Raw genomic sequence first — 72,089 nt, 5'->3', positions numbered from 1 at the left:
TTATGCCATCTCCACTAGGTAAATTTTTATTCAGTTATTTTATTTCTTAGTCCTAGAATTTCCATTTGGCTTGTTGTTTTATTTTATATCTATCTGGTTTCTCTATCCTTCATTCACTAAAATCATTTTACTTTCTTGGTTTTAAAAATAAATGTATACAAAACTTGTAGTCTTCTAAATTCATCATCTGAGACATAGTGGGCATGATTTCTGTTTATCACTGGTTTAGTATAAATTGTATGTTTTGAATTTACTTGCCTAGTGATGTTTGATGAAATATTTAGCACTTTGATTATATCTTACAGATATTTTCACATTGTGCTTCATCCTCAAAGAGACAATTTCTGCTTTTCAGGAATTTAGCTAGTGTTTGAACAATTTGAAATCTATAAAGGTGTACGTTAAATCTAGAGAAACTCATAGATATTCCCCAAGCAGCTCCAATTTAGCAAGATGTATATCATATGGTGTCACCCTGCAGGGCTTGACAGATATTCCCTAATCTAAGTTAGGATGGTTGTAGGGCAAGTATAATTTAATGTAGCAATTCTCAAAGTGCAGTTTGCTGCATTCCAATATGCTTCCAAGAGATCTGTTGATTTGAGCCCATTTTCATAAATATAATGTGTGGGATTTTTCTTTTTTGGTGTTTTACCATGTTAACATTTATAAAGATGGTGCTTAAGCATTGGTTGATTAATCTGCTTGTGTCTTCACAGAAATCAAAACGGTGGCACCAAAAATGTGCTGTTAAGTATATATTCTCCAACTTTACCTACTTCCATTTTAAAAAGCCACTTTTAAATACCTTAGATCAAGAAGTATAAATCACTAATTTATTAAATACTGTAACTTAGAGCATACTTTTGAATATTCAGTATGAGAAAACATAAGGAAGTATCATGCTGAATACTGGAGAATGATGGGTTTGGAGAAAATCTATTGGATACAGAGTTTGAAGCTGAACCAGTCACTTTTTAATTTTTTAATGCATCATCAATATGACTTAATTGGCTGAAGGACAAATTATATTTATTCAGACAAGTTTCTCAAAAATTAACAAAGTGAAGGCTCACTTCACTGTCATTCCAAAGAAAATAATTGACTGTATTTGTTTTTATTTATGTCATTTGAGATATTTGAAGAAAAGACAGAAAGAGAGAATTTTGGAAAACTTTTCAGCCAGAGGTTTGACAAAACTTAAAATATTTCTCATAAGATCTAATAGGACTGTCAGTTTTTATTGTTTATAATGGAATGTGTCAACATTGGAAATATCTCTGTAATTCATTGAACCCAAGTAGACGATGCTTATTTGATGTTACAAAACCACATATATGGAAAAGATCCATTAATTGATATGATTCCAGCTTCCCCATTTGCAGCTAGTTACTAAGAAACAACCAATTTTTATTTGAAATGTAGAAACAAAAAGACTATCCAAAATTATTAGAAAAAATATAATATTTCTCCTTTTAAAACCACACGTCTATGTGAGGTCATATTCTCCCTCATATACTTCCTTAAATAGCATATCAAGTCAGACTGAATAAAGAAGGCAGACATAAAAATCCAGCTGACTTCTATTAGGCTAGTCATTTAAGTTATTTGCAAAAATGTAAAACAGTAGTACTTTTCTCACTACAGTTTGGTTTGTTTTGGAAAATATATTTATTTTCCTAAAATTATATTGTTAACATTTCCATTTAGTGTATTATTATTGCTATTTTAAGTGGATTAATAAGTTAAACATTTTAAATTTTTTTCAGTTTTAATTTTGAATATGGCAACTCTTTTATGTCTCAGGTATATGCTTAGGTGCTAAAGATGTGTTAATGAGCATCCCTTCACTATGAAAGCGATCCACTGACAAGGTGCTTCACCAACCCTGCTCAATTTCAAATATCCCCACTTTGTTCTGATCCCTGTATTAGGTGTTCTCTGATAAACCCTAGGAGGTTGTACCCAGCTCATTTAGGACCCAGCCTGTAGCCAAGAACTAATGGGTAATCCCCCACCCAGCTTCCTTTTCTACACAGCTAACTTCTCTACAGTACCTACCACACATACTCCCACTGTTTCAGCTGACCCAAACTTTGATCTCTGTCTCCTCAGCTCAGCAAGATTCCTATGCTCTGTTCATATTCTAGTTTTCATTCTCTTTTCACCCTAGGTCAGAAGTGGTTCTGAGGCAGAGAACTGAGTGAAATTCTTCCAAGTAGTGCTAACACGAGCTAATATTAGCCACTGGCTAATACCCAGTACATCATCTATTTTGTCTAGTTTTGCAGTTGATTTTGGTGAAAGGAATTTTCTGGTGCTTTAGCAGAAGTTATAAGTTAGTTTTTCATTTATGCCTGATGCATAGCCTCATTCTTGGCACATTATATTTTGAGAATCCAATATCGAATAATGCATGAACATGTATGAATAAACACATAGATAACAAACAAACAAGACAACCAAGATTCCATAGGTAGGAATACTTTCTCCTGGTCTGAAAATATTACTATTTCTAACTACAAAGGAGAAATGGGTGGGGGATTGGAGAGTCCAACAGGTTAAAACTACTTATTTTGAGTGTTTGTGTGTGTGTGTGTGTGTGTGTGTATGATTGATTCTTCTTAATTATGGTAATAACTTTCATACATTAAAATTCATATTTAAATGTCTAGGTCCCTAGATTATAACAAACTCATACAGCATCATAACCACCAATGCAGTCAATATATGGACATTTTCATAATCAAGTTACCTCATGCCCTTTGTAGTTATTGCCTCTCTGTCTCCAGATCCAAAAAATACTGATCTATTTTTCCATCCATACAGGTTTTTTTTTTTAAGATTTTATTTATTTGTTCCTGAGAGACACACACAGAGAGGCAGAGTCATAGACAGAGAGAGAAGCAGGCTCCCTGCTGGGAGCCCAATGTGGGACTTGATCCCAGGACTCCAGGATCACACCCTGAGTCGAAGGCAGATGCTCAACCACTGAGCCACCCAGGTGCTCCTCCATCCATACAGTTTTGCCTTTTCAAAACATTATATAAATGAATCATACAGTCTGTGGTCATTTTATTCAGGTGTGGTTTTACTCAGTGTATTGCATCCAGTATTTATATTGTATTGGTAGCTTGATCTCTTCATCGGTAGGTAGGTAGTATTCCACTATAAAGATGGATTACAGTTAGTTAATATTACAAATGGAAGGACATTTGAGTTGTTTCTATTGGTGGATGACTATGTATAGACATCTGGAATATAAAATCTTTATTTTTATGGGTGGACATATGTTTTAATAAATATTTGGGAGTGGAATTTCTGGGTCATATTGTAAATACATGTTTAAATATCTAAGGAAGTTCTAAGCTGTTTTTCAAGTTGACTCTATCATTTTGTATTCCCAGCAGCCTATTTAAAGAATTCCGTTGTCTTGCATACTTTGCAGCATTTTTATTATCAGATTTTTAATTTTAGGTATTCAATACTGTCTAGTTCTGACTTTAATTAGCATAATTAGCATTTCACTCCCTCACCCCCCTTCCCAGTGGTTCAAGCTCTTCCACAGGAAGAAGATCTGAAAAGGGATTTATGCTCTTCTTTTAGCAGAGGCCAATAGCCTTGTTCAGGCTGTAACACTGAATTCTCCTGCCCTTTCTGTAGTCTTTCTTGGAAATGCATCCTCCCTACTGTGGAGAAGAGCTTGTGATTGTATAGAAGCTTCCCCTGTGTTTGTAGATTCCAGAGGCCCTATACTCTCAAACTACAACACATTTAATCTTTAGCAATTTGTTTTAGAAATTAGATAAATAAATATAAGTGTATCTTACAAAGGCAAGTGAAACCTCATTAATAGGAATTAAGGAACCAAAGATGAAGACATATACCATGTTCATGGATTAGAAGTCTTGATATCATTAGGATGCCACTTATCAATTTGTACTACAGATTCAATATTATTCTTATAAAACGACTGTAGCTTTATACATAAAATTTAACAAGATGATTCTGAAATGCATTTAGAAATGTCATAAATATATAATAGTGGAAGCATTTTTGAAATGGATGAGCAATGTTGAAGAAAGTATAGTGTAATATGTCAAAACATACAGAAATAGACCTAAACTCTTCCTTGATTTTCAGACAAAGGGTCCATGCACTACAATGGGAAAGTTAGTATCATTTCAAAATATAGAAAAACAGTATTATATCTGTATGGGGAAAAAAGGAATTTCTATCTACACTATAAGGGGAAAAAGAAAATTACCTGAAGTAGGACCACAGACCAAAATGTAATAACTAAAGCTCTATTACTTTTTTTTAAAGAATTTATTTATTTATTCATGTGAGACATGGAGAGAGAGAGAAGCAGAGATACAGGCAGAGGGAGAAGCAGGCTCCATGAAGGGAGCCTGGCATGGGGCTTGATCCCGGTACTCTGGGATCATGCCCAGAGCTGAAGGCAGAGAGGCTCAATTGCTGAGCCACCCAGGCATCCCAAACTTTATGATTTATAAAAATGAATGTAGTAGAAAATTTTGAAGACTTTGAAGTGGTCAGATATTTCTTAAACAAGACACAAATCACAAAGAGAAGGTGGAATTTTATCAACATTTATAGTGCTTATTTAAGGCACTGTGAATTAGAATCTGTTCCCAGAACATAAAAAGAGCCTTTACAAATCAGCAAATAGGAGACAAACAATCCAATTTGGGGGGAGGAAAAGAGTCAGAAACTTGAACAGTCACTTCAGAAATGAGGTTATCCAAGTGGCATGGGAATTAAAATACATTCAAGACTATTACTTTTCAAGGAAATGTAAATGACAACTGTAAGGAGGTCACTGTCTGTGCATAAGGATGGTTAAGGTTGCAAGCATGGGAGAGGAAGAAGCAAATGGAGATCTCAGACATTGAGTGTAGGAGTTAAGATGGCATGCCATGTCTAGGAAACTGTGTAGTGATTAACAATGTTTAAATATATATGTCTCCCCAACATTTCACTCCTTCTGCTTCTAAATACTGCAAACAAGAAAAATTATTTCCAAAATGATTGTACACAAATATCTATGACAGCTGTATTAACTTAAAGGCCAGAAAAAAAGGTTCATACATATTTTATACATTCATAAAAATATATATAGTTACACTTTGAAAGTCCAGATTAATGCATATTTTTCTTATAAAACTAAAAGGTAATGGCTTTGGGGCACCAAGTGGCTCAGTGGGTAAAGAGTCTGCCTTCAGCTCAAGTCATGATCCTGGGATCCTCTAATGGAGCCCTGCATCAGGCTCCCTGCTTAATGGGGAATTTGATCCTCCCTCTTTGTTTGCTTCTCCCTCCTGCCTGTAATCTCTCTCTGTGTCTCTCATACTCTTTCTCTCAAATAAATAAAGCCTTTATTTTTTTTTAAGATTTTATTTATTTATTCATGAGAGACATGGAGAGAGAGTGACAGAGACATAGGCAGAGGGAGAAGCAGCCTCCCTGCTGGGAGCCTGATGTGGGACTCCATCCCATGACCCTGGGATCACACCCTGAGCCAAAGGCAGACACTCCACCACTGAGCCACCCAAGTGCCCAACAAATAAAATTTAAAAAAAAAAAAGAATAAACAAAATAAAAAATAGGGGCTTCAGTACAAAACAGGAACAATAGTGATGCAAATATCCCCCTGAACTACAAGAATGGCAAGATTGGGGATGCAAAAAAAGTAAAACATATGGATTGTGAACATTTGTTATGATTGGTTAAGCACAGTAATACCATTTTGGGTTAGTTGAGGAAATAGAATGTGATATTCACTGGAAAAGTGCAAAAGATATGGCATAAAAGTTTAGGCTTGTCCATCCAACAAAACAAATTTGAGTTAATTATGTCAAAAGTTAGTATAATCAATATGCAAAGTACAATGAAATAGAGTCATGTGGTTGTGAGAGTATAACATTGCTTTATAAGTAAATATGGAATTCTTTTGAATTAGTCCTGAGATTCTATGGATGATAAGTAAAGGATCATTGGAGTACCTTGAGCTCCAGAGACAGAGCTTGGGCAGGTGAGTGCCAGACAGGCACTGGGTGACTCTGTGCCTTGCTCAGGAAAACAATTAAACATGGGCAAGGAAGATTCCAGAAGCTGAGAGGCAAAATGTCATCATATGCATTCTTTGTGCCAAGAGGAGTGCCCAGACACTTAAGTCAACTTCTCTGAGTTTTCTCAGAAGTGCTGAGAAAGGTGAAAGAAAATTTAAAGACATGGCAAAAGCAGACAAGGCCCATTATGAAAAAGAAGTGAAAACTTGTATCTCCCCAAAGGGGAAACAAAAAAGAAGTTCAAGAACTCAATGATCCCAAGAGGCTTCCTTTGGCCTTTTTGTTTTTTGTTCTAAGTATCACCCCAAATCAAAGGAGAACAACATGGTCTACCCATTGGTGATGCTGCAGAGAAACTGGGAGAGACAAGGAATGACACTGGTGCAGATGACAAGCAGCCTCAGGAAAAGGCTGCTAGGCTGAAGGAAAATAGGGAAAAGATATTGCTGCATACCAAGCTAAAGGAAAGCCTGATGCCACAAAAAAGAGAGTCATCAAGGCTGATAAAGCAAGAAAAAAAAGGAAGAGGAGGAGGAAGAAGGTGATGATGATGAATAAGTTGGTTCTAGGATAGATTTTTTTTCTTGTCAATAAAGTATTTAAGCACCCTGTGCGCAACTTATTCTTTTTAAAGAAAAAAATGAAATAGAAGACTGTGGAAGATTTGTTTTTAAAGAGTACAGTATTTTTCTTTTTCTTTTTTCTTTTCTTTTCTTTTTTTTCGTATGGCTAAAACACTACGGAATTTAGAGAGTCCTCTCCTAGTGGTATTCTCAGTAGCCAGTAACTTTGCCTGGGACTAAAATGGGAGTTATAAATTGTCCCAGATCTTTATTTTATTTAAAAAAATTTTTTTAAATTTATTTATGATAGTCACACACAGAGAGAGAGAGGCAGAGAAAGAAGCAGGCTCCATGCACCGGGAGCCCGACGTGGGATTCAATCCCGGGTCTCCAGGATCGCGCCCTGGGCCAAAGGCAGGCGCCAAACTGCTGCGCCACCCAGGGATCCCCTGTCCCGGATCTTTAAAGCAGGTCCAGGTTGGTGTCCAGCACAAATTAGTTATATATGAGGATGGCAGTTTGTTTTTGCTTTTGTTTTTTCATTTTCAGTTGTCTCTAATTAAGCTTATGCAAAAAGTTGCAGCAGTGTGGTTGACATTCTGAATGCTTCTAAGGAAATACAATTTTTTAGTTAGAAAATTAAATCACATATCTTTATTTATTTAAACAGTTATACTCATACCTTTTTAAAGTCTATTACATTTTGAATTCTCTTTCACTGACATATAAATGATAGAAAACTGTTGGAATGCACCTTAAAGTCTAAGCAATTTACAGAGAAATTTATTATTTCTGACTATGCCCATAAATATCATTGTATGCGTTATTAGACGGGAGCAACTACTACTTTACAACTAATTTTGGAAGCATTTCAATAGCACATGCCCTCTTTGGAAATGAGCTAAATGAGAGACATGGTAGGACTTTAGAAACACTATAAGAAAATCTTGTCCCTCCCATGTATAAAATACCTACAGTGTACTCTTGCCAAAACCCTGGCAGACTCGAGCTACAATTTTTACATTGATTGGCCAGGTTTTTTACTTCATTCTGTAGCATCATCTCTTGGTTTCTTTTCCCTAGCCTCCTGTCATTTTCATTGTGTTTCTTCTGTTTATCTATCTTAATCTTGCTTTTTTTTTTTAACCTATGTTCCATCTAGTTTTTCATCTTCTCTACGTTCATTTTGGAATTGATGCAGCACTGTACATATGTAACTGCTAATTTGAAAAAGGAAAAAGTGAGTCAACTATAGTTCTGATTAATGTACATACACAGAAAGACAAATATTATTCTTGGAGAATAATGTCCTTTGACATCCTATTCAAGCCCCAAAACAACATCATATTATGACAATAAAGTATAACTGCCAATGGAGAGAAAGAAGTAAAGCAGCTGGCAGTATGTTTTACAATTTTCTTAAATGAAAAGGACTGTGAATTTTCACTCACTTTCTTCATTAACTGTAACCCTTTTCACTCTATGGAATAACAAGTACTTCAAGAATCAAACTAGGAAAAAGACTTTTGGGATATTTTAAGGCTCATGAAAGCTGTTTTGAGCATTTTTTCCCTCCTCATACTGCTGTTACAGAAGTGGAAGCTCCAGAATGTTGACCCTTCCTCTAGTGAATGGGAAGCATTTAAAAGAGTTTTGAATAAAGGAGTGACATGATAAGACAAATTTTTAAAAGGCTCATTCTATCTGCTAAATTGAAGATAGATTGTAAGTCAGGAGAAAAGAAGCAAAATAATTTTGGGGTAATTCTAGTAGATGGAGGGCACCTGGGTGGCTCAGTGGTTGAGCATCTGCCTTTGGCTCAGGTCATGATCTCAGGGTCCTGGGATTGAGTCCCACATTGGGCTCCCTGCAGGAGCTTGCTTCTCCCTCAGTCTATGTCTTTGCTTCTCTCTGTATGTCTCTCATGAATAAATAAATAAATAAAATTCTAGTAGGTGGAAAAGAACATGAAATGGACAGATACCCAAGAGGTAAAATCAATAAGAATTATCAGGGCTGCAAGAGAAAGAGGTATATAATGTAGCTACAAAATGGTAAATAAGATCTCTGTCATCCTGGATCTATGAATTAGTATGAAGTGAAGGGCCCACACTGGACACATATAGTGAGTAAATTAACCTTTGTTTTGTTCATCCAGTAGCCTTTCAGATTTCTTCTTCTTTTTCTTCATTTCTTAATGTGGCACAATCTGGCCTACTGTGACTATTGTAGTCATTGTCATTATTGATAGACCTGTTTGGTTAGCCAAAAGGGTATATTTCACTTAGTATTTAAAAATACCAGGTATCTTATTGTAGGGAGTTGTGATAATTTTTTTTTAAGATTTTATTTACTTATTTATATATAGAGTTTTAGCAGGGGGAGGGTCAGATGGAGAGGGAGAGAATCCCAAGCAGGCTCCATGCTGAGTGTGGAGCCAGATGTAGGGCTCAATCTGATGACCCTGACATCATGACCTGAGCTGAAATCAAGAGTAGAGATGCTTAATTAACTGAGCCACTCAAGTGCCCTGTGGTAGGTAAAATTCTACGATGACTCTCCAGATTTGCAACCTGAGCTATATACTCTTATGGGAGTGTAATTAGGTTTAGTTTATGCCAGAGGTAAAGGGATTTTTTTTTTTTAATGTAGTTAGTTCTTCACATTAGCTGGAGCCAGTTTATCACTTGGTTTTGAGTTAGAGGGAAATTAACCTGAGTTGGCTTGGTTTAATCAAGTGATTAAACCTCTTTAAAGAGGAACTGGGCCCTTCCTAAGAGACATTCTTATTCTAATCTTACAGGAATAAAAGCTCATGATGTTAAGTGGAGTTGTCTGTGGTCTTTAGGAGCTAAGGGTCCCAGTCTTACAACCAACACGACCTGAATTCTCCCACAGGCAAGGCATCTCAAAATTTATGTAAGATGTCAACTGCTTCATTGTAAGATTTAAATGGATTAATGCCATATAAGTATGGTGATACTCAAAAAAACAGGATGTGACATCAAGCACAGAATGTTTAGGAGACAGAAAGCCTAAAAATGTACAGAGTAATTTATTACAGGCCAATTGTTTATTTCCTCATTATCTATTAATAATGCAGCTTATTGACTCTTATCTAGACTAATTGGGCTTAAAATCACATACACTTTGATATTTTTTTCATATATCTACCTAGACTTAGATATATATAATTTATTTGATAGTGTTTCTTTAGTGGAAATGAATCTACGTGTATATTGTTGTAATTTCCTAAGGACTAAAATGCACTACTGAACCTAATACTGCAAAGGATGTGGTCTTAACAGCACATTGGGGATGACTCGAATATTAAGTTCAATGAGTTGTATAATATGTTAACTAAAGAATAAGCAAAACAAATATTTGAGCAAATTGCAGTGTTAGCATGACACACCCTCTGTTAAATCACAATTTCTCACTTGCTGGTACTCTGTGGGACACTACACAACATCTTCAAAGATAATCCCTCTGAAATTCTTTAAGCCACATGATATAATTAATTTACATCATCTTAGATAATAAACTTTTTGAAAGATAAGCATTGTGCTTTGGACTTTAAAAAAGTCATGCAGTTTGGTAATATCATCTTAGGAAAATAATTCAAAAGGTGTTTTTCAAAAATAATGTGGTTTTCCTAAATAATGTATATAAATACTTAGAATTGAGACAGACATCCATGTTATTTCATTAGGAAAAAATATATAGATTTATTTTCTTAATTTTATTTTCAGAAAATTTGAATTAGTCAAGCAGTTCTTAAAAACAGTATAAATTTTAGTAGTGTACATGTTTATAAAATTGTTAATGTTGGCTTTTTGTCACTTCAACAAGATAGTAAGAAATTTACCTGGGAAAAGCTTCAGTTTTCTCCTAACAGTTAAGAGGAATGAACCTAATCTCATAGGATACTTTTTAGGAAAATGTGTGTAAGTTGAACACAATTTCTGTCATATACTGAACATAAGAACATGTTCAACATCTTCCCACAATTTCTCCTTCCTGCCTGCCTTCCTTTTTTCCTTCCTTCCTTCCTAACTTCCTACCTTCCGTCTCTCCTCCCTCCTGTCCACATCAGTAGCACAGGATCATCAATGTGGACAATTGAAAAACACGTATTGGGCCAAATCCTATACTTGTGGAGTTTTACTGTGTCAAAATAGTGTAATTCTCCATAAATTTAAAAATAATAACAGTTTCGCTACATGTCTAAAGGTAAATATTTAATCCTTGTAGTTAACAAAATTAGTCTGGTAATAAAAATAGTTATTATCACATCTAATAACTGAGGAAACATTATTTTGCAAATTTTTATAAAACAGTAGGTGTGTCTCCTCATTATCATTTATCAACCTAAATTAGCCTAGCCAGAATAAGAAGACCACATGTGTTTTATCCATCAGTAGAGAGTTTAGTAATGTCCGTACATTAATTTGGCAAAGTCTATACATTAATTCCTCAATGCTGAAGACATAGCTATAGTTAATATCTTTCATGAATTTAAATAATTGGACTATAATAAATAATATTCCTTAAAGCATTTAGATCAGCTCAACAAACATCTCAAAAATATCTGGACTGCATGCATTGATCTGAGAATTCACTTTGCGAGTGCTGTACTACAGACCTTATCAAAATCTGGCTGTGAGAAAAATAATGGAATATGTTTTAAGAATACGTAATATGTGTTTCTCAATAAAGGTCTATTCTTAGTTTAATATGAAAAGAAAACCAAAATGTTTTATATTCTGGATATGTTATTAACTTCTCAGTAAACAAATACAAATAGTTTAAAAACCTGCATCCACCACAGAATTAGTTATATGTATCGTTCACTTCCAACAACTTCAAGGACCTGGGAGATATTAAGTACTAATGCCTGTAGAAAGGCACATGGTAGAGAGTGAGGAAAACCCTTCCTAATGTGAGCTGAAGCTCAGCTTCCACTATAGACAGAGTGTTGAAGTAGGGGAATAGCCAGCATGATTATAGCAACTAAAGAAAGCATTGGCTGTCTGGATTTGAGTAGTGACTTTGGGAAAAGGGGTAAGTACAGAGAACGAATTCATCATTGGATAGTCTAAGAAAGAAAGAGTAGGAAAATCTCTGAACTCAGTTTATTGTTAAAACCCTAAATCAGGGGGTAGCCCTGGTGGCGCAGCGGTTTAGCGCCGCCTGCAGCCTGGGGTGTGATCCTGGAGACCCGGGATCGAGTCCCACATCGGGCTTCCTGCATGGAGCCTGCTTCTCCCTCTGCCTGTGTCTCTGCCTCTCTCTCGCTCTCTCTGAATGAATAAATAAATAAATCTTAAAAAAAAAAAAACAACCCTAAATCAGTTTATATATTAAATCAGGAAAAAGGGCAAACACTTTAGAGCAAATGGCATTTGGGAAATGGGTCATTCAGGGGGAGCTAACCAAACAATATTACCCCTCTACTCCTCTCCTCTCTCTACCTTTATGTTCTTCTGGCTCCCTGGAGAGACTCAGTGGTCACTGACCACTGACCACTGGAGAGCCCATGTCAATCCACTGCTGGGGTTTTAAACAAGCCTAATTTCAAAACCTTTAACGTGTACCTTATGTAATTTAGTGGAACTTTAAATAATCATTTAGGATATAATTACGATGTTAAATCCATCTTTCTAGAGTGGAATTTCCCTGCCTTAACCAGACAGACCCCCAGTTTTTGAAAAGTGGGCAAAACATTTTAAGGACACTTCATCAAAGACAGGTGTGAATGCAATAATCCTACGATACTGCATCTTACCTCTTTAGTCATAAGGTGAATGTACATTAAATAACAGTATGACACAAATATTCACATACTTGAGAATAGTTAACATTGAAGGTTGGCAAAATCAAGTGTTTGTATAAATATTGTATGACTAAAATTCTCAAATATTCCTTATGGGAATGCAAAAAATAGTATAATTATTTTGAAACTCTTTACACTGGTTTATACAAAGATAGTTTCCATAAGATCCAGCAATTTCATTCCTAGAAAACTACTCAAGAATAATAAAAAATATATATGTTCGCACAAAATCATGTGCTTAAATATTTTTGTGACTTTATTTATAGTATCCAAAAATAAAATGAGATTTAAAAGGCCAACTAATACCATCAATAAGTTGATAGATTCACAACAGAAATAAATTCTAGAAAAAAGTAAAATTCTAGAAAATATAAAATGACAGTGACAGGAAGCAACACAGATGCCAGGGTGGGAGAGGCGATAGACTGTGCAAAGGTATACGGGGAACTTCATAAGTTATGGAAATATTCTGCCTTATGTTGGCAAAACTCATTTAATTGTATATTTTAAATTGTTGACTTTTATTTTATGTCAGATTTAAGAATAATAATAAGGCAAAATTATCCAGGCTAAAATCAATATCCAGTAGTATTTAACACCGAACATTAAATTGTTCACTTATGTACTTATTATTTCTGATAACTAGATTAATAGAAAAGCCTATTTATACTTTATTCATATTCATTTCCCTCTTATCATCACTTTAAGGATTATGATCAGTAATAAGCCCTATGCAAAGAGGTATTCCTATTAAGACACTAGGCTAGCCTCCATAGATCAGAGGCCATTTGAAAAGTAAGAAAAGAAAATAGTTTAAAAGTCACATACTAAACACAGGTAACATGGATCAAACTAACAGTTCAAAGTTAACACACTGGGTGTAGCTTTAACAAAACTTTATCAGTGTGGAAATTATTACAATGAACTCTCAAGTCTTCTTTCCCCAAGGAGGTGTAATTGCCTCCCCCACTGACAATCAACACCATAAAAATTATGTAACTGTGACCATCACTGTAAGTATATAAACGCACACACAACCAGATGTGTAAATGTGCAAGCAAATGCATGTAATGTGTGTGAGGTGGTGCTGGTAAACCATAGACAACTCACTCCTTTATATGACCCTGTGTCAACTATAATTCTCCAAGATGACCACAGGGACACACTATCATTCAGAAAACAGAAAGGAGGTTGTATATATAGCCCAGGAGCAAATAAAAAACAACTGACACACTGAGCAAGGACTTACCTTTCCTCTTTGAAGTCCCATCTTAATGCAAACACCACACTGTTGGTTTTTGGTTTCCCAAGAAAAGCAGCCGAGGGATGAGATTGCTAATTGAGAAAAGAGAACTGTCAGTGATCACGCACTGTGATCTACAGGTGGCCCTTCTTTTGACGGAGTTGTCAAGAAATCAGTGCACAGAAAGAGGAAATCCTGAACTTGAGTTTGGAGGTAAATAAAGAAAGGAGCTGAATTGCAATGCAAAATTAACTGGCAGGAATATTTCTGCTGCGGCTCCAAGAAAATAATTACACTTTGGACTGCCTCCTGGGTTTTAAGAGGCAAGGAGACCTAATACTCTGTTTTAGCTGACACTATTGCTTGTTCCTTTGTTGTTAACTTCCTGTGTGAGATCACAAGACATTTACGTTCTACATTCAAGTTGATATAAGAAAGAGAGATGATAAGAAGCTTCCATGATAGATGAGATAAGAGTGACATTGAGAATCAAGATGGAGATAGAACTCCTATCCAGAATCATTTCTGAGAACAGGAACTTCCTTGAATATGGAGAAATAATGAGGAGGATGTGATTTAGAAGGCTTGAGTTAAGATATGTTTTTGAAGTACCACAGTAATGATAAGACAGAGATTACAAATTTTCATTGAACTCTTGGTAACAGTATTTAGGCATCTTTTTAGTAGCAAGGAATCATTAGAGTCCACAAAGCACTTACCGATGTTGCTCTTAGGACAAACAAAATCATTTACATTTAATATTTAATCAAAAACTTGCTTGGCATAATTCCTGAAGAGTACTTTCAGGCAGATGAGTAAAGAATGATTTTTAACTGCATGATATGGTAGAAAGAACATTAGGAGCCTTGCTTGTAGAAATTTGGGGAATAAAATAAAAGATTAAATTTGTCAAAAATTATGTTGATATAGCTTACATTAGAATAAAATATCTGGAATTTTTTAGACTGTATGTTTTATATCCTAGAATCACTTTAGTTAATTTTTCTAGTTATCCTGAAAATTAATCCCTACATTATAATTCCAATTGCAGTATTTTATGCCATAGTTCTAAACCTGAAACAAATTTCAATCCATGGAAGAGTAATGTACATATAATCTAAATTCGATTTTGTGTTCATCTGTATCGTTATCATCATATAAAGATTTTTTTTCCTTTTACATGATTCTGAAATTTTTCCCCAGTATTGCTATTAAAAAAAACAAAACTTTTAGTCCTATAAATGAGCTGATAGAAGTTAAAGTGTTCTTATCTAATTACTTAATAAATAAAATACACTGATTCTTTTCTGATTTACATTCAAGTATATGTTTTGCTGAATCATCCATGGGGGGAAGTCTTATGACCATGTAGCAGGGAAATTCCATGTTGATAGATATATTCATTTAATACATTAAATTATAATTTCACATGTATTGTCTGATATTTTTAATGGAAATCACAAATCACCCTGCTGTTGACTTGTGAATAATCTACCATAACTGAGTGTACTGTCTTGATTTACAGTAACTATACAAATTACATCAGGACACAGGGAAAATAGGAGAGATATATTTTTAGAAATATTAAATGAATTCAAGAATGTTTAACAATCAAATCCAGATGACATTTGCAGATTTCACTACAAGAAAGTTTATAGGATATGACCAAGGAAATAAATAAATTTTAGATGAAAAGAATGAAAATTATTTTTCAAAAACCATCGAAGACTCAGTATCTAGAAGCTTTGTTAGGATGCTTTAATAGTTTCTATAAAAGGTCAAACACCAACTTGTGCTGTTAATTTAAAATAATAAAATGTGCTTCATGTAGGATAATTAAGTAATAGAGAAAGAAATATATTAATAGGGCATTTTATTTTAGAAATAACACAATAATTTAAAATGTTCTCTTTTAGTATTCATAATCAACTATGTTAATTTAATGAATAGAGAATAAATCAACCTTTTAATATATGAATATATAAATTATTGAATATTGTATTTTCTACCATAAAAAGAAAAAGGAAAGTATTAATTGCCTACCTTTTATGAAATAGTTGATTAGTTCATTTATTATAAATTACTAAATTAAAAGAAGCTATTACAGTGTTTGGTATTTTTATAGTTGTGGTTGATCTACTGTATTTTAACTTGTAATAGCAGTAACATCATAATCAAATAGCAGCAATTAGGCCCACACATTAATATCGTACAGTGTTTGCTACACGATGTAGGAAGACATTTGCTAAACGATAAACTCCTTAAATTTCAGTTTCTCCGTTAATGAAATAAACAGGTCACTTTTAGCTGTAGAGTTTTTTTTTTTATTTTTATTTTTTTATTTTTTTAAAATTTATTTATTTATTTATTTATGATAGTCACACAGAGAGAGAGAGAGGCAGAGACACAGGCAGAGGGAGAAGCAGGCTCCATGCACCGGGAGCCCAACGTGGGACTCGATCCCGGGTCTCCAGGATCGCGCCCTGGGTCAAAGGCAGGCGCCAAACCGCTGCGCCACCCAGGGATCCCAGCTGTAGAGTTTAATGACAATTTATATTCTTCTCTTTGTTGAATGGGGTAAGGGGTTTGATTTCCACATGAAAAGAAAGCAATATTATTTAAACTATAGAGCTAAGTACACTTCTAAGTTTACTATAGAGTAAGGTAAATCTCATTCAAGTTATAGGGCATTAGTAACCTATATTTAATGTATTTAAAATTATTAGCCTGTAAACATTTATAAAATTCTACTGATACTTATTTCAAAAGTTGAATTTTATTTTATGGGCTGAAAAGTGAGACATAAAGCTAGGGTCAATAGAATTTTTGAAAAAAATCAACTACTTGTCATAAACATATTGTTGGAAAATACATGGACAGAAAATAAATGGCAAATGGACATTTAATACCATTGGATTTCTCTAAACTACAAAAGATTCAATTATCTGATTATCTGCATGAACTTAAAGATAGTGGAAAAATATAGTTTGTAAAATCCAAAGAAGACCAAACTCCCCAAAAACAGTTCATCAAGGACCATGTTACTGAAAGTGTGGGCCTGAAGCCTACATCATCAGTACCTCCTGGGGTGGAAAATGGCTGGAAATGCAAAATCACTGACCCCATCCAGAATCCAAATCTGATTTTGGAAAAAGTTTTTAAATGATTCCAATATGCAGCCAAAGTTAGAATCAGTGGTCAGTATCTGGTTGTATGAGTGGCCAAAAATTGACATTTGAATAAGCATTATGGGAAATATTCTAAAATAGCTCTTCATGGCATGTTTATCAAACATGATTATCATGGAATTTGCTGGAAAAAGGAATAATGTTGAATTTTTTATTATACTACTATAGAATCATTCATACCTGTTTGTTTTTATAATACGATGTGATGTGTTCAACGTGTTGCTTTAAAAATATAATTTCTAGGGATGTCTGGGTGCCTCAGTGGTTGAGCATCTGCCTTCAGCTCAGGGCGTGATCCTGGGGTCCTGAGCCTGAGTCCCACATCAGGCTCCCCACAGGAAGCCTGCTTCTTCCTCTGCCTATGTCTCTGCCTTCTCTCTGTGTCTCTCATGAATAAATAAAATCTTTTAAAAATAAGTAATTTCTAAATCATTTGTAGGTGAATTACTTTATACTGGCTTTCAAAGAAAAGAGATAAAGTTTCTTTCTTTCTTTTTTTTTTTGGTTGTTGAAAAATTTTTGTTGTTGCGTGAAAAGTAAGCTGAAATAGAAGTATGGTAAGGAATTTAGGGTGTTAGTACTAGGGAACACAAAAAGGAAACATGGTCATATTATTACAAATTGTGAGCCTTATTTAAAAAATAACTTTGAATAAAAAAGGAAATTACATATAATTGGTAATCCTGAAAAAAAAACATGAGAAAATTTTAAAACAGTAATCTGTTTTAAGGTTTTGAAAGAAGTTTTAATGCATGTATAATTTTAGAATGAACAATTTTCTGAGTCTGAATAACATGCATTTATTTTTTCTTTTTTAAAGATTTTATTTATATATTTATTTGAGAGAAAAAGAGCACATGTATGTGGGGTAGGAACAGAGGCAGAAGGACAAGCAGACTCTGTGCTGAGCATGGAGCCCAAAGTGCGGCTCTAATCCAGGACCCTGAGATCATGACCTGAGCTGAAACCAAGAGTGCATTGCTTAACCAACTAAGCCACCCAGGTACCCCTGACATGCATTTCATAGGAAACTTTTTATTAATGTTTAATATATGGTCAAGAAAAATACTACCTAGGGAGCCAAAATATGAATCCATTGCATATAAATAAATTATGGTATAACAATTTTTTGGTGACAGAAAAGCCAAAATTATCTGTAAATAATTTGCATGTTACCAAAAGATTTAAAAACAAGTTGATAAATACAGGAAATGTAATATCTTGGTAAGTTCAAATTATCTTTCTATGGAAAAGTAGCTAACACCATAATTCCCAACTATGTAAGAAAATAGGATTGATTATATTTTCTTTTGATTTTCTCAAATCAGTGTTTAGATTAGATTCTGGCTGCCAATTAAGATTCTCACCACATTAGTATTTTGTGTAGTATAAATGTTGGATCTTGGAGAACTCAAGAGTTTAGCATGTATTTTTTACATAAAACATGAATGTTAACTGTTTTTAATCAGCGTGACCTGCGTTTGTCCACAACATACTTTTCTTGTCTTATTTAATATTTGTTGTTAAACTACCTACCTTGATAAAGATTGAATTTTGCCTTTAAGAACATCTCTGTTTTTACATGCACTAAAAAATTTATTGCAAAGTTCATCTTAAAAAGTGCAAAAAATGAATTTGAGAAGTTTACTGATCATTCAAAAATTACAATGTTCTTTGTCATATTTTAAGGAAAGCTCAGAAATTCATATGCTTATACCTCATAAAGAGATGAGGATGTAATTCAAAGATATTTTATACCAGGAAGACATCAGTGACATGAAGCAAATATAAACCCCTCAACAGTGTAATTACTGCAGGCATCTTGTAAACAAGTTGAGAATTAAAGTCCCTTAAGTGTTAGGAAGACACTTTAGAATAAATCCATGATAACTAACAAACCAATACAGATTGTGAATGGACAAAGGTTGTTATTCTATGATGTCTCAATAAAAGATTTAGAACATTTCAATGTGTTAGTTTAAAAACAGATTTTCTAAATCACCTTAAAATGACTTAGTTCATAAACTTCAAAAAAGAAATGTATTGTCTACAGTTTTCTTCTGAAACAGTTGCCATGGAAAGGAGGAAATGACATGGAATTATGAAAGAGAAAGGGGCAATGGGAAGAATGGAGCTACAAGAAAGATTTTCTGCCAGATTACGTTGGCAAAATTTATGTGAATTATGTCTTTGCTTTATTTTCTACTATTATGATCCAAATAAAATGTCTTTCTTATATCTGCTAAAAGTAATTTTAGAATTAATTCATAAAGGTAGATTTTAAATGAACAAGGATTGCCACTGACTGACTGTATAACATGGACAAAAGTTCTGCTGCTGCCTTTTTTCTTCTCTAATCTTTAGGAGAACAATAATTTCAGCCCTACACAGTATATGGTTCATTATGAGAAAAAAAATGATTTAATGCTTGTGAAAACACTTTACACACTGGAAATTGGTGAATATGTGTTTTATTACACACTTATTATTTATCATTGCATATGTAAATGGCAGAATTAGGTTATTTGACATCTGTTCAGCAAATTTATGTCAACCTAATCCTGAGAAAGTGGAATCAGACTTCTGTCACAACCAAAGTAAATAGTAAGATCTCATGCAAAATAAACTAATGATTACTTAGTTTTGGATAGTGTAACTTCCTGCCTGAAACCCCCAAGAGAAACTATATAGAAAAAAAAAAACATTACAGGGTCTTAGAGTTTGTAAGTTGGTTTAAAGTTACCAGGATCTAAAAATACTTTCAATTTTCAGAATGGTCAATATTTAACTATTTCTCTTGATTGCTCATGGTTACTCGGATTGGCTGGCAGATCCTATTCTCTCCATAGTTAGCTGAAATTTATATGTCTGTCGCTTGTGGGGATGATAAAGTAATCATGTTTGTACATGTGTCTTTATAGGGGAGTTGGGAAGAGAAAGTGCAATGCAGGTACCAATTCAGGAAGGCATTAATGGGGGGCAAAAGAAGGAAATCAGGACGGATCACTGCCCCCCTGGAGGTTCTAAAATGGATTTCATGGTATTTTTATCCCTCATTGGGAACTCTGCAGTAGCATTTTGGATCCATGATAAAGTTTGTGAGAGTCTATATTTAGCTAGTTGAGCTTAGCTTATAAACAATTTTCATTCATAGAATAAAAAGTTGTGAAAAGGTAAAAAACAATAACAAATAATCTAATATTCTTCATGGTAGTCTTCTCCACACAGTATCAAACATGAATATAATTGAATGTGGTTTATAAGCTATGTTCCTTATCTGTAATACGGACTGAGGAAATCACATAGGCACTGTTTCAAGTAAATGCTTAGCTTCACAATGTCCACAGAGCTCCTCAAACTGAGAGGTATGGAATCTGAGGTGGACTCATTCAGTTTTGAATAGGAGATAAATTGTAGAGCAAATCTAAATGAGACTTTACTCAAAGTGTTAAAAGTGGGAGAACAATAAAGTGAGTGTTTTCTATTTAATTTTAATCAATTAATTAAACAAATACATAGAGCTAGGATAGAGAAGTGAAAAAAATAGTTACCTTTTCTGCCCTCATTGAGCTTATATTCTAATGGGAAATGTCTTAATTAGTTGCAATAAATAAAAGAGCATTTATGATATATCAGTATGAAGAGCTAATGACAACAAAATCAGAGTACAAGATTAGCAAGCTGGGCAATACTGAAATTTCAGGCAGTCTTTCCTGAGAAGGTGACTGGTATATAGAGCTGAATGATGCCAGAGAGCTTTCCAGTCAGAAAGAAGATTGTCAAGATACTGGGTTCAAGAAATGCCTTATGTGTGGAATAAATAGCAGAGTAATAAGGAGAAAATTACTTTGTCAGAGTAAAGTAGAAGAAGGAAAACATCCTAGTAAACATAGAAATGGGAGATCATGTAGTTATATCACTAACTTCAGCTTTAATCTTTTCTGAGTAAATTTAGGAGTTTTGAACCAAGACAGAACATGATTTGGTATATGTTTTGAAATGATCACTTTTAATGCGGTCTTGAAGAAAGACAGAGGGGAAACAGGTATTAAAAGCAGAAATACTCTTTAGGGAGGTTTCACAATTTTCCAGGCAATAGCTAGTGGTGACTTGTACCAGGGTGTGGGTAGTGTTGATAGAGATATGTTCAGATTTTGGATACACTGTGAGGGCATAGCCAAACAAACTGTATGTGGGATGTGAAGGAAACAGAAGAGTTTAGTTCTAGAGATCTAATGTACCCGGGGAAGACTATATTTAATGATGCTATATTAATATTGGAAATTTGCTAAGATATTAGATTTCAGGAGCTACCACACTACTCTCCAAAATAATGACTAGTGAGGAGGGAATATGTTAATTAGCTTCACTGAGGTAATCATTTTACTGTGTATATGTATATCAAATTATCATGTATTTCTTAAATATATACAATTTTATTTAAAAAATATAGAAGTACTAACACCGTCTTGTATGCCAATTTGAATAGTTCAGTGAGAGAGAAAATGATAAAGCCATAGAAAAAGGTTTTCTAAAACAAGAGAAAGTGGATCTATGCGCACTGGGGTGGCTCAGTTAAGTATCTGACTCTTGATTTCAGATCATGATCTCAGGGTCATGAAATCAAACCCCCTGTTGGGCTCCATGCTCAGTGGGGATCTGCTTGATATTCTCTCTCTCCCTCTGTCTCTTGTCCCTCTCAAAAATAAATAAATAAATCTTAAAAAAAAAAAAAAAAGGAAATGTAGATCTTAGTTGGGTGCAAGAAAAATTTACCCGGGCAAGAACATAGAAAAAGTGGGCTCAGATGATTAGTTGCTTCTCAAAGTTTTCTTTAACTGCCTTCAAATTTTGAGTGAAGCAGGAAACATGACTACCATCTAAAGCTAAGAGTAGAGAAGTCTGAAGAAAAGCTGGAATCATTGAAATGTCATCTGGTAGTGTTAGAGAATGGAAGTGGAAAGATCATAGGGTTTCCAGGGAACCTCAAGTGTCTATATTGAAGTTATTGACCACTAATTGAACCAGAGCAGCCACTGCAGTTACCCATATTTTGCAACCAGATTCATCGAGTTCATTTGTGAGGCTACAGACAACAATAAGCAAAGGATTACACTTATGAAGATGTGTGGCTTCTTTAGGAGAACAGAGTAGAGGAGTAAAGGAATAAACCAACTTAGGTTGCTTGCAAGGGAGTGACTACAATGATGTTCTATGGATTTTAAGCTTGGAAATCTAGGGAATTTAGAATATAAAGGGAATTTAGGATTGCTGGGGTGATAGAGTGTGAAAAACAAAACAGATGTTCTGATGGACTTGATGAAGGTGAGCTATCAGAGAAGTTTTACTGGAAGTTTAGCAGAAGATGAATAGAGAGTGAAATGTTTGCAACAGGTTATGCTGGGCTCCCCATTATTAGTGAGAAGCTGGAGTGTGGCCTTGGACATGAACATCTGACGCAGGGTAGAGGACATACTCATCAGTGAAGAAGAGGTGAGGACATGAGAAACCATTAGAAGGCTTATCTAAGTATATATGAAACACATGCACATGCAGATGCCCACACAATTCTTCCAGTTGGGTACTTGTGTGGCTGGGAGCTTGGGATTGACTGATATTACATATTGTGGTTGAAATTGATTGTTTTTACACAGAGGAAGCATGTGCAAGAAAGAGAACCCTTATACTCCTCAGGCCCGGTTAAGAAGGTTGCGTAGGGGAAAAAAGAACATCCGTGGGTGAAAATCCGTCTAAGTTATGGCAAAAAGTGCAAGTTCACAAGAGTGGCTGTGGGGAACTGAGTTCCTGAAGCGGGGAACACAAGAAAAGGTTTCAGAAGCTTAGGAAGTATGAAGGGTAGGCAATATGGAGGCATGTGAAGGTGCCAGTCTGTCAATGAAGGGTTAAGAGGGGACCCTGGGTGTCATAGGGTAATCAACATGAGCAGAAAGTAGGGTGAAATTATATCAGTTTGATAGTCCTCTGGAAGATGGTGGAGCAGCTGTTGTACTCAGGGGGTGATTGGCAGCTGGAAGTTTTTCCTAAAGCAGGTCAATTTCTAGGACTTCTACATGGCTATTGCTTATCAAATTACAGAGTACAAAAATCACTTCATTATTTCTAGTTTTCGCCTTTTCACTTGCCCTCACTACTCATTTTTCTTAGATTTAGAAGCTTAGCATTTGTCAGGTTTAACATATATATTTAAAAAAAATATTTATCTAAATGTCAGTATAAATATATGATGTGTGAGAAAATCACAACTATACTTTAGAAACAATTGACATCTTTAAAATATCCAGTCTTTCCTTCCAGGGTTATACTCAATTTTCTAGTTGTTTTTTTCTTTTTTAATAGGACATTTTAAAGCATAAGTTAACTAACCTGTAAATATAGTAAAGCACAAATAGATTTATAAGGTACAAAATGTTTGAACTTCAGTAACAACACATAAAAACAGTTTCAGCCTGTGCTCTTCATAATCTGACTGGAAATATCACATCCCTTAGCAGCTCCCAAAGAGTTGCGCAGTTGGTTGTACTCTGCAATCTGCCGGGCTTACATGGGAGAAATGCCAAGTTGTGGCTGCCTCTGTATCAGTTACATCAATACTCTGTGGGTTTATTGGAAAAGATTTCAAAGTATTTTTCCTTCTAGATGCTTCTGCTGCTTTCCCCGTAACAGTCACCTGGCATAGAGTATGTCAATGTCTACTTACTAAAAAATCAAACAAAACGAAAAACTAGGTTTATTTCCAGAGAAATAAACTGATTTACTTATCTGATAGTTTGTTCTAATAAGCATGATTGTTTTAAGGGCCTGAGCTAAAGTCCCTGTATTAATTCTGATTTATTTTATAATTGCTAATAGAGCCAAATGACAAAGTTCAACTGCTTTTAAAAATCACTGCATCAAACATGATAATGAAAAGGAATATTTATACAATTTGATAGCATATTTTAATGCAAAAAGACATAAACTACACCTGACAGTAACTGACATTTGAGGCATTTTTACAGGTTTAGATGGTGTTGATCTCTTTGTAATTTTTGCGATTCACCATATTTCTTGAAAAATTAAATTGTCAAAATTGTTACCAGTCTAAGATTAGGTACTGGATATTATCTTCTGCTATAAATTTATGATAGCATATTAAATTAATCACAATTACTCTTTATGAATAGTGATGATAAAAAATATAAGCAGCATATTTATCCTCTGCTTCAGATGTAGTGGCTGGGTCTTTATTAAATTATAAATAATGGGCAGCCTGGGTGGCTCAGAGATTTAATGCCCTCCTTCGGCCCAGGGTGTGATCCTGTAGACCCGGGATTGAGTCCCACGTCAGGCTCCCTGCATGGAGCCTGCTTCTCCCTCTGCCTGTGTCTCTGCCTCTCTCTCTCTCTCTCTCTCAAGAATAAATAAATTAAATCTTTAAAAAATTATAAATAACGATCTATAAGTATTTCTAAACAATTTTCTGATTTTTCTGAAATTAAATTATTTGACTAGGATTCCTTGGAAGAAATGCTTGATTAACTGGCTTGAGCAGATACAAGATGGTACTGCATTATTCTATAAAGCCAAAAAATAATTTGGTATCCCCCCCAGCAAGGAAGGGGGTATGCTGAAAGGACACAGAATCTAGCCAAATCTGAGTCAACTAAAATAACTGAAAGAATAACTATAATAATAGATTATAAGCTATTTAAATTTTTGAAATCCATGAGTCTAAAGCTATAATAATTTTTTGGAGCCTAATGCAGGGCTTGAACTCACAACCTTGAGATCAAGACCTGAGCTGAGATCTTGAGTCAGATGATTTTTTTTTAAGATTTTATTTATTTATTCATGAGAGACAGACAGAGAGAGAGAGAGAGAGAGAGGCAGAGATACAGGTAAAGGGAGAAGCAGTCTCCATGCAGGGAGCCTGACATGGGACTGGATCCAGGGACTCCATGATCATGCCCTAGGCCAAAGGCAGGTGCTAAACCACTGAGCCACCTGGGCTGCTCAGAGTCAGATAATTAATCGACTGAGCCACTCAGGCTTCCCAGGCTATATTAAAATTTTAAATACAATGAATTAAAAAGCGATTTGAGAACAACTCTTCTTTATAATGACTGTGACTGCTAACAAGTAAATTCATGGAGAATATTTGAAATAGAAGAACACTAGTTTGTGATACCGTTTTGAAGGCTGGCTCAGTCAAACCCATGAATGAATGCTAAATTCAAAGGAAAATTTTCATGTGGAATTGTGGATGACCTTAAAGTGCCTTTCCACAGACTGTTAGTTATATGGGAAAAAATTAAAAACTCTACAGCGGATAAATCGAACATCTTGACCAGATGATCGAAATAAACATTATCAATGATGAATGGATGTGCATCAGATGCCTCCTGCATGGCTACCCTGAAAAGAACACAATATTGCTTAGGGAGTATACAAATCTACAATGTATAACCTACATTGAAACACAAGGAAACATCAGCCAAAATCCCAGTAACATTTTATCAAAAAAATTTAAAAAGTATGATTGGATTGTAAATAACAATATCAGAAGAGACAAAGAAGCACATTGGGAGCAGTTGAGACTAAGAACACTTCAGATAGATGACAGTTAAATGCAACAGGTAATCCTAGACTAGATCCTGTCTTGGAGAGGAAAAAAAATGCTACAAAGAAAATTATAGGTCAACTGGGAAAAAAATGAAATGAAGACGATAGATTACATAAAATACTGTATCAGTGTTATAGTTATTGAAGTCGATATATGTACTGCAGTTATGTAACAAAATGCCCCCATTCTAAATACCCTCCGAAGCTCTTAGAGGTAAAGGGCCAGGATGCCTGCAACTTAATTTAGAATGGTTCAGAATAAAAATGTATGTGTTTGGGGACGCCTGAGTGGCTCAGCAGTTGAGTGCCTGCCTTTGCCCCAGGGCATGATCCTGGAGTGCCTGTGTCTCTGCCTCTATTTCTCTGTGTCTCTCATGAATAAATAAATAAAATATTTTTAAAAATGTATGTGTTTGTATTTATATCTATATACATACATGCAGACATATATACATGCATATAAGTGAAGGAAGAGTACAGATAATATAGCAAACAATAAAATTATAATTGTTGGATCTGGGTAAAGTATATATGGCTGTTTGTCTTATTCTTATTCTTGCAACTCTACTGTTGGTTTAGAATTCTTTGAATGTAAAATGCTACAAAATGTTTTTTAAGTGACTTTTGCCTATGCTCTCTCAGAAGAATTACAATTATGCCAAAAGTTGTAAACTGATATTTTATTTGTGACTATATATCTTTTCAAATCAGCAAACTTGCTATTCTAGTAGATCATTCAGGAAAAAGCAGGCCTCCAGAGTTTCAGAGCTATTGATTTATATGAATCAGTATTTGTCAGATAGGTCAAAGGTCACTCCATAGCCCCCACTCAGAGTGTCCCTACTGACAAGTATTAGTAGTTTTTGAATAGCATACATTTGACATCAGATTGTTGAATTTTGTAGGTTATATGCAAACACTTTAATTTTATATTATAGTCAAAATTAATTTGGTCTGAATTTTTCCATCTCCTCTATTCCATCATAATTTCAAAGGCAGACATGCAACATTTTTCCCTGAGTTATCTATTTCCCAGTGGGTACCTGCTATCTATCATTGCATTCCATGATGGCATAGATTCCTGGTGTACCCTGCCCTCTGCTCATGAATTTCTTACTTAAATTCACATAGGTCCATTTAAACTGACTCTGAATTGCACTATCATCTTCTAGTTACCTCTTTGGACTCTTGTCCTTTGTAGACTATGTTTCTCTCTTTTCTTTCCTCAAACATGCCTTCAACTTGCATATTATCTGAAACCTCTACCTCCAAAAAAAATGTTCAGTCTTCTCTTCTATATAAGTCCAAAGAAGGAGGATTATATTTTTTGCTACAGTTCTGCTTCTACTCAAAGCTTTTATATCATCAATAGTTTTATTCTTTCTTTTAGTTGTTTAAAATCTGACTCCATGCTTTGCATTTTTGTGTTTCCCAACACACTGAATAATATTATGCTTGTGTAAGGTCCATCTGGTTGATTGGTTAATTGATTGGTTAGAATCTCCTTATTATCCCCATGACCAACTGCTATGTGCCTATTTGCCATAGTGACTGATTCAAGGCATCTGGTATGTATCAGTGAAGTTATGTTCTGGGTAAATAGTGTAATTTTTGCTCAACTACTTTTTTAAAACCATCTATGCTTCTTAGTATATATCTAATCTGATACTTGTAACCTCTGAATAGTATCCCACAGTGTATATGTACATCATCTTAATAATTATCCCAACAATGATGGGCACATGAATTATCCCTTTTACTATAATCATCCCCACAAATATAGTAAGATCAATCTTTTGGATGGATCCTCATGAACCCATGACTATGAGAATGGCGTAGTTACCAAAGGATCTATTCACAGAATGTTAAATACAGTTTAACTTAATGTTTTGAATTAATGCAATCACTTAATCAGCAAGTAACCACACAATGCAGGAATATGTAAAAATGAGCAGAAAGTCCACCCCCCACCAAAAAAAGAAAGAAAGAAAGAAAGAAAGAAAGAAAGAAAGAAGAAAGAAAGAGAAAGAAGAAAAAGCAAGAAGAAAGAAAGAAAGAAAGAAAGAAAGAAAGAAAGAAAGAAAGAGAAAGAAAGAAAGAAAGAAAGAAAGAAAGAAAGAAAGAAAGAAAGAAAGAAAATTGGAAGAATCTGCAAATTTGTTTCCAAAAGTTAATATTTGTGTGTGTTTGTTTTAAAGGTTTTATTTATTTATTCATGAGAGACACACAGAGAGAGGCAGAGACACAGGCAGAGGGAGAAGCAGGCTCCATGCAGGGAGCCTGATGTGGGACTTGATCCTGGGACTCCAGGATCATGTCCTGAGTTGAGGGCAGGTGCTAAACCACTGAGCCACCCAGCGGTTAATGTTTGAATATTGTGTTGCCAAAAACAATGTTTAGTGATGAGTACAACCCACAAATCAGAAGGTCAGTCACAATACAGAAATCTGAAATCAGCTTTATGACTGTAAAAACTGTTTTTAAAAATCTCATTTGGCAAATACTAATGACTAAATAAAAATTTCCTTGTTTAGCAAGTACTAATGAAAAATCAATTACCTCTGTACTAAATATCAATTGAAGATATTTGTTAAAATGTCTATGCTATTGTGGAATGGTATGCCTATTATAATTTTATTATAAAATGTATTTTAGTAGCAAACCTGTATTTATTTCTATTCACAAAAAAATTATAAAAAATAAATAAATTCCCAAATTGTAGGAAAATCAACTTCATGCTTACTCATAAAAGTAAATGGATAAAAATTTTAAAAAATACTGTAAACATTATTTGTTAATGTCAACATTGGTTTTCACTTTCCACAATGTCATGTAAACCTAACAATTCTATCAGATAATGTGCATATAGATATACATTTTGCAAGTAACCATATAATCTGTATGTTCTGCCCATTATAAACACCATGGTGAACATTTTAAAATTATATTGTGTGATTCCTACACAATTATGCTGAGCTGATATATTGGAACAGTATGTTTCATGACTCAAAAATGCTTAGTTATGGCAGCAAGAAAAAGAAAAAACACTTTATCAAACTTGTCAGAAATATTTTTTATGAGATTTATAAAAAGTGAAAAGTTTGACATTTTGTCCATAAATTTTCGAAAGGGCAAAAATATTTCTTGAAAGTAAAAATTGTCTTTTCTCTTAGAAGTATATATCCAAAAAGAGAAAGGCAATTAGAAGTAAGAAAGGGGGGATTCCTGAATGGCTCAGCAGTTGAGGGCCTGCAGTCAGCTCAGGGAGTGATCCTGGAGTCCAGGGATCGAGCCCCACATCAGGTTTCCTGAGTGGAGGCTGCTTCTCCCTCAGCCTCTGTCTGTGCCTCTCTCTGTGTGTCTTTCATGAATAAATAAATAAAATCTTAAAAAAAAAAAAAGAAGCAAGAAAGGGTCTTTTCCTTAAGTAAATACCGAATTTGCCAAATGTCCTCTCTTTTGGTGACCTTAGTTGATGGAAGCCACTTTTAGATTTATTCAAAATACAATTTAAAAAACATTAAAGCAATACATATATAACATAAATATAAGGTATGAAAAATAATATAACAAACACTTTTTAACCATATACCAAACTAAAGAATAGGACATTACCATACATTAGCTAGTTGTATAGCATTCTATAATCATATGCTCCTCTATTCCAGAAATAACCACTATTTTGTTTTTCTCTTGCTTTTCCTAATAGTTTAACTCTATGTATATTTCTTTATGGAGTATACTGACTGGTTTTTCCTGGTTTTATGCTTTTTAACTTTATGCAAATGTTATTATATGTTTTCTTCTATGACTTGTCATTATCTTTCATTAAACTCTCATCAATATGTTTGACAAATTAGCCCATACTGATTATTATTGCATATTTAGTAGAATTTTTACTATGTTGGTTAATAAAGAATGAACATCTGGTTAAATCTGTACTTTTTGTTTTTGAAATACTTGTTCTTATTTTTTTCTTTGTTTTTGTGGGGTCCTTTTCTATTCTGATTGATTTATGGGAAATATTTATTCCAATGCCTGAATGGATAAATTGCCAAAACATACTCATAGAAACATAGATCTTACTCAACATAAACATTACTAATGAGTCATGGGATATAAAGCAGAAGCAGAAGCAAATATGGACTGACTCAACATCCCTCACCAAAGGGGCACCGATCCATCAGGCACAAGTTCTAAATAATGTCCATTTCTTTCATGCTGTGATACCTTTGGTTTTGAGTGACACATGAGTGCTGAATATTGGTGAAAGGTTTTCAAAGAAATCTTGTTTGGTTTGGAGAGCTTCCTAGTTTTATGCTACATCAATGCAATAGGTAGAATATATGTATGTGACTAAACATTCATTCTCCATACAGCCAAATCCATAAAGTCCATAAAACTCCCCTCCCAAATTCATAAATTCTATTTTTTATAATAGAAACATATACCAGGCATCAAAAAATGATTTTTTTTGTTTTTTGTCTGTTTGTTTTGTTTTGTTTTTGCTTTTAGATAACATTTGCTGAATGATATTATTCTGTTAGTAAATATTTCATTTACATTTTTCCAAGAATGTCTGGTCCAGACTTATCATTCTGCATGTCCCACAAAGAAAAGAAGATATCATGGGCCTGATGTTGACTCTTTTCTCCTACTTTACATTTTAGGTTAGATAGATTTTCACATTTATATGTATTGAAAATATTTATTCAATCATTTTGGTAGCATATTTTGATTAACAGAAGTTCTTATTCTCAACATAGCTGAAACTATCAATCTTTTTTATTTTTTCTATTTTATGAACTTGATTTAACAACTACATATCCTTAAAATGTTAAAGATTTGCTTTCCACATCTGTTAATCCACTTGGGAGTTGGTGTTGGTATATTCTAGCAGAAGATCACAAGCGTGGGTGGACTGCAAGTTATCTGAAGCAGCATGGGGAGAAATGAAGACCGTGAAGGCAAGGTGCAATTGGGTTATTCCACAAGAGACCTAAGGGACACAGGACAAGGAGCGAGCTGTCCTAGCCACCATAGCACTGTGACTCTTGATGGAGTGGCCATGCTCATTAAATCCATATGGTGTCCAATTGCTATCTCTTTAGCAAAGAATGAAGTTTCCTTTCTGGCGCCTACAAGTTTATGACTTCTGTCTCCTTTGGAGGTCATCAATACCACCAAACAATAAACCATTGGGCAATAAACCAGATCGGCTATAACAATCAAACACATGGAGCCCAAAAGACTCATTGGAAATTGATAAACTAACCAGATTACTGACCTAATGTTGTATGTATTTAAATGTGCTCCCTCCCTAATATCTTACACTCTAAACTCACAACTCTTAGGCTTATTTCTATAGTGAGAGCTGGAGCTGATGCTAGCACTACTGTTGGCATTACATAATGGAAACATATGTGTTATTTTAGAGTGTTCTTCTGTTGCTTAAAATAAAACCTTGATAAAGCATTGTGCTTGTTCAGTTAAGGTCCACTCATTACCATGTAGAAATGTTCCACATCGGAATTCCTGCCAAATATTTCTGTCTCCCTGAAGCCTGTCTCCAACTGTGCTGCACAATAACACTGCTTTTATAATTAAATATTCTCCTGGAAACATCAGCTAAAAGGCATTAATATTTAATTACTTCATGCCCTATATTTTGTATGTTACAAAAACACTATACAAGTCCAAGAGGTTATTTTTTCTTTACTGGAATCTCAACTGAACTTCCAAAGCTACCTCTTTTTCTTGTAGCTCTGACTAGCTTCTTTCTGTTAAAACCTTCTGTTATTTTGACATTTTCTTGTAAATCAGAGCTACACTTTACCTCATAGACAAGCTCTACCAAAGTGCAGCAAACTGTTTTACTTTTCTCATTTCTCACTCAACTCACCAGCAAACCTCATGTGTTCTTTTCAAACAAAATAGTTCTCCTTCCAGTCAGTGTTGTGGCTGAGGCTGCATGCAGTACAGGGTGTGCTGTTTCTCACAGCGCACTCTTTTGCGTTGCCTAGCAGTGTCTGCACAGCCTTTAAGGATGGGAGCTCTTTGCACCTACCCTAATATCCCAGGAAGACATGTCACAACAGCTGCAACTACATTGAATTAAACACATGATTACCAGGTGGCCACTATGCAAAGCATGTACCTTTCATGTTTCCGGTCATGCCCACTTTTGGTATTTCTGGCCCAAGGGCACATTCAAGAGATTACATATCTTAGCCCACCATCAGGGAAAAGGATGACTCCCTTCAATTCCTCCCAGGTACTAAGAGGGATATACTTGATTATTAATTTAGGTAATGATAATGTCAAGTAGTATAACCCCATTACTTTTTTACTTCTCAGAGAAAGCTGCACCAGCTTTCTTATCACTGTTTCTTATCACTGTAATGATAGCTTAAAATTGAAAAAAAAAATAGAACCTTGTTAAATCATTGGGATAGATAGAAATATAACTTTTTAAAAAAGATTTTATTTTATTATTTTTTTTATTTGAGAGAGAGAGAGAGAGCATAAGCATGGGAAACAGGAAAGGGAGAAGCAAGCTTCTTGCTAGCAGGAGCTCAATGAGGAACTTGAGCCCAGAACCCTGGATCATGACCTGAACCTAAGGCAGACACTCAACTGAGTCACCCAGGTGCCCAAAAATATAACTTAATAAAAAGTTAAGTTTATGCTTTCCAAGCATAAGATATTAGAATTAGAGCATTCATTTGATAGGAAATCAAATAAAAGATATAAGAAATTTCATTGGCAATGAAACACATTGTTAGTAGTAACCTTAAATTGTTGTGAAAAGTACCTTTCAGAATCGTGGAGACTCAGAGGAAAAACTGTCAGTGAGGGAAGACTTGTTTGCAACTCTCAAAGCAGCTAAATGAAGTTCTTAAAAAAAGGCGGTATACTGTGGGCAAAGCCAACACACTCTGAAGTGGGGAGATTCCTGGGAAAGAATGGTTCCTGGAACTGCATATGGTACCACTTGATACCCTGAACTCAAAGGAAACATAGAGCTGATTGAGAAATGTGTAGTCCTTTAGACTTGGCAGAAGACTTTCAGAAAATAATAAAGGGACTGAGAGTTTTAATTGTGAGAAATCTTGTAGCAGCCCATTTGTCTTGGCTGAGACAGATATGAATATAATACACATAAGCCCCATAAGCTACTGGCAGACACATCTCTGTGACACAGAATTTTTGTTCTCTGAGGATACAACTATGCCCACATTCTCTCAGATAAACGGATCACCTTTTTCAAAAAAAAGAAAAGAAAGAGCCATATTGAATAGATCAAATTATGTAGTAAGCCAGGCTCTGGGAAAAAAAAAAAAAAAAAAGATTTTACTGGGGAAAATGTCATACAGTGTCAGATTCAAAGTATGGAATGTTCTCAAAGAGTTTAGTAAAAGTAGCAACATGTGTGAAGCAGAAATGTAATAGTCCTGCAAAAGAAGGCAGATTTGAGCGGCCTATGGGGAGCATGGAGGCTGCGGTGGGGACAGCGGTGATGATTGGGAAAACAATAGTTCAGTATAGTCTTTAATGAAAAAAAGTGGTAACAAAAAACAGTTAAATATATTGAAATCACAGTAAACAAAGTAAAAGAAAGTAAAACACATTTTCTTAGAAGGAAGCAAATTAAAACAATTCTCAATCAAATCTAAGAAGGCAAAAATTAAAGGAAAGTAATATACAATAAGGGTATCACAATAGAGTGAGATCAGATATTTCAATCCAAATAAAATTAGTAATGACATTAAATATAAGTAGAGTATATATTTAAGTAAAAGAGTCCAAAAATTGTTAGGATTAGGAAGTTGTTTTGTTTTGTTTTGTTTTTCGAATGTCAACTAAAAGTTGCTCATAAGAAGTGGATATTATTTGCAAAAAAAAAAAAAGAAGTGGATATTAAATAGAAACATACAAGAAAGTTTTTAAAAAGAGTGAAAGTTATACAATGAGCACACTAACAAAAAAAAGTCAATGTCCCTATATTTTTAGTAGACAGGGAGGCTTTAAGATAAAAAGAATTATGAGATTTAAAGAAGAATATTTCATTGTGACAAAATGCTCAATACAAGAAGTTAAAATTCAAAACTGAGATGTCATTAAATGACCAAAGATAAATTTTTTAAAAAGATTTTATTTATTTATTTGAGAGACAGAGAGTGAGTGAGAGACAATGAGCAGGGAGGAAGGGCAGAAGGAGAGAGAAGCAGGCTCCCTGCTGAATAGGGAGCCCGAAGTGGGGCTCAATCTCAGGACCCTGGGATCATGACCTGAGACCAAGTCAGATGTTTAACTGACTGAGCCACCCAAGCACCCCACAATTAAAATTTTAAAAAGGAACAGAGAAATTCACAATTGTATGTAAGATTTTTAGCATTCTTGTCTCAGGAATAGAATAAGCAGTGGTTCATTACAGGGTTTTTGTATTGTTTTCTTTTGTTTTTTACATATAGTTACTGAGAATTTCTTGAAAAGTTTACATGTACAGCCCATGACATGTTTAATTGATAATTGTCGCTTTATATTCAACCCAACAATTTTGGTGTATTATATATATGTCAAACTATGATTATTGACTATATTAGTTCTGACAATTTTTCAGTTGATTAATTTGAATAAATATTTGTGATAGGTCATCATGGTTAAATATATAAATGGTAGAAGACAGATTTTATCACGTTAAGGATAATACTATGTTGATAAACAATTGTTTCTTATTTTAATTCAAGAATAAGTGTTACCTTCAATAAATGAATTTCCAGCACTTGTGAAAGTGTTTGTGGTTGCCTGTGTTTTAAAAATATCTAGTTAAGAACATTAAATGTTTCCTTATTCAATCACCTTTCATTCTTAAGAATAACTCTATGTAGTCATAAAATAATTATCTCTCTTGTTTAACCCAAACATTGTCTGTTGTTTAGATATGATTATACTAATGATTTGGAATGTGTTAAGATGCTTTGCATGTTTTTATGTTTTAGTTAATTTGAAATTAAAAAGAACAATTTATATGTAAACATGGAGTAAAGCCAGTTCCTAAAATGCCCTTACTCTAATTGAAATATGCACTTTAAAAAATATTTTTTTTTCACTTATTTGAGAGAGAGAGAAAACACAAGCAGGAAAACATGCAGAGGGAGAGGGAGAAGCAGACTCCCTACTGAGCAGAGAGCCCCATGCAGGACTCATCCCAGGACGCTGAGATCATGACCTGAGTCAAAGGTAGATGTTTCACTGACTGACTCACTCAGGCCCCTCAACATACGCGTTTCTATACATGTTTTAAAATAGATAAATAGGGGCAGCCCGGGTGGCTCAATGATTTAGAACAGCTTTCAGCCCAGGGCCTGATCCTAGAGACCCAGGATCAAGATCCATGTCAGGCTTCCTGCATGGAGCCTGCTTCTCCTTCTGCCTATGTCTCTGCCTCTCTCTCTGTCTCTGTCTCTCATGAATAAATAAATACATAAAATCTTTTTTAAAAATTAAAAAATAAAAAATAAAATAGATAAATAGCAAAAGATTACTAGTAGGAGGAGACAGATTATTTAATAAAAGGAAAAGGGCAGTCAAGAGAGGATTACTAGTAGACATTAGGTAATGTTGGTAGACAAAAGAAAAGACATGAGTAAATTAAATTATGTACAGCTTGATATGTAAGTTTGGCATTTAACCCATGTTTTTGAAACACAAAGCTGTGATCTGCCCAATTTCCATAACTCCACTAGAAAAAATTAAAACCTCCACACAATCCTTAAGCTGTAGCAATCACAAAAAATAGTGAAAAAATATAAGGTAAGTTGGAAGAATCAAGGGAGATTCATCTATAATTTGCCAGCACAACTAAATGACATGCAAAATGATGTTCATTTTACATATTAGGAAGGTAAGGACAGTACTGATTTGGTATTTATGCAAACATATCACTAGGGAAAAGAGATGGAGAGAAGAAAAGATAGAAGGAAGGGAGGGAGGAAGAGAGAGAGGGAGACAGAAGAAGCACAAGGCACATAAAACTAGGAACAAAGCACACTGTGCCAAAAATGAAGAACATTATCCATCTGCGTTTCACACTAAAGAAAACTTAAAATACTGAATAATTTAATAAAATTGAAGTTTAAATATGAGATAAAGAGTAGAATTTAGTGATACAGAAATTGCAGAGGAGGGAAACATACTAGTGCAAAATAAATAGCATTACAGAAGGAAAAGGAAAAATAGAATTACAAACCAGAATAAGCACAGCTAAAAACCTCATTAATGACATAGAGGAATGGATTAAAATAACCACAACTGAATCCACATGAAAATAACAAAGCTCTTGGACCAATTAGAGAGAATACCTTAGAATAACAAGACAGGCAAAGATAATCTAACACAAAGATAATTGGGAACCCTGAGGTAGAAAGCCTCACAAAGTCAATGGAACACTTCTCTATAAACACAATAGCAAAATTTTCTAGAAATACAGTAAAGCAAAATCATATATTAGAAGAACAATCCACAATTGATACTAAACAGAAACAGAAAAATCATTTATGCTATAGTTTATTTAATGTGATGAATTAAACAAACTTTAGATATTTAGATTCAAAACCTGGATTACCGATAAGACCGTCTTGGAGAGTAAGGGAGGCACAGTGAGCTATTCTCAAATTTAGCAAGAACACTTTATTTGAAATAAAATGATTTTTTTTATTGTTGTTTAAATGAACTAGTATTTACAGTTTATTGAGTGGAAAGTCTACCTTTTGTTGCAGTTACATATTTATCTGGTTATTAACCACATATAGAAGAATGAATTTGCACCATTTTCTTATACCATACAAAAATATAAACTAATGTGAAAGACTTAAATATGAGACAGTAATCCATCAAAATCCTAGAGGAGAACACAGGCAGCAACCTCTTTGACCTCAGCAGAAGCAACTTGCTGCTAGACACATCTCCAAAGGCAAGGGAAACAGGGGCATAAATGAACTATTGGGACTTCATCAAGCTTTTGCACAGCAAAGGAAACAGTTGATAAAACCAAAGACAATCTACAGAATAGGAGAAGATTTTGGAAAATGTCTTGTCAGATAAAGGGCTGCTATCCAAGACCTTTTAAGAACTTATCAAACTCAACACCCCAAAAACAAATAATTTAGTCAAGAAATGGGCAGAAGACTTGAACAGACATTTCTCCAAAGAAGACAAACAAATGGCCAACAGACACATGGAAAAATGCTCCACATCACTCAGCATCAGGGGAAAACAGATCAAAACCATGATTAGATACCATCTCACACTGGTCAGAATGGCTTAAATTAACAAGTTAGGAAATGACAGATGTTGGCAAAGATGCAGAGAAAGGGGAAATGTCTTATACTGTTTTTGGGGAATGCAAGCTGGTATAGCCACTCTGGAAAACAGTATGGAGCTTCCTCAAAAAGTTAAAAACAGAGCTACCATATGACTCAGTAGTTGCACTACTAGGTATTTACCCAAAAGATACAAACATAGCGATCCAAAGGGCACCTGCACTCCAATATTTATAGGAGCACTATCCACAATAGTCAAACTATAGAAAGAGCCCAGATGTCCATTGACAGATGAATGGATAAAGAAGGTGTGATGTATGTGTGTATACACTGGAATATTACTCAGTCATCAAAAAAATTAAATCTTACCATTTGCAATAACATGAACGGAACTAGAGGGCATTATGCTAAGTGAAATAAGTCAATCAGAAAAGACAACTATATGATTTCACACACACGTGGAATTTAAGAAACATAACATAGGATCATAGGAGAAGGGAGGGAATAATAAAATAAGATGAAATCAGAGAGAGAGACAAATCATAATATACCCTTAACTAGAGGAAATTAACCAAGGGTTACTGGAGGGGAGTGGGTGGGAGACAGGGGTAATGGAGATGGGCATTAAGGAGGGTACATGATATAATGAGCACTGGGTATTATATGCAACTGATGAATCAATGAACTCTACTTCTGAAACTAATAATAATATGTTAATTAATTGAATTCAAATAAAATAAAAATGTATACAGAAAGCAAAGAATCAAAAAGTCAGATCAATTTTGATACAAGAGAATGTAAAATTTTGAAAAAGGAAAATGCTGATGTAATACCAGTAGTTTATTTTTGGCTTTGTTTCCCTTGCCCTAGGAAACATATCTAGATTAATGTTGCTATGACCCAGATCTATGCTCTTTTCTAGGATTTGTTATGGTTTCAGGCTCACATTTAAGTCTTTAATCCATTTTGAATCTATTTTTGTGCATAGTGTTAGAAAGTGGTCTAGTTTCATTCTTTTGCACATAACTGGTCAGTTTGGTTGTTGTTGTTGTTTTTAAGATTCTATTTACCTATTTGAGAGAGAAAGCATGAGCAGAGAGGGATGGGAGAATGTGGAGTTCAATCCCAGGGCCCATGAGATCATGACCTGAGCTGAAGGAAGCCACTTAATGGACTGAGACACCTAGGTGCCAGTAACTGTCCAGTTTTCTTAGCACCATTTATTGCAGAGATGGTCTTTTCTCCATTGTATATTCTTGTCTCCTTTGTCATAGATTAATTGACCATATAAGTGTTTATTTCTGGGCTGTCTATTCTGTTGCATTGATCTATGTGTCTACTTTTGTACCAATATCATACTGTTTTGATTACTACAGCTTTGTAGTATATTTTGAAATCTGGCATTGAAATATCTCTAGTTTTGTCCTTCTTAAGATTGCTTTGACTTAAGGCAGCCTATGAAATGAGAGAAGATATCTGCAAATGATATATCCAATACAGGATTAGTACCCAAAATACATAAAGAGCTTATACAACTCAATACGAAAAAAAATAAATAATCCGATAAAAAAATGGGCAGACAACCTGATTAGACATTTTCCAAAGAAGACATAGAGCTGGCCAACAAGCACCCGAAAAGATGCTCAACATCACTTGTCATCAGGAAAATGCAAATCAAAGCCACAGTGAAATATCATCTAACACCTGTTAGAAGGGCTAAAAATCAAGAAGACAAAAAAATAAGAGTTGGTAAGGATATGGAGAAAAACACTTGTGGGAATGTAAATTGTAGCCACTACAGAAGACAGTATGGAAGTTCTTTAAAAAACCAAAAATAGAAATACCATATGATCCAATAATTCCCCTACTGGGTATTTACCCAAAATAAACAAAAACAGTAATGTGAAAAGACATATGCATTCCTATCTTTATTGCAACATTATTTACAATAGCTAAGATATACCCATCGATAGAGGAAAGGATTAAGAATATGTAGCATACATAGATCCATTAAAATGATGAAATTTTCCCATTTGCAAGAATATGGATGGACCTAGAGGATATTGTGCTAACTGAAACAGGTTAAACTGAGAGAGACAAATACCATATGATTTCCTCTATATGTAGAATCCAAAAGAAAATGAATAAAGAAACAAAAAGTACAATCAAACCTATAAGTTCAGAGAAGAAGCTGATGACTTCCAAGAGGGAGGGCAATGGGGAATGGGAAAAGTGGGTGAAGGGAACTGGGTGATAGAGGTTATCAGTTATGGAAGGAACAAGTCAGGGGCACCTGGGTGGGTCAGTAGTTGAGTGGCTGCCTTCATCTCAGGTCATGATCCCGGGCCCTGGCATCAAGTCCCTCATCAGGTTCCCTGCATGGAGCCTGCTTCTTCTCCCTCTGCTTGTGTCTCCGCCTCTCTCTGTGTCTCTCATGAATAAATAACATCTTTTTTTTTTTTTTTAAAGGAACAAATCATAGGAGTAAAAGATACAGCATAAGCCATATAGCAAATGGTACTGTAAGAGTGTAGTATGATGACTGATGGTAGGTAGCTACACTTGTGAACATAGCATAACACATACAGAGTTGAATCACCATGTGAAACTAATGTGACACTCTGGGTCAAGTATTCTCAACTAAAAAAGGAAATTTTAAAAGTACAAGAATGTAGATTCCAGAAATTGTTCCATATCTGTATGATCATTTGATGTTTCACAAAGAGAATAAGGTAATTCAATTGGAAACAATTGTTTTTTCAACAAATGTCTTGAAAAATGTCTCCCTTGGCCTTACTGACTATCGCTTTTTATCCAAGATCTTCTTATTCCACTTTTCTCAAAAGTGTGTGTTCTCTAAAGTTCACATGAATTTAGGGCACCTGGGTGGCTCAGTGGGTGGGCAACTGCCTTTGGCTCAGGTCGTGATCCTGGGGTCTTGGGATGAGTCCCATATAAGGCTCCTTACAGAGAGTCTGCTTCTCCCTCTGCCTGTGTCTCTGCCTCTCTCTCTGTGTCTCTCATGAATAAATAATCTCAAAAAAATTTACATGAACTCTGGAAACTCTAGTCTCCTTTACTGTATTCAATAACCATTTTTATGGGGAATCTCAAATCCTGAATTCTGGTCTCAAGACTCTCTTCTGAATTCTAGACTTTATAAATAATTGTCTGATTTTTTAGTCCATCCAATTATGAATTGACTTATTGGGAGCTCATTTAAAAGGCAAATATTTTATTCAGGGTCACTATGCATATATTGAATACTTTTATGGGAAAACACTGACAAACATTCATCTGTATACATTTTTATTTATTTATTTTTATTTTTTTTATTTTTAAATTTTTTTAAATTTGTATTTATTTATGATAGTCACAGAGAGAGAGAGAGAGAGAGAGAGAGAGAGAGAGAGAGAGGCAGAGACACAGGCGGAGGGAGAAGCAGGCCCCATGCACCGGGAGCCTGATGTGGGATTTGATCCGGGGTCTCCAGGATCGCGCCCTGGGCCAAAGGCAGGCGCCAAACCGCTGCGCCACCCAGGGATCCCCATCTGTATACATTTTTAAATCCACTTTCCAATTTATGTAAAAAATATTGTCTGTGATTTTAAAGGTTCCACTTATTTGTAGATAAAATGGAGAAAATTAACATTTTAAAAAATATCCAAGTTGTTTGGATTTGTCTTTTTCCTATACCCTTTGTTGGTTTTACTTGCTTATTTTCATACTGTTATTAGATGCACATATACTTGGGATTGTTATGACTTCTTGATGAGTTCTTCTTTTTATCATTATGGAATGAGTCTTCTATCCTTGCTGCTTATTCTATAGTCCACTTAGTATTAATATATCCCACTTCAGTTTTTTAAAGCTTGTTTTTATGTTAAATCTTTTTTCCACACTTTTACTTTTACTCTATGTGTATTTTCATATTTGAAGTAGAGTTCCTCTAGTGAGTAACAGAAGGGTCTTATATTATTTCTGATAACCATCACCTCTAATGTGGAAGGTATAAACTATTTAAATTTAACATAATTATTAAAATATTAGACTTGAATATACTTTTTTGGTAAATATGCTATAAATACCCTAAAATATCATAATTATGTTTGTTTTAAATTGTCAACATTTTTTAACAATTAAAATTGAGAAAAATATCTTGTTTTACCCTTTATTTGCAATTATCATGAGTTTTTATTTCCTGCATAAATCTGAATTTCTGTCTGGTACCATTTCTCTCCTGTCTGCAAAAACAAACACTTTAGTATTTTTTATATGAAGCTAACCTAGCAATGATTTTTGTTCTCTGTTTTCTTTTTGCCTGGTAAGTTCTATTTTACCTTTATATTTGAAATATATTTCCTCTTGCTAAATATTCTAGGTTAAACAGTGGTTTTTTTTTTCATATTTTAAAGATATCACTTCATTCACATATAATACCAATAACAAAATTACATATGAGTCTAACAGACTCTCTGGGTTGAGCAGAAATTGGAAGGAAACAGAGGAATTCCTTCATCTGTACCATGATATGCAGTTGACAAAATCAAAGCAATAGGAAACTTTATTGCTCAAATAACACTGATTTTTAAAAATATTTTATTTATTCATGAGAGACAGACAGAGAGAGAGAGAGAGAGAGAGAGAGAGAGAGAGGCAGAGACACAGGCAGAGGGAGGAGCAGGCTCCATGCAAGGAGCCTGATGTGGGACTCGATTCCGGGTCTCCAGGATCATGCCATGGACTGAAAGCGGTACTAAACCACGGAGCCACCGGGGCTGCCCAATACCAATTTTTAATAAGAGAATTATTAGGAAGAGATTAGAATAGAGGGAGAAAAATCAAGTCAGGCAGACTTACAGTGGAAAGACAAGCACTCATTTCTCCCTTGCTGCAACCCCAGCAGCCAACATTCTACTCTTTTATTCTATGAATCTATTTTGGAAACCTCATTCAATGGAACCATACAATATTTGTCTTTCCAAGACTAGTTTATTTCACTTAGCACAATACCCTTAAGTTTCCTCATTTTGCCCTTGGCAGGATTTCTTTTGTTTTTCAGGCTGAATAGTATTCCCTTATATGTATACACCACATTTTTTAATTTATCAATGGGCATTCAGGATTTTCCTATACCTGACTACTGTGAATAATGCTGTAATAAGCATGGGGTGCAGATATGGCTTTATTAAAAAAATATTGTATTTTTTATTCTTTTCTTTTTGTTTTTTGAGGGGAGGGAGAGCACACAAGGTGGGGGGGGGGGGGAGGAAGAGGGAGAGAGAGAATTCCAAGCAGGCTCCATACCCCAGCACAGAGCCTGATGTGAGGCTTTATCTCATGACCCTGAGATCATTATCTGAGCCAAAATCAAGAATTGGACACTTAACTGACTGAGCCACCCAGGAACCTATATCTCTTCAAGATCCTGACTTCAATTCTTACGGATATATACCCAGAAACGGGATAGGTAGATCATATGGTAGTTGTATTTTTGAATTTTTTTTTTTGTATTTTTGAATTTTTGAGGAAGCTCCATACTGTTTTCTGTAGCTTCCCCATTTTACATTCCCACAAACAGTATGTAAGGACTCCAATTTCATTTGTTGCTTTTTGATAATAGACATCCAAACTGATATGAGGTGATATCTCCTTGTTTTTAATCTCATGTTGAGAGTTCTTACTACAAATATATATATATATATTATATTTATTATAGTATATATATATACAAATGTTATATATATACTTATATATATATAAATATGCAAGCCTAAAGACATAAAACAAACAACAATAAAAGGATGCAAATAAACATTTAGAGGTGGTGGTGAAGTCTATTATCTTAATTGTAGTGATAGTTTCACAGATAAATATATAGGTCCAAACTCATCAAATTGTATACATTAAATATGTGCACTTTTATGCATACAATCTCTACCTTAATAACTCTGGAAAACTTTTTTTTTTAAGATTTACAAATGTCTGTTCTTTTTTTAAAAAAAAATGACAAGAATAAAAATGGTGCCTATTTGGGTAACCAATGTATTTAATTAGTGAGGAAAGAATTCTATTTAAGTCCGGATAATAGATATGTGTAAATTAAAATTGTATGAGACAAAATGGATTATGTTTGAGAATACAAAGAAGGGCATTTTGCCCTGTGGTATGATTTCTCTATTTCTCAACCTGGTGGTATGATTTTTTTTTTCTGTTTCTGTTTTCCATTATAATTTTAATATAAATAGCAATAATAATATTGATGAGAAAACTCTTTTAGGCTGTCATTTTATATTATTTTAAAATAATGATATAAGAAAAAGTTGTAGATAAAGCCATTCAAATAATGCCAATGGAAAAGTTTGCTGAAAAAGTAAATAACTGCATTATTATATATGTGGCATTTCTTTTGGCAGTAATTTAAAGTTCAAAATTAGAAAGCCAGAATTTCCGTGTATATCAGTCTCTCAAGGAATAATTTTAACTACCTTAGATAGATGATAGATGATTGACAGATTATTTATAGATAGATGGTAGCTACCTAGCTGGCTAGATAGATACAAGGTATCTCAATTTGGTGTTACTCTTTGCAAAATTAAAGGCTGTAATTTGTAACTAATTTTTAGTTAAAAATATAAGCAAAACTTCTGACTAAGTGAGTATGTTTCCCTTTGAATACTTTGGTCCCATTTCCTTGTTTTTAATTAAATTGGTTAATTAAATTACCTAGATTAATTAGGCATCTAATCTCTGTCATCAACTAGTTTCCAGTTACTTATGCCACCTCCTGAGTTCCCGTCCCCAGTTGATATACTGCTGGCTATCACTTCTGTTTTGTATAGCAATTTTTTCTCTGACCCACACCTTAAAAATATACTTACCCTTGGCCTACTCCCCCAAAGATGTCTTAATGCCACTTGTTTAATATAAAACAGTTTACATTTATAATAATAATAGCTATAATTTTTGAAATATGTAGTCAGTATTAAGTAGTCTCAGGGTTCTATACATACTACATATATTATATAATAATCACAAAAGTACTAGACATAATTTCCCCATTTTAGAGCTAAAACTAAATTCAAGGGGCTTAAATCACTGGCTGCAGGGCAGAGAGCCAGTAAGTTACCAACTATGTCACTCTCACTTCAAAGCTGCTGTTCCTTCAACCATGCTGTGTTAATGGATGATGCCTTAACATGCTGATATGAATATACATCCCACCAGCAGTGTTATCCCTATTACCACAGCTAGCCTAAAGCGTTTACTCAACTTGGAACAACCTCATTACACTGATTACTTTGCAGACTTTGTTATACTCATGTCTCCAACTTAAAGACCAATCACTCTAAAGCTAGTCGTGCTCAGGACACAGAGGGAAAAAGCCACCTATTTACTGGTCTCCATTTTCAACAGTTTCTTCTGGAACCCAGAGAGAAGATAATGGTAATGTTTATTCTGTTACCTTATCTCAACATAGGACTGGGAGTTCCTTTACTACCTTAACTTGCATTCTCTTGCTTCTGCACATGTGCCTAGACTCAGGCTCCTTCATTGCATCTCATTCCCCTTGTGGATTCTTTCCTCTGCTCTCTTTGTCTCCAGGCTTAGAATGAAATCTCTCAAAATTAAAGTTGAGCTAATTTTTCTGTAAAGATTTTATTTATTTATATGAGAGAGAGATAGAGATAGAGAGAGAGATAGACAGAAAGAGAGAGAGAGAGAGGGAATGAGGCAGAGACACAGGCAGAGGGAGAAGCAGGCTCCATGCAAGAAGCCCGATGTGGAACTCGGTCCTGGACCTGCGGATCACCCCCTGAGCCAAAGGCAGACTCTCAACCACTGAGCTACCCAGGTGTCCCAAGTTGAGCTAATTTTTAAGCTTATTTTTTTTTCTTAATTCTATACTCATCCTTCTGAAATGCTAGAATTTGGGTTCTACAGACTGTAATTCTCCATTTGCAGCTGACTTCTTTACTTTTTCACAAACAGTAGGCAATAGAAGGTTCCTGAAATACTGGAAAAGGCAATAAGGATCATGTTCTCTACAGCTTGCTTTCCATTCCTGTTGATCAGTGGTGCCTTGCACTGGCTATGTGAGCATTGCTTGTCTCCATCAGTGCAATGGTGTCCTTTGTCATCCCCTTACTTCCCATTGGTGTCATGGCAATAACTCTAGACCTCCCACAATGGTGCTCTCTTCTGGCTCAGAGTTAGTGTTCTCTGTCTCTTGCAGCCCCCAAATGACGATTTTCTTCTCTGTGACATTTTCAACAAAGGTATTACCTGTCAAAAACTGGCTGTCAGGGTGCCTGGGTGGCTCAGTGGTTGAGCATCTGCCTTTGACTCAGGGCTGATCCTGGGGTCCGGGATCAAGACCTGCATTGGGCTTCTTGTGGGGAGCCTGCTTTTCCCTCTGTCTATGTCTCTGCCTCTCTCTGTGTCGCTCATGAATAAATAAATAAAATCATTAAAAACAAAAACTTGCTGTCATTTTCACTAAATTTTAAGTTCCCATGACAATCCAATGTGGAAGACTTGGAGACACCAAAACACACCCTGGTTTGCATGTCCCCATCTGTATCTCCCAAAGAAAACCAGAATATGAAGCTGCTAAATTCAACATTGAAAGCCCAAAATATCTTTTGACTTATGCTGGAGAAGTACGTAAAGCTCCTAAATAATGGGCTGTACCACAGGATGCCATTTTTCACTAGGGTTTGCCGTGCAGAGCATATAACCTGAGGGATTTTAGATCTGGGATAGATTTCAAAGATTTTGGGATGAGCAGATTATTGTATAACCCATTTTGCCAGAAATAGTAAGCATAAGGGCACACTAACGTCCTGTAAAATAGTTATGAAATTCTGGTATGTTGTTAATTTCCTGAAGATCTACTTAATCTGTGAAATACAAATTGTATCTGCTCTCTGATCGCATAGAATGACATAGGCAAAGCCTGAAGGCTAAAGGTCATGGTCTCTTCCTCCTGAAAAACTCATTAATCCTATGTAAAAATTATTCAACATTTTCCCCTTACTCATTTATCCACTCTGCCAAAACATAGAATACTTGCCTAGTTTGGGGCAGGGAACTTTTAACCATTGTTTATAATGTCTTATTCCAAATCTTTGTACAAATCTTTCCTTTGTTCTTAGTTGATTACATTTTTCTAAGATACATAGTTAACATTTACTTTACTTTAATATTTAATATTAAATATTATTATGTAACTTGATAAATACTGTGTAGTTAACATTTATTATATTATACTTAATATTTACTACTCATGTAGTTGATATTTATTTAAATATTTATAACATAAAATGTAAATATAAAATATATTTAATATTTTAATATATATAACATAAAAATATTACTATATATGTGTATACATGTATGTTACTATATATGTATATATATGTATATGTGTACATATACATATGTTATATATATACACACACGCACACATGCACACACACACACACACACATATAGGCTGATGTTACATTTCTTCTCTAAGAAAATAAACATGGAAAGGATGAGCCAAAAATGACGTAAAGGACTAACAGGGAAAGTGAAAATACAAGTAAATATATGTATTTTTCCCTTTCTAGAAATTCTTTTGTAACTTCCTGTTATTCTTTTTGTTTTGTTTTGTTTTTTTACTTCCTGTTATTATTAAAGGAAATTTTTAACATATATAAGCAGGCACTGGCTGTCCTCATCTTTGCCTACTTCTGCAGATTCATCTTGTTCTTTGCCTCCCCCCAGGGCTGTCCTACATCCCCAGTGGGCTTACTTCTCAAATGTTCCCTGCTACTTCTATTTTTTTTTTCTTTTTTTTTTTTTTATTTACTTATGATAGTCACAGAGAGAGGGAGAGAGAGAGAGGCAGAGACACAGGCAGAGGGAGAAGCAGGCTCCATGCACCGGGAGCCCGACGTGGGATTCGATCCAGGGTCTCCAGGATCGCGCCCTGGGCCAAAGGCAGGCGCTAAACCGCTGCGTCACCCAGGGATCCCTCCCTGCTCCTTCTAGCACAGGATTTTCCCCACATACTCCTGCCTCCAGCTGGAGGGTTCCCCTACAGTTCAACCAACGCACTCCCTACCCGCCATATACATATCTACTCTTCACATGATTAATATCCACTAATCTTCCAATGCGAACATTTTTCTTTAGGAAAAAAATATTGTTCCTATTAGGTCAGGTCCCTAAATTGCATGCTTTTCCATAGGAGTTCTAAATTAATTTTCAAACTATACTTTTGTCGATGTCATTCAATGACCAACATTTCCCATCAGTGCTTGATGGGATATTCTAAGGGGCAAGGATGACATCTGTTTGCTCACTATTTTGTCTTAACCCCAAGTATAATGATTAGTACTTAATCAAGGCATCAGTGACTAAAATAACTGAAGATCTTTGGAAAAATCTCTCCACATTTTTTCTGTAGAATGAAGAAAATGTTTCTGACAATTTTAGTGTTGGAATCTAAGGGCACAAAAGGTGTTTTAAGAGCATAAAACTACTTATGATATTTATTTTCCCACTAGCCTCTTTAATTTATGATTGTAGACATGAATACTTTTTGGTCACAATTCTCTTATACCGAGCATCCATTATAATTTCATTACACCATTCCATAATCTCTCAACTGTTTCTAAGAACATTTGTGTTTCTCCATTGTTAAACAACTTTGTTGAAATATCAACATATATATCTATAGATTTGCCTCTCTGGACATTTCAAATGAACACAGTATGTGGTCTTTTGTGAATGGCTGCTTGCACTTGGATAATTTTTTTTCAAGGTTATTCCATGCTAATGTATGTGTCCATATTTCATTTCTTATTATTTCTAAACAGTATTCTATTATATGGATATATCACATTTTGTTAATCCATTTTCAGTTGGTGGATATTTGGGTCGTTTGTATTTTCTGACTACTATAAATAATCATGTTAAAAACGTTTCTGAGTAAGCTTCTGTCACAGACATTTTCATTTATCTTGGTCATTTATCTAGGAATGCATTTGTTGTGTCATTTGATTATGCTGTATTTATCCATTTTAATTTAAATTTAATTTAATTTAATTTAATTTAATTTTTGTTTACTCATTTTTAGAAACTGCTAGATTGTTTTCCAAAGTGGCTGCACCATTTCATACAACCTTACACAAAACATGAAGGTCCTAATCTCCACATGCTTCCTAACATTTGTAATTATCTCTTTCTTATTATAACTATCATAATTATCATAAAGTGTTGTCTCAAGGTGGTGGTGTTGAGCGTTTTCATGTACCTGTTTGCTATCTGGATATTAGACAGATATATGTAAAGTTTCTTTGTCCATTTTTAATTACACTATTTGTCTTTTAATTTTTAAGCTGCAGATGTTCTTTTTATCACTTGGGTATAAACCCCAAATCAGCTATCTGATGTAGTGAAAAAAATGTCTTCCCACAAATATGTCCACATCATAATTCCTAGAACCAATAAATATGTTATCTTATGTGGAAAAGAGACTTTGGAGATGTGATTCACTTGAGTATATCAAGATGGGAAATTATCCTGCATTATCTGCCCAGGACCAATCTAAACACAAGAGCACTTATGAGGAAAGATGAATTCAGGAATGTAAAGGAACAAAATGTGACAGGAGCAGAGTTTGAAATTATGTAATTTCTGACTAGAAGAGGATCATAAGTCATGGAATGTGAGCAGCCTCTGGAAGCTGGAAAATATAAAGAAATTAATATTCCAATATACTCCTAGGAATACAGACTACTGAAAACCTGATTTTAGCCCAAGGAAGCCCATTTTGACTTCTAGCCTCCAGAGGAGTAAGATAATAAATTTCTGTTTTAGCCCATTAAGCTTGTGTTAATTTGTTACTGAAGCAATAGGAAACTAATACATATATTTTGCAAATATTTTCTTCCATTCTATTGGCTGCTTTTCCTCTCTCTGTATGGTTGTTATGAAGAACAGATTTTTTTTTTAGATTTTCTAACTTTGATTTACAAGATTTCCACTTACTTTCTTTAATTTATTCCTACATATTTTGTTCTTTGTGATGCTATTATAAATTCAATGATTTCATAATTTTGTTGAGGAATTTTTCATTGTTAGTTCCTAGAACATTTATTTTTGTATATTGATCTTTTATCCTGTAATTTTGCTAAGTGTTTATTCATTGTAATAGTTTTTCATAGAATCTGTAGATTACGCCATCTGCAAATAAAAACAATTTTATTTCTCCCCTTCTAATCTGTATGCCTTTTGTTACTTTTTCTTGCTGAATTTCCCTGCATAGATATCTCAGTGTAATGCTGAATAGAAGTGGAGAAAACATTCTTGTCTTGCTCAGACCTTAGAAGGAAACCATTCAGACTTCGATCTTTAAGTATGATGATAGCTGTGCACTTTTATAGGAATCTGCCTTAATCTGTTAGGGCTGCTATATAACAAATCACCATGCAGTGAGTGACAGGTTTGATGTCTGGTGAAGTTCTGCTTCTTAGTTCATTGATTACATTTGATCCCTATTTTCTCACATAGCAGGCAAGTAGTAACTCTCTGGGTCTCTTTTATAAGTGCATTACCTTCTAAAGGCATCTATTCATCCCCTCAAAGCTCCATCTCCTAATATCATCACATTGGGAGTGAGGCTTTCAATATGAGAATTTGGGGCCATAAATATTCAATCCATAGCATCTACCACTGGCTCCCCAAAATTCATGTCTTTCTCACAGTCAAAATGCATTCAGTCTATCCCAACAGTCTCAAAAGTCTAGAGTCTAAGTCTGAAGTCTTATCTAAATATCCTCTAAATCAGATATGGATAAGACTCATGGTACAAATCATCCTGAGACAAATTATTCTCCAGCTGTGAACTTGTGAAGCCAAAAAGCTATATGCTTTCAAACTACACTGGGGGGGGGGGGGGTTGGGGAGACATGTATAAAGTATACATTCCAAAGGAAGAAATAAGGAAGAAGAAGGGGGTAATGGGTCTGAAGCAAGTCCAAAACCTAACAAGGCAGACAACATTAAAGATTAAGACTTGAGAATAATTCTTTATGACTTGATGCTCTGCCTCTGGCCCCACCAGGATGACAACACCATCCCTATGGCTTGGGGAGTGCTGCCCAGACCACATTATTTGTAGTGGCCCTGCCCATGCCATGATAGCCCCCAGAGCTCTGTGTGGTGGTGGCACTGGTGGGGTCACACACAAGGCTTTCTGGGACTGCCCTGTCCTTTAAAACAGGCAGAGGCAGTCATACCCTCTGGAAACTGTTCTCTGGGCCTAATGTAGGAGTGACAGCCCTGATAATCTCTTACTCACTTTATTGGTCATTCTTCCATTGTTTGGAAGAATAGCACCTGGCTTCTGTCTACTTGGTTAATCCATACAAATCTCCTTATCAAATGGTCACTTGGCCACACTCTTTGTATTCTCATTTTAAGCAATATGGATAGGATGAAATTTTTCCAAATCTTTAAGGTCTGCTACCTCTTTGCTTAATAATTTCACCTTTAAGTAATTTCTTCTTATATTTTACTATAAGTAGACAGGAGGAACCAACTCACACCTTCTATACTTTGCTAGAAATCTCTTCAGCTTAATATCCAATTTCATTACTTACCAGTTCTACTTTTCACAAAATACTTGAATGTGAACACAATTCAGCCAACCTCTTTGACACATTATAACAAGGATAGCCCGTCTTCCTGTTTCCAATAGTATGTTCCTTATTTCCATCTAAGATCTCATCAGAATGGTCTTTACCATCCATATTTCTACCAATATCCTATTAATGATATACTTTATTCTCAAAGAAGACAAAAGCTTTCTCTACAGAGCTCTTTTCTTACCAGAATCTCACCAGCATTGCCCTTAACAGACTGTTCATGGCAGTGCAGGTTTTTCCTAGCATGCACTTCAGAAATCTTCTGTCCCCACCCATTACCCAGTTCTAAAGCCATTTGGATGTTTTGCAGTATTTGTTACAGTGGCACCTCACAATCAGTACCAGTTCCTGTCTTGGTCTATTTGGGCTGCTGTAGTAAACTACCAAACACTGGGTGACTTAAACAAGAAACATTTATTTTTCAATGTTCTGGAGGTTGGAAGAGACAGCTGTCTTCTCACACATCCTGATGGAGCAGAAGGGATGAGAGAGCTCTCTGGGTCTCTTTTCTACAAATACTAATACCCACCATGAGGATTCCACCCTTATGACTTACTTACCTCCCAAAGGCTCCACTTCCTCATATCTTCACATTAGGGGTTTGGATTTCAACATATGAGATTTGGGGGTGCATAAACAGTCCATAGCAATGCCTTTTATGAGGTTGAGAATGTTCCTAAGGAACTAAATCTAAAGAATGTGTAGAGAAATATTGTAAACTTTTTGATTAGGTACCAAGAGAAATATGTTAGGCCAAGTTGCAGACTACTACAGATACAGTATTTTAACTAAATTTATCCTAACTAAAAATAGTCCATAATTTTTTGATTACAGATTTGTATATCTCCTACAATTGCCATCTCTATGAATCCCTCCCATGTACCCTCCCTCCAGTTTATTCAGTCTCATTAGAGATCAAGAAAAGGGCTCAAAAGTCATCTTTTTCTGAATGTCGCATATTGAATGAGAGATATGCTTCTAAATGTGGCATACCTACAGATAGAGAAAAAAAAAAACTGTAGTGCGAGTTTCAAGTGAGCCCTCTCTTTAACGCACTTAAACTATTGAATTGCAAATGAAATTCCAGGCAAGATGTGATACCTCCAGTTTCATTTAACAAGATTCTTTAATACTCATGAGATTCATAAGAAATTGGAAGCTATTCGAACAGCAAAGATTTGTAATAATGGCCCAGGTATTATGAGGATTAGAAGAATCTGAGTGAACAATCCCTTAGCTCATAAAGAAAATGATAAAGGATAAAAGGTAGCATTAACTGTTCAGTGATGTGGGATAGTCACTGTAGGTCCAGCTGCATCAAATTAAAAGTCACTTACTTGATTAGTTAGCTAAATAAAATAGCTTTTATTTTGTTCCTACATAAACGTTTCATAAGTCGCTCGGGGCCTACATATTACAATACAAGAATAAAGCTTCTAATGTAGTTGTAATTTTTTATTGAAAAATATTAGTTAATATAGTTTCCTATACTTGTTATTTATGCAGTTTTTAAAAGATTTATTGATTTATTGATTTATTTTACAGAGAGAGTGCATGAGTGGGAGGAGCAGAAGGAGAGGGAGAGAGACTCTTAAGCAGACTCTGTGCCAAGCACAGAGCTGGACACAGTGTTTGGTCCCACAACCTGAAATCATGACCTGAGCTGAAAACCAAGAGTCAGATGCTTGACCAACTGCACCACACAGGCAGTTCATTTTTTTAAAAGAACTTTACTAAAGTTCTCCATTCATTTTTAAAGAACTTTACTAAAACCTTGGATGTGTCCTCATCCTGGAAAAATCAAATCTCACACGTAGTCAAAATATTATTTGCAAATATATATCTGACAGAAATATTCACCACTGTCAATGTAAAATGAGCCAGCCATTTTGAATAGTTCCCCTAAAGAGTTGTTAAATGTTTCAACTGTCCTTCTCAGGGAAGTGTTTTAGGTTGCTCAGTGGAAACCTAAGTGAACTATCATTCATGTAATTTGACCAATTCTACCCAAAATAACCTTTATATTTAAAATAACCATTTCTTCGGGCACCTGAGTGACTTAGCTGGGAAAGCATCTGCCTTTGGCTCAGATTATGATCCTGATACTGAAGAGCTTGGTTCTTGTCTCACAGAGTCCAAGAATGAATCTTGTGGACAACAGTGAGTGAGCAAAGCCATAGAGGTTTATTAAGCAGAGATACAGAGAAAGCTCTCAAAAGTGAGAAGGGCCCAGACAGCATTGCTCCTGACGGCTTTTATAGGGAACTGACCAGGGAACTTGGTAAATTTCTTGTCAATATCAGGGTGAATATTTAGAACAAACATGGTGGACTTGTAACAAGATGTTTTTTGTAAATATCATAAGCACAAACAAGGTGTTTTCTTCTTTCTGGTTAATATCTCCTCCAAACATTTCTGTACATCTGGGATTTCGGGATTACTTAGTGGCCATTAATGAGGGATGCTCCCTAACATTTTGGAGTCAGAGATCCAGGCTTATTTTTTCTGTTTTTACTGTCTTATCTCAGTTTCTTTGGGATGGGTAAGATCCTGACTCTGGGGCCTTTCCCTTATCTTTTCTTGCCTAGCCCTGTCTGCCCCTAACTCATTCCTACATCAATCCCAGGGTCCTGGGATGGAGCCCCATATAGGGGGGCTCCCTGGTCAGTGGGGAGTCTGCTTCTTCTTCTCCCTCTGCCCCTCCCCTCACTTGTGCATGCTCACTCTCTCTCTCTCTTAAATAAATAAATAAATAAATAAGTAAATAAGTAAATAAATAAACATATTTAAAAATAGAATAAAATAAACATTTCTTTTGGTTGTTGGTTCTGTTGAAGGATATAGATGAATTAGGTTAAATATCCAGGAATCCAGCCTCATGTTTAAAAGTTCAAGTAACCTAAGATCTTCCAATATGTTTCTCACTGTAGTATGAGATGGTTATACAGTGGCAGAGAAAAAGTATTAAGACCATGATTGGAATACTTTCTGACCTCTCCTTTCTAAGGGACATGGTTCATCTTGTGACAAATAAAAGTCAGATGTAGGAAGAAACTTCTCATGTTAGGAATTTTAAAATATTTTCAACAGTTTTCTAATATATGTAATTTCCTTTTATTTAGCATATTATCTGTTTCCATGAGACTGTGGACTGAGCATAAGTTTCTTTGAACAACACAGCCTTTGTTCTGTAATTACCTTTAAATGCCAAATACCATAGGGGTGGAGAGATATTCTTGACTGTATTATTATGATGATGATACAGAAAACCCAGAAGTCCTACCAGATGAGCCATAATGGCTGAAAACCTCTGTGCCCTTCACTTGTGTCAGGGCCATGTTTTAACCCATTTTAGCAGGTCCTGAGACTCGTGGTTTTTATCCTTGCATTACCACTGCAGAAGCAATAACACAAAATCCAGTGTTGGAAAGCACGACAAGGACGAAGGAACAAGGGTACAGTGCCATAAGCTAGTGATCATAAAAACCATCTAGCAGGTCAAATGAGAGGATCCTGGTATTTCTGGAAAGCCCCAGAGTCCTCAGAGCTTGACTGTTTTGTGTTTCAAAAGCAAACATCATTTCAGTATTTCTCCAGGAGACACAAAAACCTTCAATATCCAGTTTGTCTTCAAGGTAGACAATACATAGAAGGGATCATGTTCTCTTTAGACGGTACACAATAACACACTGAAGAAAATGAACCAAACTACAAATTTGACCACTTATACTCATCACTAAATTTTAATATTTGGAAAGAAATCCTTCCTTTCCTCCACATTTCTCTTCCTTTTCTCTCTCTATCTGATATAAGAGAAACTGGACATCCAAGAAGTTAAATCTTCTTGGATCAAGAAGTAAATCAAGAAGTAAATCAAGAAGTAACATCTTCTCAAAGGCAGATAAACCAGTAAATGGCACAGCTGGGTTATGATGTAACTCTAGAAATTGGTTATTGACTACTGGCATCATCATGCCTCAGAGACAATTACAGAGAATTCTTCTGTGCATGATTCTATAGACCTAATCCACTCTCTATCTTATTGCAATACTAAGAAAAGGACAAGGACAAGAAAAATCAGCTGAAAATGCTCTTTTCATATATATTTCTTTGGTTTCTATAAATTTATCTTAAGTCTCACAATAGATATTAAGCAAATATTTAACACTACCCTTAAATTCTATAATTTCAAGTTGTTCTGATAATTATTCATGTTGAAAATCCTTATTCATCTTTTTCAAACTGGTTGAGATTTAAGCCAACTATCATTGAGTTTTTAGAATACATTCACTCTCTGTTTAATGCAAATTCCAGGCTTCTGCTAAAAATTCCCTATTTTCAAGGTAATATAATAAGATAGCAGAGATTCTAATGTTCTCAGAAATGTTTTTCAAGGCATAAAAATCAAATCTGAAAAGAAATTGTTCTTAATTTATTTTCTAAATCTTCTCAGTAGAGGTGATAAAACTATGAGCTAGTTGGCTAGGTATTGGAAGTCTGAAAAAGGTGTTGAATGGTAGTATGGAATCCAAATTAAGGCATGAAGAGGATAATAATTAACTATAAAACCACTTAGGAGAAAATCTTCCCAGCAGTATCAAAGTGTTACATAGAAACAGCAGCACATTTTGGGCCAAACTGCAGTCATTAGCATATATTAAAAAGATATGTTCTCACCTGCATTCTTATTAGTTTAATATCACTTCTATGTGTAAAACATAAAGATAAAAAATAGCTAAATGCAGAAAAGCTAAATTCTGCTCAAGATTGTCTGCATTTTTCGGTCTGCGAACATCTCAGTCTAATGTATCTGGGGAGAAGGAACTGTAGTTATAAAACAGTAAGCCTGGGTATCAGGAAAACACCTCAAATAAAAATCCAAGGAATTACTACTCGTTTATCAGAAGTCTCTGGATAAAATGAAGGAACAAGGCTTCCTTGTTTTTCATCCCTCAGCAAAAAAATGTTTCTGAGGGCATTACATTCTTATTTGCCATATGGACTATTCGTTTACCAATGCTTGAGGGAGGATCTTTGAACCCTAAAATGATAGTCTTTTTTGTGGAATCAACTTGGTTTATCTGCTATGTTATCATTGAATAGATATTTTGCATTGATCCTGAGAAAGACCTTTTAGCTTTCAATCCTAGAGGGATCTAGGTGGATGCTTTTTCTTTATGAAGAGATGCAAACCAATAAATGCATCTTTAAAAAGTAGAAATCCTTCAGAAACTTGTGTTTTTCCTTTTTAGAACATTTTCTTCAGTGATATATTGGGTAGAGTTTTAAGCAAGCTGTGGAATGCCATCCACATCTTTCCTAATCCACAATCAAATAAAAATATAGGCTGCCCTCAGGGTTCAACTAATCTTAAAACAATCTAGACTGTGTGGCGAGACTGTGTTACTAAAAACAGAAATATGACAATCTTTTTACAAATGTCTTACACTGTGAAAACTAAAAATATGTAATAAATACATAGCAAGCAGCTTTAGCTTTCTACAGCTGTCTAGCTGGTTGCTCTGTTAAATCAACTTTGTCCCTCAGTAGAAAGACACATCTGAAGTCATATTTTACTTACTCTCAGCAGGATAGATGTGGCTCCCTAAATATGAGAAGTTGTTTTCACTAGAATGTTGGAATATTCATTGACTTTCTTTCCTTCTGGCTGAATGGAAACATGTTAAAATACTTTCCTTTTAAGTTTGAAAAAAAGTAATCGGGAAAATCTAACCGCTTCCTTGTTTAGTGAACTTAATTGCAATCTGTTTTAATAGGATATTTTTCCTTCCTGATTTCAGTCACCAGAAGTGGTCCTGCTCAAATATGAAAGCAACTCTCAAGGTATTCAATATACATATACTGTGATTGCTAATTAACTCACTTATCTTTCTTAATATCCTGGAAGCAGATAATTCATTGTTCTTGGTTGGTTTTGTTGTTGTTGTTGTTGTTGTTGTTGTTGTTGTTGTTTTTGTTTGTTTGTTTGTTTCTTTACTTTATATTTCCAGGAACTAGCACATTGTTGGTACCTAGTACTAAATGCATGTATCTTTTTTAAATGAATGCTTGAATGAGTGAATTAATTGATATTTTTATACATTAAGTTCTTCAGATGATTTATTACCTGAATTGGCAAATTTAAGTCAATTACACTTTTCAGAGGAGAAAACTATATAACAACCCTCAATGACAAAAGCTTAAATTTATGCATAAACTCTTGGTTTGCTTTTTCAAAAATTCTTTAATTGCATTTTAACCTTCTCAAGAATATAGTGGTCTTGAGTAATTCACAAATTCATAATAACCAGGACCTTGTATTCTAAGACATTCCTAAATAATAAGTGTTTAACAGCTTTAATATTATTGTTTTTGAAAAATATGGGACACCCGGGTGGCTCAGTGGTTGAGCATCTGCCTTTGGCTCAGGTCATGATCCCAGGGTCCTGGGATGGAGTCCCACATCAGGCTCCTCACAGGGAGCCTGCTTCTCCCTCTGCCTATGTCTCTGTATCTCTCTGGGTGTCTCTCATGAATAAATAAATAAAATCCTTAAAAAAAATAGCTAAGTTACTATGGAATAAATACAGGTTTATTCGAGTGAAATGCTAAAATAATAAATCATGTGAAGTTTTAATAAATACAAAAAAGATAACTAATAGCACACTTAACTATATGATAAAGTTTTATGAAAACAGACAAACATGTCAGAGCATAAGAACCACATGATCACAATATTAGTGCCAGCGGTTTTGCAGCACTTTGTAATTAAGATGGAACAAAGAGCTGCATGGGCCATATTTATTCATATTTATTTGGCCAACTAGGCAATGAAGTATATGCAAAATACAGAGAGTGAAATTTAATTCTGTGGCAAATCTGATATCTGTATTTGTGTGTGTGTTTATATATATGTGTGTATATATATATACACATATATCCTATATATACACATATAACACATATATCTACACCACATATATGATGCAAATTTAATTTTGTGCCTATATTTACACTTGTATTTGATGTATATGGACATCATGTGTAGGTGTTTATTCAGTATAGGTGACTACTGATAAAAATGAATGCCCACAAACAATATTGCTGATGCCTGATAATTCAGTTAATTCAGTTAGTAAGAACAAAGCTTTTTAAGTAGAAAAAATGAACAGTTTTTAAAAGGTAGCAGAATTAAAAACGTGACATATCAATATATTTCACAAGTATAAATTAATAAAATTTAATGATTGCCATCAAAATAGATCTTGTTTGAAGAAATCCTCATTTAAAAAATATTTTATTTATTTATTCATGAGAGACACAGAGAGAGAGGCAGAGACATAGGCAGAGGGAGAAGCAGGCTTCTCACAGGGAGCCCGATGTGGGACTCGATCCTGGGCCTGGGATCACACCCTGAGCCAAAGGCAGATGCTGAACCAGTGAGCCACCCAGGCGTCCTGAAATCCTCATTTCTGAATTATTTACAGATGAGTCTATGCTTTCTTCTTTGCATGACGTGACTTTGTTTCAGGCTACATTCTCAGTATATGAAAAAAAAATACGATTTTTTTTTAAACGCTGGGACAGCTAATAACTAAAAAGACCTAGTAATTTCTAAGGCTGTACAACAGAATTTCACTCATTACTGTTACCAAGTCTGCCAGTCCAGATTTGATTTTTATCATTGTGTATCAGGATTATTAAAATGATATACTACTAATGCTATGGTAGTATTTCAATGTAATGTTTTTCAGTCCAATTTACATTCTGAATCATCTGAGTCCAATATATCTGAAACAATTTTAGATGATCTTTATGCAACACTCAAATTTAGGGACTATAAAAATATGCATTCATTTCATCAAGTGCAAACATCTTGATATCATAATAATTGAATATTTATATTTCACTAGGGATTGACATAAGGCTAAGTCCCATAAACACCTTACATAAACAACCATGATTGACCTCCCATCTGATCAGGGCCAGTTTCACGGCAGGAGGCCCGGTACTCAGAAAAGCCCTGTGATTTGAGTTTAATGTTCTGGGCAACGACTTGAGTTTTCAAGGTGAAGTCCAATGGAACATTGGAGCATTCTCAGAGGCTGGATCCTTGGTTCATGTATCATGTCCCCTTCTGTAATTTCCCCAAAATGGGTTCTTGGCTGTCTGCAACCTGATCCCTGACTTCCCAGATGACATCTAACATCCTTTCCCTTCTAGGGCCCCATGGCCACCTCTACCTCCCTATCCCTAGGGAGGCAATCAGGTTAGTAGTGGCTGGAAAACAGTTCTAACACTGCCCTCAGCTCCTACCCAGGGCTTGGACAGAGATATTGGGGGTGTCCAGAGTTAGGTCCTAAGCATGTTCTATGGTGGGGGTGGGAAAGGAAATACCTGTCCCTTCCCCAGGATGCTGACACTATAGGACAATCATATTCAGGAAAATGACTCAGTACCTTAATACAGGTACTGAACATTTCTGGTGTGAAGGTTGTAATCCCATGGGAGCTGTGTCTGTTCCTGAGCTGTGAACAATGACTTCCTTGCCCTGACCTGGGTCCTGCATTTTTATTTTGTTATTGATCCTGCAAAACATGTTGCTGGCCCTGAACAAACATAATAATAATGTACCATGTAAAACACAGGTATATAAAATATGACCTCTACACTATAAAGTAAACTATGGTTCACCGGAAGTGTTATCAATGTTAGTACAAATCACATGAGACAACATATTTTAGGGGTATACAATATGTTTAACTGACTACTTAAGGAGACAGAGGAAATGGAAAGAGTCATTGAAGCAGAGAAGATAAAATTTGAATCTGCCCTCTTAATAGAAAACGAAGTTTAATAGATAGAAATGACACAGAAAAAGTTATGGTAAGTATTGGGAGCAAAATAAGTATAATTAAGAAAGTGGGAAATCTGACAAGTATATGGTAAATCTGCCTGCTTGGAATCGAGAGTGCTGGAAAGTAGAAGCAGAAGGTAAGTCTGTAGGGAGATGGGACCATTAAGCTACTAAATATTATAATAACCTCACAAATAATAGTCACCATCAAATATTTAATAGAGACATGATGTGCCAATCATATTTGAAACAAATATTTCAAAATTGAATTATAGTTGCTGATCAAAATTCCCAATAGCATAGTATACTTTGATCTTTTGTTATTAAGTGTAGAACCACCATTTTTCTCCTGAATATCAAACTCTTGGGATCTCTAGCCTGAGATAGAACTCTAGGAGATTAATGGAATTTAGCAGATGAACTACTATGTCTCTGATCCTCAATGACTGAATTTATTTAATTTTTTCCCCAAGAATGAGTAATGTTAGATGCATTAATTCATAGAAAGAACATTGCTCATTAGGAATTCATTAAGAATTATCTTTTATTTTCTTTGCCTAGGGTAGAGAACAATAAGTGGACTAAAATTTTAAGTACCATATATTTGATTCCCTCGTGAGTCTGGATGTGGGGATGTTTCATACTTAATGGCTATAAGGCAAACATTAAGTTTACTAAAACAGCATATTTTAACATTGTTACCACATAACAATGAATAGATAATAAGTAAGGTCTACTACACTAATTATACACAAGGACACTTGTATCTTGCGATTTCTTGACTCAGACATATAGACCATTTGGATTCTGCTAATGCCTTAATGTGACTAAAGCCTATGGAAACTTCAGAGGTAACATATTCCATATTAAGAAAGTCATTTGCTGTGACTGTGTTGTGTTTGTGTCTACTCATATACAACTGGCAATGCCAGTAATGAAGTTATGGAAATCATTTACTATTAGAGGATCATGTAGAAGTTCTGGGCATTCAGTTCACTCAAGAAATTTCCTTTAACCCAATGATTATTTGAGTTAAAATGCAGATACTGACTAATGTCCCATTGATTTTTAATGACACTAAACTTCGTTTCTCAGTACAGAATGGAATTTAGTGTGCTGGAAAAAAATCCAGTAGCACAATTCATCTACTGAAAATATCAATACAGATGCTTATGGTGTTATTTTACAAAACTACAAAATTTCAGACCAACTGAATCATTCAAGCCTAAAAATGTGTTGTCTAAAAATGAGATCACAAGGTAATGCTTTCTCCATTTCATCTGTTATAAATCTCCTGTGAATCCCTCTTGCTAGCAGATTCTGACCTGGAATTGTCCTCAAAATCAGAAAACATCCTTCCTAGATTCTTCTCTGATGATCCAAAGAGATTCTCAATGGATGTGTTAGGGATGCTCAGGTACTCTTGAAAATCCCAACTCAACTATCTTTGTCAACTCAGCACCCATACAAGACCTTTTAAAGAAATGTAAACTAATAAACAATTAAAAGTTACATTTTGTTTCTGCCTATGAAAGTTTTCTTCATAAAATCAAGATTCACTTCCATAAGTCCAATGAGTTGGACTCCCCTACTTGGAATCATCTTTATTTTTCTTCCACCTCAGTTACAAGGTGCTTTCGGATATCCAATACTGTAGGAATAGTAATAAATTTAATCTTAGTAGGACTTTATAGAAAAGAGGAAGATGATTAGCAAAATTGATTAAAATAAAACGTTGCTAAATAGACTATAAACAAATATTTACCTGCATATGTGCATGCACGAGTGTATTTAAAGAGAGAAACAAAATATGCATAATGACTGCCATTTAACTCTCATGGTCATAGTTTGTATTACTTATTTTTCTCTGTTTAGTCAATTTTCCTTTTGTTTTAGCAAGTGGCTCAGCTTACAATATTTCATTACCTGGAAGATTGACCCCAAACTTTTGTTTCTGATGGGCTGAGTCATTAATGTTTCTACCTATATTTGTTGTCTGTTGCTTTCTAGTAAGATTTACCAATGAGCACGGGAATACAGTGAGGAGTGCCCTCATGGAACATTCTGGTTTGCAGATATATTCCAAACTCTCTCCTAAATAATCAAATCAATTACTGCAGTCTGTATTGTAATCCTTCTCATTTTTACTTTTGACACAGCAGCACTGGGACTACTAATGGTAAATTAGCAGTCTCACTTTGCCGTGCAATTGTATTAATTTGGGCTCTCCAATGGAAACATCTCTCTTTTGGTCAATAGGACACGTGGACCAGCAAATACCAAAGATGAAAGGAAATCTTGCAAATGGGAAATGAGGGTTTATTGTAATGAAAGGAGCTGCCCCCTTTCACCACTTGATCTGAAGAGCTAAGTGTTTTGTCAATAGGAATAATGGCGCTATTTCTGGGCCACAAGGAGGAAGCATTATACATCATCTTGTAAGCCAGCTTCTAAGCCAGGAAAGTTGTCTGCAACATATGGTGCATGGATGATAAGTGACATGATTTAGAAGAAGCCTTAGTAGATGTCCAAGAGGAAGGTGGATGGTAACATGAGTTATGAGTTGAGATGAGCAAAGTGAAGACAATGGTGTCTGGAGACACAACAAAGAGAAAGCAGGAGAGGGAGGGATAGAGGAGGACTCAAGACCATTGCTTGGAAACTGAGGGGATATACAACATCTGGGGGAAGGAAAGGCTACAAGAAGGATAGATTAGCTGGATATAATTGATGTTTCTATTCAGTACCTGTTTAGTCCAGGTAGAGTTATCAAACAGTCAGATGCTAGGTTTTCACTCTTGTTTATGTTCACACTCACAAGGTGACCATAAACCTAGACAGTTCCCTTTAATTTTTTTTAAATGTATAAATAACATGATAGTAAGTCCTTGATGAAATGCACCCATTTTTATATTGAGGGAAAAAAAGCACCACCCTGCTTTCACAGCTAGTAATAGTTTCTTTTAAAGTCAAGAGTTTAAAATCATGTGGTACAATGGTCTTGTTTTCTACATGAATAGAAAAGTATTTTAACAAGTCCAGTTTATATTCCATGAACTCAAAAATATCAAAAACTAAGCTAAGATTTTCTTATTGTAATCTTAGTCCAAAAAAATAGAAATGCTAATTATAGCAGTCTGTTAGTGACTATAATGTATCTAGGAAATCATAGGTGAGAAATAAATAAGAAATGTAGAAAATGTCTTTTTAACATATGTGGTTGTATTTAAAGTTTTTAAAGGACTCTATTAGATGCTCCACTAATTACGTCAAATAAATGTATTTTATTTTTTCATATCACTGTAATGTTTCAGAATGTGTAGGGAAAAAAGGCAAAGTTTTAAAAATATTATACACATGTATATCAGTACATTTCTGGTAGTTTTGATAGCATTTTTTAAGCCAATAAATAAGATTTACTATCCAATTTTTTTCAAACTATTTAATTTCAAATTCAGCATTGATCTTATTGCACTCTAAAGAGGGAAAATAATATGAGACATTTTTAGAATAAGCAATGTGGAGAAATATTGTCTTAAGGTGAGTTGGCTGAACCAAGATTATACAACCTTTTTCAAAATAAAGAACAAAGGAATTGGAGGGATAAATATCTGGGTAAGGGAAAACATATCTGGAAGCATCCTATCTCTCTCTATCTCCACATGAACATATACAAACAGAAAAACACTGGTATTAGATAAACAGGTCTAACTTCCTATTAGGGCTCCAGGACTACCCAGCCAGGTGTGTCAGTGAAGCAGTTCACTCCTCCCAATTCCTTTCTTCCACAAGTGAAGCAGAAACAAAGTCAAGAACATGCTCCATACGTTTTCTAATAAAAATTCATGCAATTTAAAATTTTTGTTTTGAATATGTTGGTGATAAAGAGTAGTAACATACTTTTCATTATCCTCAGGGAACTTGAAAAACAAGAAGCATAATAGATATCTAAACAGATAAGAAACAAATCATTTTGCATCATGTAAAATTGTATAAATCATACCTCTGTTGTATATAATTGGGTTTATATCTACCTGCACAAAAAATTCTGACATGAAAATATCACCAAAATATAGACAATGCAGATAGAACACTTCACTAGCTCCTCTTATCGATTGGATATTTCTTACAATGGCCTTTCTAAAGTGTCATTCTTAGATGTCCAGAATCTCATGATACAAGTATGGCTCATTCATTATTTTATCATAAATAATCTCACATACTTAACTACCTTGTCAACAGGTCTATTACAACTCTGGATTTCCACTCTCTCACACAAGTTTCCAGGAACCCTAGGTCATTATATTCTAAAGAAGGGAGGATTAGCACAGCTGCAACAGCCAATTAGAGAGAAACCAAAGGTTTCATCAGTCTACCGCTGTTGCTCCTTTTTTCCAGTGCTGATAATTGGCCCTGAGCGACTCAGGTCTGGGTCCATGTATGACTGTACAACTCCTTAAGGGAGTATGATCCTCTATCAGGCAAAGGGGCTCCAAGTTTGCAGTCATGCCCACAATGCTCAGTTCCCCAACCAACAGTATTTGGGTGTACACCTAACTTTAATAAGAATGGGATAAGAAGAAGTCATTTTAGACACCACTTCCCTACTTGCTCTGGCGATATACACTTTGGACTGGTAATGATTATTATTTTTTAATTGCTAAAATTGTCTAATTCTCTTCCCATTTTTCAAGCAATATGATTGTGATTACTTTACTTAGTGAGGTTCATTTTATGCATCAAATCTTATTGTAGCTGGCACAAAATTATGTCCAGGTAGTTCTCAAGGGTTCACAGCTAAACTCTGGTGGAGGGGTGGGAGTGGTGGCAGCTGAGTGAAATCTACCTGTAGTGACTACAGGGTGATTCCTTCACCCTTCCCACCCTTCTCAAAAAAGAAAAGCAAAGGTAGCAATGTAAATTTATTTTCTTAATTATTAATTCTGCTAACTGATAGCATTTAGGTAGCTGAAATGTGTGAGCAAAAACAGACCTCAAAGTGATTATTCAATAAAAAGGTATTTCCATTAATTCTTTTTTTCTTGTTTAGCATTTTGGTGAAACATGTATAACATAAATTTGCCATTTTACCCATTTTTAAGTGTGGCACTAATTATATTCATAATGTTGTTCAGCTTTCTATTTCCAAAAATTTTCATCACCCCACACAGAAACCCTGCATCCTTCAAAAGCAGTAACTATTCCTTACATCCTCAATCCCCGGTAAACTCAAATCTGCCTATGTCTCTATGGATTTACATATTATTATTTTATATTAGGGGAATCACACAATATTTATCTTCCTGTGTTTGGCTTATTTCACTCAACATAATGTTTTCAAGGTTCATCCCCTGTAAGCATGTGTCAGAAATCCATTCCTTTTCATGGCTGAATATTAGTCTGCTATATGCATATACCACATTTTGTTGAATCATTTGTCTGTTGATGGTTGTGGTCACTTGGGTTGTTTCCTCCTTTTGATTATTGTGAATAGTGCTGCTGTGAACACTGGTATCCATACACTTGTTTGAGTCCATGTTTTCGATTATTTTAGCTATATATTTAAAAGTGGAATTCCCAAGTCATAAGGTAACTCAACGTGTAACTTGGAGAGGAATCATTAAATTGTTCTCTACAGCCACTGTGCCATTATTACATTTTAATTTCCATTAACTTTTTAAAAAACCATAAAATGCATTAAAAAATAAAACCAATTCTAGTTTTTAGTATTTGTTTTTAGAATTAACAACAAACTGCATATGGGAATGCACTCTACATGGCAGGTTCAGCCGTCTTAGGATCAATAAAGTGAGATAATTATTGGCAGAAATCTATGATGTAGTAATTTTCATGACAGTATATATAAAGTTTTAGAAAAGTGAATAATAACCAATTTACTTGCTTAAGTGTACCTACATACACAAAATAGAGCAAGAAAAGAATAGAGATAAATATGCAACGTTTATTTTAGTAAAATATTTCCTGCAATAAACACTTCATTAATTTTTACTAATAAATTAGACTTGGGATATAAGTGTGTGTGTGTGTGTGTGTGTGTGTGTGCATGTGTCTGTGTTTGGGTGTCATGCATTAAAAATAACCAAGTTATACAATAGATTAGAAAAATGAACTCAGTATTGAAGGGGTCATGAAAACTTATTAAAATATAGTAAAAATAAAAGAGACCAGCATAAGATAGAAAAAAATATGCATAATATTCCTTGTGAAATAGGCTGCATTCTAAAATCACACACACATATACGCAAATGCACAATCTACACAATCAATATTCACTTAGATGATAATTCACAAATTACACTTAGAAAAAATATCTTGCACAATAGACTGATTTATAAGTTCTCACATGCCCATAATCTTCACAAAATAAGGAGATTATAAAAAATTTAATTAATTTGGAATTTTAAGACAAATTGCGATGGTAGGTTGTGGAGTTACACCTCTGTGGCATCACTCATATAAGAAGGGTAAAGATATAGTGAATTGTTCCTTCAAGAGTACCAAATTTCAAATTTGCAAATTCTTCAGGAAACTTCTATTTTAGTATCTCTTGAGCATACACAAACATACACACACACACACACACACACACACACACACACACACACAAATTCGCATACACTAAAGATGCGAAGAAATTGGTTTCTTCTTAGCCCTTTGCTGCCAGGGTAATATTTCTAGTCGTAAATGATGGAGAAGTACAGATGAATGTCTCTTGTAACCACTTCAGTCATCTTGAGAGAGCTCTGTCTGAATCAGCTGTGCAGAAAACCATCTACTCCCAAAATGCATTCAACCAGATGGAATTCTACTACTACTTGACTGAACATGTTCTTCAGAAGGCAGAGCTGATTAAATATATCATGTTTTCTGACATTAGAAGAGGCATTCTACCCAGCGGACCATGTGGGGGGGGGGGAATCTATTTCATATAAAGTCTTGATCTAAATAAGTGTCAAAAATCCAATAAAATCTTCTCCACCAAAAGAAATGGGGGCCATAAATAGGGATTTCTTTTTTCTTTTCTGTTCAGGTCAATATTGAAAATGGTGAAAGTAAAATATGGTGATTTTTCTCTGCTATAGGAGCTTTGTGGTTTTATGATACTGGAATTGGGCCTTGCTTTTTATGCACGTGCTTTAGAAAATACTTTTGCTAACTCTACACGTTAAAGGTGTAGTTTTCACAGTGTTGTCTTTTCATTTGAATTCCATTTTGTATCAGAGAATGTTACCACATAAAGCATAAAAGTGAGGCAAGTGTCCTTGACCTTCTCTCTGACTTTTTCTGTATTCTCTTTTTATTGAGTTGATTCTAACATTTGACTACAGTTATCACTGGATTCCAAATCAATGTTAACAATCATAATTTATCTCATAAACTAATTTTCATCTAATCAGCCTGGAATGACTCAATTAATATTCTGTAGGAGAGTCCTTGCTCTCTTCCTTAACCCTTATTTCTCTTTTTCTGACTTCATTAGTTTAAACAATATTTTTTCATTTAGTGTTTCATATTGTTCATTGGCCACATACAAATAGTATCAAATTCGGCCAACACTGCCTTATACATAAATGAAAAATTCAAAATAGATGATTTTTGAATTGTCCCCTAGCTCAAATATGACTACTTGGTCATTTCTTTGAAATAACTCATCTCTTTCTCTCTGTCCTGTCATTTATCTGAGGTTAGAGTCTTAGGAATTTTTCTTCTGTTCTTACTTCCCTATCTATACCTCTTTTTCTACATATAAGACCACTGATGTATTTATAATCCTGAAAGTATAATTTTTTCATTCTATATCATACTAAGAATCTTCACATAGCTTCACAGATTTCTGTAGGATTATTTTCAAAAAATATATTCTAGTTCTATTTTTCCTGTTCCCCTATTATGCCCATTTATAACAATATGAGTCCTCTTTAGAAGCAAGTCAGTCTCTTTACTATGAGCTAAAAATACATTTGAAATCAGTCCCAGTTCCTTATTCTACCTTTCTACCAGAATATTCTATTTAACTTCCCACTTCTTATCTAAAGAAAAACTTCCTTGAATTTCTGTAGTATGAATCATTTGCTCCATTATTTTGGTGATTACTTATATATCTTTTCACATTAAATTATAGGCTCCTTGCTATTAAAAATCATACTTTTATAGCTCCACTATATCTGGGACAGTATATTTTTAAGTAATTAGCACTAAGGTAACTGAGCATCTACCTAACTAGTTCATGTGCGTACATCTTATCCACGGAACTGGATATTAATTGCCTACATGGTAAATAGTGACCAAAACCAAACAGATCCTGAGAGGATAAATGCATGCCCTACTTTTATTTTTTTAGTAGAATTATTCCTCTGTATATGAGAATTGGGATAGAAAATGTTAACTCTTAAAGTAGATTTACTGGATCCTGTGGGACATGCTTTCATGGGGATGCCTTCAGAATGCCAAAAATAACACATTTATAATGTCTCTTCACAAATATTCTTGCAGTCCCAACAGATATTTCTAAGCCTCTTATTACATCTTGGCACATGAAAGATGCACAAGCAGTGTGGAAACCCACTTGAAAATTTCCTGATATTAATGTTACTGTTCAGTACAGACTTTGATAATATATTAAAACTATATTATATTGGTAAATGCAATAATAACAGAATACAATGCTAATACAACTTGATGAATGGACTCTAAACTTCCCACATTGCTTTAACAGTGTATTAAGGACACAATAATACAGTAATACAATGTGATGGATGCAATCCATGTTATTATCCACACTTATGTGTATAAAAAGAAAGTGCCTTCATGCCATTCACAAGAAGTTGAGTATATCACATGGTGTCACTGTAACAATCAAAGTATGTGTGATTGTTTGCTGACTTTTTCCTTTGCACTCATTACTGAGCATGAACTTACTACTTGATTTCTTTACAGAAAATTATGGGTATAAGAGATGCCATTTAAGATGGCTCTCCGGGATAGATTTTCAAAAGTAACCTCAATCCTAAAATTGTTTATTTCCACTGTTCAAAATTGCTTTTAATTTTGATAACTGGACTTGAGCAGTAATAGGTCTCTTTGTAAACTCAAAGTCTGTGACATGAAATTCTAGGAAGAAACTTTCTTAGTAAATTGTGTTTGAGTCAAAATGAATGAAAATAAACATCAGTATCATTTATCCATCCCACACCAAATCAACTACTCCTTCTGACTTTCTATTTAAGTTAATAACATGCATCAGACACTTAATTTCAAAAATCTCCTATCAATCTTTTACTGAGCCATTCACACGACCCACACCTAATCCATTGCTACTTCCTACCATGGAAATTTGCAATAGCTTTGACATTCATGTCTTCCTTCCGGTCTCATATCAAACCTTGCACTTATTTTTCAGCCTCTTTCTTTTTTAAGATTGAATCATATAAAACTGTATACATATACCAGTTTCTATTTACTCATTCATCCAGTAATAGACATTTAGTTTGTTTCCATGTCTTGGCTATTCATAATAATGCTGTTATGAATAGTGAAGTGCATCTCTTTAGGATATTGATTTTAATTCCTTCAGATGGATATCCAGAATTTCTGGATTATATGGTAGTTCTGTTTCTGATTTTTTTTTTTTTTGAGGATACACTATACTGATATCAATCATTGCCGCACCATTTTTCAATCCCACCAACACTGAACAAGTGTTCTGATTTCTCTACATCCTCACTAACATGTGTGATCTGTTGTTCTTATTTGTTCTTATATTTTCGCTTTGGTATTTGCCATTCTGATGGGTGTGAGATGATATCTGATATATTTTTGATGTTCATTTCCCTGATAATTTATGATGTTGAGGCCCTTTTTTTTTTTTTTTTTTTTAATACCTGGTAGCCAATTGTATGTCCTCTTAGGAGAAATGTCTAAGTTCTTGAGCCGATTTTTAATTGAGTTATTTGTTTTTGCTATTGAGTGTTAGGAGTTTCCTATATATTTAAGAAATTAATATATATATTATGCTATGTATCATATGTATATGATATTATCCATCATATGTTAATATATTATATATATATATTATATATATATAACTTGCAAATATTTTCTCCTATTCCATAGGTTGACTTTTCATTCTGTTGTTTTCTTTGCCATACAGAAGCTTTAATTTTTTTTCTTCATCTATATACTATTTTCTAAATTTAAATTCAATTAATTAACATATAGCATATTCTTAGTTTCAGAGGTAGAGTTCAGTAATTCATCACTTGTATCTGACACCCAGTGCTCATTGTATCATGTGCCCTCCTTAATGTCCATCACCCAGTTTTCTCCATTCCTCCACCCCATCCACCAATCCTCAGTCTGTTTCCTATGATTAAGAGTCTCTATGGTTTCAATTTTGCGTTTCCATGATGATAAGTGATGTTGAGCATCTTTCATATTCTATTAGCCATCTATATAACTCCTTTGGGGAAATGTCTATCCATGTCTATGTCTAGAAGTAACTTTCACGCACATATTCATCTTACACAAAGGGAAGATATATGGCAAGAATGTGGAAAAAGGGAACTCTTTTCTACTACAATAGAAATGCAAACTGGTACAGCCACTCTGGAAAATAGTATAGAGGTTCTTTAAAAACTTAAAAATTAACTACCCTATTATCCAGCAATTACACTGCTAGGTATTTACCCAGTGGATAGAAAGATACTGACTTAAGGGGGTACATGCACCCTGATGTTCATATCAGCATTAGCAACAATAGCTAAATTATGGCAAGAGCCCAAATGACCATCAACTGATGAATGGATAAAGAAGATGTGCTATATACATTTACAGGGGAATATTACTTAGTCATCAAAAAGGGTGAAGTCTTGCCATTTGCAGCAAAGGGAAGGAACTAGAGCGTATTATGCTAAAAGAAATAAGTTAGTCAGATAAAGACAAATAGCAAACAGTTTCACTCATATGTGGAATGTAAAAAACAAAACTGATGAACATAGGGGAATGAAAAACAAGAAGAGAGAGGGAAATCATAAAACAGACTCTAAAATATAGAGAACAAACAGGGCTGTTGGAGGGGAGATGGGTGGGGAATGGGCTATAGGGGTGATGGGCATTAAGAAGGGCACGTTGTGATGAGCATTAGGTGTTATATGTAAGTGATGAATCACTAGTTATCCTCTGAAATTAATATTACACTATACATTAACCAATTAGAATTTAAATAAAAACTGAAACAAACAAGAGTCTCTTATGGTTTCTCTCTCTGATTTTGTCTTTTTAAATTTTTTCCCCTTTTTTCCCTTATGCTCCTCTGTTTTGTTTCTTAAACTCCACATATGTGTGAAATCATATGATGACTGTCTTTTTCTGATTGACTTATTTCACTTAGCATAATATCCTCTAGTTCCATACATATCATTGTAAATGACAAGATTTCATTTTTTGATGGTTGAGTAATATTCCAGTGTATATACACTTACATCATATCTTATCTTCTTTATCCATTCATCTGTCAATGGACATCTGTGCTTTTTCCATAATTGGCTACTGTGGACATTGCTGCCATAAACATTAGAGTGCAGGTGCCTCTTCCAATCAGTACACTTGTTTCTTTGAAGTAAATACCCAGTAGTGCAATTATTGGGTCATAGGGTTACTCTATTTTTAACTTTTTTGGGAACCTCCATACTGTTTTCCAGAGTGGCTGAACCAGTTTGCATTCCCAACAACACTGTAAAGGGTTCCCCTTTCACTGAATCCTTGCCAACATCTTTTGTTTCTTGATTTTTAATTTTAGCCATTCTGACCAGTGTGAGATGGTATCTAATTGTGGTTTTGATCTGTATTTCTCTGATGCTGAGTGATGTGGAGCATTTTTTCATGTGTCTGTCAGCCATTTATATGTCTTCTTCAGAGAAATGTCTGCCCATTTCTTTTTCTTTTCTTTTTTTTTTTTTTTTTTTTTTTTGTCTGCCCATTTCTTGACTGGATTATTTGTTTGGGGGGTGTTGAGTTTGATAAGTTCTTAAAAGATCTTGGATAGTAGCCCTTTTTCTGATAAGACATTTGCCAAAATCTTTTCCCATTCTGTAGATTATCTTTGGTTTTATCAACTGTTTCCTTTGCTGTGCAAAAGCTCTTTATCTTGATGAAGTACCAATAATTCATTTTTGCCTTTGTTTCCCTTGCTTCTGGTGACATGTCTAGCAACAGGTTGCTTCTGCTGAGGTCAAAGAGGTTGCTGCCTGTGTTCTCCCCTAGGATTCTGATAGATTCCTGTCTCACATTTAGGCCTGTCATCCATTTTGAGTCTATTTTTGTGTGTGGTGTAAGAAAATGGTCCAGTTTTCCTCACATCATTTGTTGAAGAGACTGCCTTTTTTACTTTGGATATTCTTTCCTGCTTTGTGGAAGAGTAGTTGATCATACAGTTGCGGGTTCGTTTCTGGGTTCTCTCCTCTGTTCCATTGATTTGTGCATCTGTTTTTAGGCCATACTATCTAGATGACTATAGCTCTGTAATATGGCTTGAAGTCTGGCATTGCGATGCCACCAGCTTTAGTTTTCTTTTCTTTTTTTTTCTTTCTTTCTTTCTTTCTTTCTTTCTTTCTTTCTTTTTTTTTTTTTTGAGATTGCTTTG

The sequence above is a fragment of the Vulpes vulpes genome, chromosome 5 (assembly GCF_048418805.1).
Source record: "Vulpes vulpes isolate BD-2025 chromosome 5, VulVul3, whole genome shotgun sequence".
In the NCBI taxonomy this organism is placed as follows: Eukaryota; Metazoa; Chordata; class Mammalia; order Carnivora; family Canidae; genus Vulpes; species Vulpes vulpes.
Note: the sequence above shows the minus strand (reverse complement) of the source record.